The 72089-nt window shown below is 34.7% G+C and overlaps 1 protein-coding gene and 2 pseudogenes across 1 annotated transcript; 1 reads left to right on the top strand and 2 right to left on the bottom strand.

Annotated features, from left to right (window-relative positions):
* Positions 1–19021: 19021 nt before the first annotated feature.
* Positions 19022–19963, bottom strand: LOC101421157 (olfactory receptor 10AG1-like). The gene has a single exon (XM_004483941.3). The coding sequence runs from the start codon at positions 19961–19963 to the stop codon at positions 19022–19024; it is 942 nt and encodes a 313-aa protein (XP_004483998.3).
* A 14941-nt stretch (positions 19964–34904) lies between these two features.
* LOC101420726 (olfactory receptor 10AG1-like) lies at positions 34905–35801 on the top strand (annotated as a pseudogene).
* A 4292-nt stretch (positions 35802–40093) lies between these two features.
* LOC101420289 (olfactory receptor 10AG1-like) lies at positions 40094–41052 on the bottom strand (annotated as a pseudogene).
* Between the last annotated feature and the right edge of the window lie 31037 nt (positions 41053–72089).

The following is a 72089-nucleotide window of genomic DNA, read 5'->3' on the forward strand; positions in this document are numbered from 1 at the left end:
TAGCAGTTTGAGTGTTATTTCCAAGTCATAAAATGACACCAACTAATGTGATAAAGAGCTTTTTCATTCTGATGACAATTTCAGAAATTCTCCCTTGTTATAACATAAAATATATATGTGCATATATACAATAGAGTTAAAATACGTAATATATCTTAAATAATTTGTTATATAGCAATTATTATATATTATATAATATATATAATACAGATAATTATATATAATAAAGTGCTTACTTGACATTATGGTGTATTTTTATTTGGCTGTGGGAAACACTCCACAACCAATTAAAAAGAAGCCTGCTTGAAACAAATTTCCTGTTCACTTTGGATTGGCCTTTTTGCTAGTGTAAAGAAATTATGTAGTTGCAAGTGTGGCTTGGATGTCATAAATGTTTGGCTGATTCTTATTCTGTAAGAATACTGTGATGCATTTAATGATGCTTCACTATAGGTTTGTTATATCTTCTATTCATATGCCTATCCTGTTTACATATTCATTTATGATACTAAGGAATAGTGTATTAGACAAGAGAAAATGAACTTCTTTAAATTCATGCATCCATCATAAAAACCCAAAGTAGGAAGTCTTGTATTTTTCCTACCTGAAATGAAAATATGATGAAAGAGTTTTTTGTCTATGCCAGTCCCCCTCCTAACCAAGACCTGTCTAATGATATTTGATATAATTTTTAGATGATCCATGCATTTTACCTTGGTCCTCTGCTTTTGACTTTGGTACAATCTGTATCCAGTAATAGTCAATGAATACACAATCATACTTCTAAAACTCAGATAGCCAAGTAGAAATTTGGTCAGAGTTAGACAGGAAGATGATGAAATATCTTAGTGTACAAAATCTATGGAATATGTTGTAGTAAGCATTAAAGAACAATTAAATGTATATCACCAGTATGACAAGTGAGTAGTTAAAGGCACAGTCAAACTGAACAAGAGTGAGCGCCTTGAGTGGCTGAGGCAGTCAGGAATAATCTATTTCATGTACTCCTATCCTGGTAACATAAAACTTATCAATTAAAAAGAACAAAGTATAGTTTGAGTCCTGAGTGACTTAACTAGCTTTACAATGTAACATAGTGGTATATGAGACAGTAGAGAGTGATTTATGGTTTACAGGGATCCAATTAAATGAAGATCATATAAAAGAGTTACCCTTATTTCATTGGCAAATTGTAATATAACAGCAACCTCCTTCATCATCATGAGACATTCATTGCATTTGGTGAATACATGTCTGAGCACCGCTGCACCTCATGGTCAATGGTCCACATCATAGCCCACACTCTCCCACAGTCCACTCAGTGGGCCATGGGAGGGCATACAATGTCCAGTAACTGTTCCTGCAGCACCAACCAGGGCAACTCCAACCTCCGAGAATGTCCCCACATCACATCTCTTCTTCCCATTCCCTACCCCCAGCAGCCACCATGACCACTTTTCTTCACACCAATGTCACATTTTCTTCGATTGCTAATCACAATATTTCATGAACAGAATATCAGTAAGTCCACTCTAATCCATACTCTATTCCTCCATCCTGTGGATTTTAGAATGTTTGTGTCCACTCCACATCTATATAAAGAGGGGGCTTAGATTCCACATGGATGCTGGATGCAAATCTCCTGCTTATATTGTATTCTTAACCTCAATCTTCAGCCACCCCAGGGTCACTGTGTTATAAAGTCCCCTATTTTATTCTGTAGCTTTCCTCCTAGCATCATGGATGGGCCAAAACTTTCCCTTTCAACCACATTCACACTGGTACTTCAACATTTTTAGTTATTCTCATATTACTCTGTCACCATTCCTTCTGTCCATTTCCAAACCATTACAACAACCTAATTGTAAATTCTACACAGATTAAATAGCAGTTTACCAATTCCTACTCCATTTCTATATCCCTGGCATCCTACCTACCAAACAAACACTTCCATGAGTCTGCTCACTCTCCATAGTTCATATCAGTGGATCATGTAAAATCTGTCCTTTTGCTTCTGGTGTATTTCACACAACATAAGGTCCTTGAGGTTCATCCATGTAGTTTCAGTGTACAATACTGCATTATTTCTTACAGCTGAGTACAGTCCATCAGATGGATATACCAAAGTTTGTGTATCCATGCATCTGTTTATGGACACATGGGTTGTTTCCATCTTTTGGCAATTGTGAGTAATATCACTATTAATATTGTTGTACATATATATGTTAGTGCTCCTGCTGTCACTTCTTTTGCATGTATACCTAGTAGTGGGATTGCCAGACCACATGGCAATTACATACTTAGCATCCTGAGGAACTGCCAAATTGTCCTCCACAGTGTTTGCACAATTGTGTATATCCATCAGGAGTGAATGAGTGTTCCTATTTCTCCACATCCTCTTCAACACTTGTAGTTTTCTGTTTTTTTAATAGCAGCAAATCTATTACATTTGAAATTGATATCTCATTAGTTTTGATTTACATTTCCCTGACAGCTAGTGATGTTTATCATCTTTTCATGGGCTTTTTAACCATCTTTATTTCCTCTTTGGAAAAGTATCCATTCAAGTTTCTTCATCATTTATTTATTTTTTTAATTTTTAAATTTCAACTTGATCAGATATGAAGCAATTTTTAAAAAGATTTATTTATTTATTTATTTATTTATTTCCCCTTCCTCACCCCTCCCCCAAGTTGTCTGCTCTCTGTGTCCATTCACTGTGTATTCTTCTGTGACTGCTTCTATCCTTATCACTGGCACCAGGGATCTGTATTTCTTTTTGTTGTGTCATCTTGCTATGTCAGCTGTCGGTGTGTGTCGTGCCATTATTGGGCAGGCTGCACTTACTTTCACACTGGACATCTCTCCTTATGGGGCACACTCCTTGTGAATGGGGCTCCCCTATATGGGGGACACCACTGCATGGCAGGGCACTCTTTGTGTGCATCAGCCTTGTTCATGGGCCAGCTCCACATGGGTCAAGGAGGCCCAGGGTTTGAACTGCACACGTCCCCTGTGATAGGTGGATGCCCTATCCATTGGACCAAGTTTGCTTCCCTTGATCATTTTTTAAAAAGTTGTTTGTGTTTATCATTATTGAATTGTAGAATTTCTTTATATATACTGGATATTGGATATATAGTTTCCAAATATTTTCTCCCATTGTGTAGGCTGCCTTTTCATCTTCTTGAAAAAGTTCTTTGAAGCAGAAATGTTTTTGTTTTTGAAGAGGCACAATTTATCTAATTTTTCTTTCATTGCTCATGTTTGCATGTAAAATTTATGAATCCATTGCCAACCACAGGGTCACAATGATGCTTCCCTACATTATTTTCTAATAGTTTCATGATGCTATTTAGATATTTGGCCCATCTTGAATTAATGGTTGTATAGGACGTGAGATAGGCATTCTTTTTCATTCTTTTGGATATGGATAACCAGTTCTCACAGCAGCATTTGTTAAAGAGAATATTCTGTCCCAATTGAGTGAACTTGGCAGGCTTGTTGAATATCAGTTGGCTGTAGGTATGAAGGTATATTTCTTAATTTTAATTCATTTTCTTTGGTCAATATGTCTATGCTTGTGTCAATACCATGTAGTTTTGACAATTGTACCTTTATAGCGTGCTTTAAAGTTGGGTAGCATAAGTCTTCCAACTTAATTTTTCTTCTTCTAGATGTTTTTGGCTATTTGAGGCCATTTACCCTCCCAAATATATTTAATAACTGTCTTTTACATTTCTGTAAAAAAATGCTTTAAAATTTTTATTGTGTTTGTGTTGAATGTATAAATCAATTTAGATAAAATTAACATCTTAATGATGTTTAGCCTTCTAATCTATGTACCTGAAATATCCTTCCATTTTTTTATGTCATGTTTGATTTCTTTTAGCAAAGTTGTGTAATATTCTGTGTACAAGTTAAGTTTATTCTAAAATATTTGGTTCTTGTAGCTGCTACTGTAAATGGAATTCTTTTAATGATTTCCTCCTCAGATGACTCATTATTTATTTAAAGAAACACTGCTTACATTTGTTTGTTGATTTTATATCCTGCCACTATACTGAAACTCTTTATCAGCTCTAGTTGCTTAGTTGTAGATTTTTCAGGACTTCCTTTATCTAGTATCATTTCATTTTCAAATAGTGAAAGTTTTACTTCTTCCTTTCCAATTTGGATTCCTTTTATTTATTTTTCTTTTCTAAATGCTTTAGCAAGAACTTCTAACACAATGTTGAATAATAGTAGTGACAGTGGGCATCATTTTTTTCTTCCAGATATTAGACTGAAAGCCTTTAGCTTTTCACCGTTAAGTATGATGTTAGCTGGGGGTTGTTCTTATATTCCTCTTATCATGTGAAGGAAGTTTTCTTCTATTATCTTTGAAGTGTTTTTAACTTGAAAGAATGCTGGATTTTGTTGAATGTCTTTTCTGCATTGATAGATAATGTAATTTTTCACCATCTATTTGTTACTGTGGTGTATTACATTAATTTATTTTCATATGTTGAACCATCCTTGCATACCTGAGATAAAACCCTCTTAATCATGGTTTATAATCATTTGAGGTTGGGACTCAATTTCCAAGGATTTTTATATCTAAGTTCATTAGAAAGATGGGCTCCTCAGAGATACTCTTTTCCTAGTCTCTTTATATGGCTCTGGTATCAAGGTGATGTAGTTATCATAGGATATGTTAGGTAATATCTCCTTCTCTTCAATTTTTGGAAGGAGCATGAGCAAAGTTGGTGTTAATTCTTTTCGGAATGATGGATAGAATTCACCTTTTGAAGCCATCTGGTCCTGGGCTTTTCTTGATTGGGATAATTTTGATTTCTAATTCTGTCTCATTACTTGTGATTGACTTGTTGAAGTCTTCTAGTTCTTCATTCATCAGAGCAGGTTACTTGTGTGTTTCTAGAAATTTGTCCATTATATCTTTGTTGTACAATTCATTAGCATACTGTTTTTCATCATATTCTCTTATAATACTTTTTATATCTATGGGTGAGGGGTGATGTCCCCTCCCTCATTTGAATTTTATTTATTTGCATTTTTTTCTCTTTTATTCTTTGTTAATCCAGCTAATAGATTTTAAATTTGATCAATCTTTTCAAAAACAAAAACAAAGAAAAGCAGCTTTAGGTTCTGTTAATTTTCTCTATTTTTAAAAAATTTTCAATTTCATTTAATTCTACTCTAATCTTTGTTATGCTTTTCCTTCTGTTTGCTTTGGGATTACTTTAGTGTTCTTTTCCTACTTCCTCTAGATGTGCAATTACTTATGTTATTTTAGATCTTTTCAAATGTAGGGATTTATGGCTATATATTTCCCTCTCAGCACTGACTTAGTTGTGTCCTTTTAAGTTTTGATATACTGTGTTCTCTTTTTCATTCATTTCAATATATTTACTGATTTTCTTCCAGTTTCCTCCTTGATCCACTGATTTTTAAGATTGTGTTTTTTAACTTCCAATTTGTGAATTTTGCTGTTTTCTGCCCATTTTTGACTTCCAACTTCATTCTTTTGGGGTTAGAGAGAGTGCTTTGAATTTAATATTTCCAAATTTGTTAAGAGTTTGTCTATGAGGTAACAATTGGTCTATACTGGAGAAAAATCCATGAGTACTTGAGAAGAATACGTATTCTGCTGTTTGGGGGCACAGTGTTTTTTTATATGTTCTTTAGGTCTAATTCTCTAAAATCTCTTTTTTAATCAAGATGTTCTGCCTATTGCTAGGAATGGTATATTGAAGCCCCCACAATGATTGTAGAGATGTCTATTTCTCCTTTGAGTTCTGCCAGTATTTGTCTCAATCTATTTTGGGGCACCCAGGTTAGGTGCATAAATATTATGATTGTTCTTTCTTTTTGGTAGATTGCTCTTTCTTTTAATACAATGTTCTTTTTTGTCTCTTACAACAGTTTTGTGCTTAAAGTCTACTTTATATGAGATTAGTATAGCTACCCTAGCCCTTTTATGATTACTGTTTGCCTGGAAAATCATTTTCCAACCTTTTACTGACAACCTATTGTGTCCTTGTGTCTAACGTGAGTCTCCTGTAGATGGCATAGAGTTGTGTCACATATTTTTAATCCAGCCTATCAGTCTGTATCTCTTAATTGGGAATTTTATTCAATTAATCTTCAATGTTACTATAAAGGCAGTATTTAAGCCATTTTTCTTTAGACTTATATATGTCATATTTTAATTTTGTTTCTCCTTTTACCTTTCAGATACCCTTACTTATAGTTTTCTTTTCTCTACTGTCTTTCAAACCTTTCTCTACTGTCTTTTCTTTTCAACCGACAGAACTCCCTTTAGTATTTCCTGAAGCTGAACAAATTCTCTCAAGGTTTGTTTATCTGTGTATATTTTGACCTTTCCCTCATTTTTGAAGGCCAAATATTTTTGGATACAGAATTCTTGGTTGTCCCTCTTTCCTTTTCTTTCAGCACTTTATCTATGTCATATCATTGCCTTTTCACCTCCATGGTTTCTGATGAGAAATCAGCACTTTATCTTATTAAGCTACCATTATATGTGATGAATTTCTTTTCTTTTGCTGCTTTCAGGATTGTGTCTTTATCTTCGGCATTTGAAAATCTGATTTTGTGTCTTGGAGTAAGTCTGCTGGTAATTATTCTGCTTAGTGTATTCTGCACTTCCTGGACATGTACATCCATGTCCCTCATAAGAGGTGGAAATTTCCCTACCATTACTTCCTCAACAATTCCCTCTGCCCCTAGTTCCTTATCTTCAGCCTGTGGGAAACCCAGAATGTGTATGTTTCTATGTTTTATGTTGTCATTCAATTCCCTGATTCCCTCTGATTTTTTTCCATCTTTTGCCTATCTGTTCTACTATCTGTGTTTTCAGATGTCCTATCTGCCACTTTGATAATCTGTTCCTCTTGCTTTTCAAATATGCTCTTTTGTGATTCTGGTGTGTTTTTAATTTCTTCCATTGTGACCTTCATTACCATATGATCTGTACTTGTATGTATGCTAGCAATTTCTTCTGTATGATTATCCAGTGTCTTTTTATTATTATTATTTTTTCATGATGTACCAGGGATTTAGCCTAGGAACTTGTATATGGGAAGCAAGTGTTGAAACCACTGAGCTACTTCTGTTCCCCAATCCCCTGTGTCTTTTTAATATCCATGATCTCTTCCCTCATCTCATTGAATTCATTTAGGGTATTTGTTTGGACATCTTTGATAATTGTTTCACATTCTGTGTCTTCTCCTACATTTTAGTTTGTTGATTTGACTGGGCCATATCTGCTTGTTTTATAGTATGGAGTATAATTTTTACTGATGTTTAGGTGTCTGTATATCTTGATGGGCATATTCTCTTGTATAGAGTTATATTTTGTTTGGCTTTGGGCTAAATGTATTCTTTGACACTTGGTTCTTATTCTAAATTTTACAATTGCTTGTGTTTAACTGAAAAAAATAAAAGAATAGAGAGAAAAAAGGAAAGAAAATTTCATATATAAAAAGAAAAGGAAAAAAGAGAAGAATAAAAACTAATAAATTATAAAAATATAATCAAAACATTAAGGAAAAAAGAAAGGACAATAAAAAAGAAATTAATAAAAAAAGGAAGAAAAATTGGAAAAAAGGAAGAGAAGAGAAATAAAAAGTATAACCACCACATAAAAGGTTGGCACCTGTCCCAGGTCACTGGGTAGGCTCTTTCCTCTTGCTGTCCTTGCCTGCCAATCAGTCCCCTGTGGCCTGCTTTCTGCAGGTGACCAGATGAGGAGAGATGGAGGGAGGAATGGAGAAAGGGAGGAAGGGAGGAAGGAAGGAGGGAAAAAAGCAAGGAAGGAACAAATGAACAGACGGAGAAGAAACAAATGTTTAATGTAACTAGCTGGGTCTCTCTTTCAGGTCTCCTGCAACTGACTAGGACCCCTTGTCTATTGACTGTGTCCATCAATCAATCACCCCACTTCCCAATGCTCCACAGGTACCCACGTGAGGAAAGGGAAAGAAAAAAACAGCAAAAACTTAAACAGGCCTCCCTCGCAATCCTCTGGTGACCTGCTAGGTCCCCTGTCACTGGCCTGATTGTCCTATTTCTGGTTGCTCAAGGCAGTGTAGAGCTGCCCAGAGAATCACCAGAACAGTTCTACACTGCTCTGAGTGCCCCACCATCATCCACTTGCCCAGTGTCCAGCTGGGAACCCCATCATAAGTCACCTCACCGCACAGCAACCCTCTGCCTTATTGCCCTATTTCCCTATTGCTAGGTCCTCCCTCTCCAGGCACCTTTTTAAAAAATTTAATTTTTCACACTTTTTAAATTAAAGCTAATAGATCACAAAGAACATTACATAAAAAAAACATTAAAAACATAAAAAATAAGAGATTCCCATATTCCCCACTCCCCACCTCAACAAAAAAATTTACATAAAAAATATGAGGTTCCTATATACCCTCACCCGCAACCCCATTCTCTACTATAAAACTATTGTGACTAGTAATAGAAGAAATTGTAGCATTGAGTTGAGAAAGTAACCACAGTAGTTGCAGAGGGCAGGGAGAGCGAGAGGGAAGAAGAAATGTCATGTGGGGGCATTTTGGGGGACTTTTCTCCTAAATGATATTGCCGGGTCAGATGCTGGTCTTTTTATAACCTCCCTTAACCTACTGAATGTACTGAGGGAGAGTGTGAACTACAGGGTAAACTATTTTCTATGTGATACAGCAGTGCTCCAGTCACCTTTTCTTTAAGATTTATTTTTATTTTTTCTCTTCCCTTCCCCCCTCACCCTGGTTGTCTGTTCTCTGTGTCTATTTGCTGCATCTTCTTTGTCTGCTTCTTTGTCCGCTTCTCTTTTCAGTGGCATGGGAATCTGTGTTTGTTTTTTTTGTTGTGTCATTTTGTTGTGTCAGCTCTCTGTGTGGGCGGTGCCATTCCTGGGCAGGCTGCATTTTCTTTCGCTCTGGGTGGCTCTCCTTACAGGGAGCACTCCTTGCGCGTGGGGCTCCCCTATGCGGGGGACACCCCTGCATGGCAGGGAACTCCTTGTGTGCTTCAACACTGAGAATGGGCCAGCTCCACATGGGTCAAGGAGACCCCGGAGTTTGAACTGCGGACCACCCATGTGGTAGATGGATGCCCTAACCACTGGGCCAAATCTGCCTCATCCAGTCAGGCAAGCTTGAGGGTCATGAAGTTACCCACGGTGCTATGTGGTCTATCAAAAGGTGTTCTTTTACACAAGTGCCCTTCATAAAAAATAATAATAAATAAATTAAAAACAAGTATAGTATATTCTCCTGCTATAAAGGAACATAGCCTAAGCTTTGCTGCAATTTAAATTATATTCATCTAACCACTACTTCCAAATCTATGTATCTGTACACATAGTAAATTATAAAGATATTTTCTTCTTAAGTGCTTGATTTAGAAATAACTGAATGTGTTTTATGTCTTTGAGTTGCCATAAATAGCTTTACTCAACATTTTTTTCCCCTGAGAGTCTTGGTCTGAATATTTTAACTTATCTTTTCCCCAAAAGAAGAGTCTCTTGTCATACAGGATATTTTTCTACTTCCTGCAATTTATTTTATTTATTTATTTTTCTTTTAACTGTTACTCGTGGATTGATTTATGGGGAAATTACCTTAAACCTTGTTAGTTTGATATTTGTCTAAAACATGAGCTCATTTTTTTTCTTTTTTAAAATTTATTGAAGTATGTCACTCGTATAGACATATATAAACAATAAGTGTAGAGTAATAGTTGTGAACTTATAAGACAAACATATATAACATCATACAGGACTCTCATAATTCACTAATACCTTGCATTATTTTTAACCTTTTTTAATTAATGATTAAAGAGCATTGTCAAAATATTACTATTAACCAAAATATCTCCCAACCCCCATTAGTATTATTGTCTTTATATCATTTATATATGAACATACATAAACAGTACATGTATAGTAAAGCTTGTGAACTTACAAAGCAAACATGCATAGCATCATACAGGGTGCCATACATCAACCCTCTACCAATACCTTGCATTGTTATGAGATATTTGTTACAAATTATGAAAAAATACTGTCAAAATATTACTACTTATTATAGTCCTTTTCTTATATTTGGAATATTTTCCCCCCAACCCACCCTATTATTATTTTTAAATATATTTTTTATGACAGAAGTTGTAACCTTATAAAACAATCATGCACATGTTTAGAATTCCCAACACCCCCCACACTGTGGTGGAATATTTGTTACAAATTAAATAATATCATCCGAGTATTACCTCATCCATGGTGAACACTTGTCACATATTTTCCATACTGCTCCATTATCAACACAGTACATATTTGGCATAAATGCAAGGATATTATATAATTACTGCTGACCACAGTCCATAGGTCACTCCAGTTGTATCTTTCCCATGCTTCTCCACTTTCCCACCACCCTGCAATAGTGATGTACATTTGCTTTAGCTAACAAAGGACACCTTGCATCTGTACCATCAAACACAATTCTCATTCACCTCTTGGTTTACTCTACTATTCTGTTCTTAGAATATTCTCTAGCATTCTGTAATTGGCATTAACATACCTAGACTACAATTTTCAGCCCCTACTGCATTTATAAACTAGCTGTTACTATGTGTTATCATTTATTCTATACATTTCCATGCTTTTACAGTAGAGCTAATTAAAACTGCTACATACATTAAACATCAGTAGTCCATCTCAGTTCTCCTCTTATCTCCTTTAGGAATCCACTACTTAACACCAGGTCTTGAAGCTGTTTTCCTACAATTTCTTCCAGAAGTTTTAATCCATTTTGAGCTAATTTTTGGATGAAGTGTGAGACAAGGATCCTCTTTCTTTCTTTTGACTCTGGATATCCAGTTCTTTCAGTACCATTTGTTGAATGGACTGTTCTGCCTGAGCTGTGTGGGTTTGACAGGCTAGTAAAAAAATCACTTGACCATGCATGTGAGGGTCTGTTTCTCAACCATCAGTTTGGTTCCATTGGTCTATGTGCTTAAGCTCAATTTTAATTCCATTGTGTTTTCACTGGTCAGTCAGAAAGTGAATTCAACTAATTCATGTAGGTATGAAGTACAAAAGTGAGACCTCTTTGAAGATGGTTTACCTGGCCCTGAGTATCATGTGCAGAGATAAATGTGTTATCATTCTACAAAAATAACAGCGCAGTGGCCTAAAAGATAATATGCAAATATGAAAAACATATACTGAGAGGCAAACAGAATAGTACTCAGTCTAATGAGAAAACATGGTTAATACCAATTATCTCTTAGGACATTGAAGGTTAGAGAATTTGGGATTTAGGGACTTGCTTAGGGGATTGTGTAATTGCCGTTGGTGCCATCGATTTTGTAGAATATGTAAGGACACTTGTATGACAAAAGGAAAGCATTTAGAGCACTCATCCTCATGCAGACCCACTTACGCAAACTCAGGGAATGTCTGATTTCTTAAGACTGGTTCTACAAAGCCAGTTCTGAATATACCACATAGCTGTAAGTGCTAAGCCAAAGATCATTAACATAAACCCTTCTAACCGTTCCTTTCCACCATAGTTGTTGGAGATTTGGACCCAAAGGGGATCGAGAATAAAAGAAAATGAAAGAAAGAAAAAGAAAGAACGAGAGAGAGAGCTGGGATCAGGAGTCTGCGAGTAATACCTCCTCAGACAACTTTATTGTTTACAAGGGCTTATTTATATACCCAGCGTACATGCCAAGAAGCAGGCATATGTAGCCTACATGCCCAATAAGCACAAACATAGCGTACATGACATTAAGCAGCAACACCTATTAACTATCAGCATTACCTATAGTCTAAGGAATTTAAAAAAATCTTATCTCAAGGTACAAGGTCTAAGTGTTCTATTCACTACAAAATGTATGTGCTCATCTTTTCTTTCAGCCTTTAACAGCTTCATCCTATTTGCTGGGAACTCTTAATTACCGCATTCCTTAGGATGCAAGCATAGCCATGGAGACAGCACTAGCATGGAGATGGCACGTCTCTCCTTGAGAGGCCACTGTGCCTCAGTTTCCAACAATAGCCCCTGTTTTCTGATAGTCCATCTGCTATTAAATTCATTCAATAAGTCACTCATCTAGGTATTTTAGTTTTCAATTCTGTAATGTCCTTTGATTCTTTATGGATTCCAAGAACCTGGTGAAATTTTCCACCCTTTCATGATAGTCCAACTTAGACTTTGATCATCTTCTTGCAAGCTTTACTCCTTGTTTTTGAATGTTTTGATTCATATTTTTAATACCAAGCAGCTTTGGAATTTGGTAAATATTTCAAAAAAGGTATGATCACTGTGTGTTTAAGTCCCTATAAAGTCTCCAGTGTTTGTATTCTAGCTCTGTGCAACTAACAACTCTTGGCTAATTTTCCATTCACAGCTACAGCCATATGCTATTCTTAGCCTCTTCCTGTGCTTAGATAAGAAAGTATTATCAAGGAAATGTGGCTATCGTTTGACAGTTTCAAATCAAATTTTCTTCCAGTGGTTTCTGCTCTTCTCTTTTATTCTCAGAACAAAACTCATAACATCTTTCTCTTCTGGACACATGGAAATTATGTGAATTTTACTTTGTCCTTCCTGACATCAGAAGGAATGCATGCAGTTACTAAAGGAAATACACTAGCCAATGAACTGGCTTGCCTGGCAGCCAAGAGAGCCCTCAAACTTCAGGCCTTGCCACTGGTGCCTCACCTGTCCCTTTTAGGGCAACACATTGAAAACCTAAACTATTCCCTGAGGAACAGGAGTAGGCAAAGAGAGAAGGAGAGTGCCAGACCCCAGAGTGAAACTAGCTACACCTGGATGGTCAAATTTTCATCCCCTAGGGGGCCACCTACACCCTTGTTCAACAATACCACCAGCTAACCCCGCTGAGAAAGACTGCTTTAGGAGCCCTGCTTGGGAAATACTACATTGCCAAGATGGCTTTGCTCTACACCACCGTTAGCAGCTGATGGCAGACCTGCAATGAAAACAACCCTTCCCTAGGTCCCCAGGCCCTGACCAGCATCCAACACACAGAAACTTCCCCTTTTAAAGACGTAACAATGGACTTTACAAAAATAAAACCTAGTCAAAAGTATAAGTATTTACGATTAATAATGTGTACCTTCTGTGGCTGTGCCAAATACTTTCCTACCCATACTGAAAAGCAAGAAAAGTAACTAGAGTTCTGCTCTGAGAAATAATTCCCTGTCATGGGTACCCTTATCCCCTAACCAAGTTCTGTAAAACAAAACAAAACAAAACAAAACAAAATGACATCTGGTAAATAAATCTGCTCCCATTAACCCTCCTTAAAGTCAAATGCCCCCTGGACCTTCAGGCTAGTCACCTTTTAAAATTCTGTTCAAACAACCATGCCCAATTATTCAAACCTTCAAGGGAAATCTCAGGCTCCTAGGAAAAACTGGCCAGGATTCTACCTTCCAGCAGTTTAAGAAAACCCTAACCCAAATACACAAAACTGTCCATCCCATTATGCTACCCAGGACACACACATTTACCCAGAGACCTAGTCTGGGTAAAACAAACAAACAAACAAACAAACAAACAAACAAACAAACAAACAAACAAACAAAAAACAGCAACTAAAACAAACCCTTCCAGCCCACCTGGAAGGCCTCATATACTGTTACCCTTGTGACCACCACTGCTCTCAAAGTTTCAGGTATAACCCCTTGGATTCATCATATTAGAGTTAAAAGGGCACACTCCAGTGAAAAACAAGATGACTGAACAACTCACCCTGTACCTGACTGTCCCTTAAAAATTTGAATTTGCCTGGAGTCACTGAGAATCGCCTTCACTTGGCTAGATAAACTCCTGTTCCTTGTAATTCCTGCTCCTCTTCAAAAGGCTCAGATTACTGTTTGGAACTAAACTAACAACTACAACTCCCAAAGACTAGAATGTAGTTTAAAAAAATACTAATCTTAATAATGTGCTTGTGTTTTGTAAAATGCTTTACTACCTTAAATTGTTATTCCACTTAACTCAAGTAACACCCTATAAAAATTATAAGGACATTAAAGGGGGGAATTGTGGAGAAATAGAAAGCATAACCTTGCAGAAAAAAATATCTAATGAGCCACTCCTGCTCCTGCTTCTGTAAATCAGTCCATAAGAACATGGCCTTGCAGGAGAATATCAAACAAAGGAATCCTGTCCCCCACTTCTGTAGTCTAACAAACCACTTTGCCCCCCTCCACTACTGTAAATCAGCCTGCAACCTTGCACCTGCCTTCTGCCTCTATAACCCTACTTGCAAAATTTTGCCTACCTATGCATTAACCAGCAAGGGAAAGTCATGCTGATCCCACATAAAATCCTATATAAACTTATTAAAACTGGAAAACAGGCCTCAGAATTTGGAGCTTTAATCTCCTCTGGGATCCTTGCATAATAAATCTGTTCTTCCACTTCTCTGAGTACCATCTTGGGTTTCTTCTGTGTTTCAGAGCCCATGGCTTTGCTGCAATATTATGAGAAGTAAACCTCCCAATTAGTTGATGTTCTTCATGTCTCCAGTTTTAATATTCCAGAACAAAGTGACTTCACAAAACTCTGTTCAAGGCTATACACTCAACCTTTCACACTTATCCAAAATTGGTCAGTGCCTCTAGGAACATCTTCAGATCTTCTGCACAGCTCTAAATAATTTTACTCTCTATTGAATTATATTTAGTCTAGTTCATATTTTTTACATATATGATGTGAGAGCAGAATCCGGTGGTATTACCAACATAACCAGTTTAATTTAAAAAAAAATCAATTTTACTTCTTACCACAGGGAGAACATTTCCATGCAACGTCTTGGCAGTATCTTACAGCAGGGAAGACAAGGCTGGAATTTATGAAGAATGGAAAGTTTGGTTAAAGTTGGCTCCTACAAAGCAAAAGATTGGTAATACCAGCAAGGCAATGGTTTTAAGGCAAGGGATTCAGAGAAACTTAGCAAGGATTTTGAGTACTGAGGTTTTCCACACAAAGAAAATCCTAATCAATTGCCAGCAAAGCAAAAGCTGGTCCTGTGCAATTTGCTGATACCAGGAAACATAAAAGCAGGTTTAGCATAGTAATATATATAAAGGGTCTTCTTTGCAAGCTCAAACACAGACACACTTACTATTTTCCATCAGATATGATGTTAAAAAGTTAAGTCTCAACTATATTCTCAACAACTACACATTTCTTGAATGGTTGGCTTCCACATAGCTTAATGATACAATATAGGTTTCTTTAATCCTTCCCTTCCCTCTATCTCTCAGTTATTGCTGCTGATATCACATTAACAAACCTAGCTCCAAATGCATAGGGAAGTATATTATTACTGTCTACAATGTAGCCAGAATATGTATTAGCCACCTGGATTGGAAAATCAAGAAGTAATTCTCTACCCTGCCCATCTGCAAAGCAAACAAGGAATAAATCATTAAAAATCTCACAATACACCCATACAAAACTATAAAGAAATAATGAAAATGATTGGAGTGAGGGATTTTTTTACAATTACAAGCATAATAAATTTGCAGTCAGAAATTGGTCTCTCTTAAAGCTATTTAACGTTTAATGCTTGTTAGGAAAGTGATAACTAACATTAAAAATATTAATCACTCTGATTGATATGAACTGATTCAGCTTTTTTTTTTTTTGCAGAGAAGGGAATGAAAGCAGTGTTCTTCAAGCACTATGATTATTTTGAAAGATAATAAAATTCCCCACCCTTCCAAAAAACCAATTGGAAGATATTTAAAAAAACTATTTTTTCACTAAATTAGGTGACATTAGCAAAAATCTAAAGCAGTCATCACTTTCAATGATGAGAATGTAACAAAAATTTATTTGCACCACAACTTGTAAAATATAATGAATGTATGTAGCTAATATAAAGACTTTTGGAAATTATAAATGTCTTTATAATCAAGATAATCTTTTGTTCCTAGTTATTTTGAAAGAAATATGCACAGATCAATTCACTTACAGTGCTAAGAAACTGACTTCTTCAAAAACACAAACACGGACATTTATTTGCCTTCCTGGACTGAAGTCAATTGATAAGGGGCAAGGGAGAGTTCGACAGTCTGTGTGGAGTCTTTATAAGATTATAACTTTGTATTTGGGAAATAAATTTCTTGTAAGTACCTTAAGTTTGAATCTGGATTTGTACTTACAAATTCTTTTTGAAAAGACTATGTAACGTATACCAAAAGACAATCGTCTCTATTTTATCCTTTTTTAAATGTATATATCAATTATTATGTCATCTAGATCAACTGTATAAATATATTAACTTGGGATCGTAATGTACTATATAGGCCTCTTATGTTGGTAAAATGTTGCTTTATCTGTCACATAAAACACTGAAAGTAAAGCTTGCTTTTTAAGAGTCCAATAATTAGTACAGAGCACATATAAACATTCAAAGGGAAAGGATTGTTGAACTCTGGCATAATAAACACCACATACAAACTATATGCATATTTTTATATATGTTTACTCTTTGTATGCAAGCAAATGATAGCTGGCTAGATGATGATGATGGTGATAAAATAATGTGTATGTGGCCAATAAATTTGTGGACTTTCACTTACAATTGGTTTCTTTCAATAATTATATTTATGTGGATTAAGATTGCCATACGCATAGCTGATGTACCTTTGAGAATCAGTATTCTGTGACAGTGAAAATATTCAGCAGTGAGTCTATTAATTAATCTTAGGCTGCCCATGTATTGAGCTTCCATGTTGGAAGTACATGTAAACTATGGAAAACTGGTTTCTATCTTCTATAAAATAAAGTGAAAAGAGATATGAAGAAATGTTTGCCATTTTATCTTAAAGAAGCAGTAGGGTTGCAATTAGAATTGATGATAAATTTTAAAAGCTACCTGATTTTTTCTGTTGTAATAAGGTATGACAATAGACAAATACAAGAAAAATGTTTTAAGAAATAAATGCCTGGAAAATATTCAAAATATTTTGAAAATCAATTAATGGGAAATAAGGAGAATTGAGACTGTAAGAAAAGGACTTGGTCTGTGGAGAATTATTATAAAGGTAAACTGCACCCCATGTCTACAAACTGCAATGATCCCTGGGAGTCCAGACAATAGCAAATATTTATTCATGACTATCTTGAGAAGCCAAAACAGCATGGCTCTGTATATTAGTTCAAGAATGTAGGGATATTTGGAAGTCATTATAGAAGGATTTGCACGAACATTGTGAAACATAATATAATTTCAAGGTTTAATGGATAACCCTAATTTTCTGGGAAACCAGATTTTATCAAATGCCGTCTTCTAAAATGTTCCTGAATTTTTCAAGACTTCTTTGATTCATGATCATCATTATATATTCATAATATTGCTATGAGGTGGTCAGTGTATTCGGCTTTATTATCATTTTATAGACTGTGAATTTGACACAAACAACAGCTGAGTGAATGAAGAATGCATGGTTTAATGTGAATTGGAACTAAAAAAATGATTCTCTGCATTTCTGGACTTTTTTGATTAAACTGTACCACATGCATGTCTAAGATTTAGAGAAAGGAATTATACTCCTTCATTACTACAACATTCTTCAACATCACCTCTATGATCACCATAGAAGACATATTTAATTACGGATACACATAAGAAAATACATGAGGTAGTTTAAGATATTTATATTCACATATGCATGCAAAACAAGGATGATATAGGATATCACATTATCTGTGAGCTTAAAACATAAGCCTTGTAAATAAAAATTCAAAATTATAAACCAAATGTCATAGATAAAATTGATTATACTATCTTGTACAGAGAAACTGAAGTAAAAGAGCAAATATATGCAAGAATAATCAAACTTTCAAGGGAGCATAATTGCTATATATGATACATTTTGTAAATATTAACAAAAATTCTTTGAATAGAGACTTTGAATATCCCCAATTCACACATTCAAACCAGATAAGTGGTAAAGTGTAATATTGATAATTCCTTACAGTGGTTTTTCTTTCTTTTTATCATGTTAGGATGTGTATGATTAACTGCTCCATGATTTTATCTCTACTCTCTGGTATTTTTCAAATAAAGAAACAAAACAAGAGGGGCAAAATTAGATTCTATTATAGCAGTTTAAATCTAATTTGTAAGTAGGTGGCATAACTCATCTTCAAATTTTAAAATTTTTACTTGTGATATTTATTTTACTGTTAATCTTTGATTTAAATTTTCATTCATCACTCTAAGAATCAAATTTGCTCTTAAATTAGGTATGAGAAAAGTAGTAAAGCGTTTTACACTGAAATTTTAATCAATCAAGAATTCTTAATTGGAAATGCATCACTGAGATTTATGTGAAAAAGAATAATGAAATATATTTAAAGCAAGATGATGGAGTCAGCTCAGATATTTGATATTTAATTGCCATACATTCAGGAACGATGTGGGAAGGAAAATAAGATTTTCAATTCCAAATGAACAGACGTGAAGATACCTTAATTCGTACTGAGGAAAGAACAATTAAAACCCTTTATTCTGTTTCATCATTATGTTTTATAATATAGCTTACAATTTATAATTTAGCCCTTTGTTCTTTTCCTCAAAAATAATAGTGAATACCATGAAAAATTAGTTTTTTAGATACAGCTCAAAATACAAGCAAAATACTGTAAATCTTTGGCCAACATAAAGGTAACCACTATTTCATTAACAAAGTGTTCATTAAAATTCTAAGAGGGAAATGTTTTGAAAAATGGGTAAATATATAATTTAAAGTGAAAAAGAATTGTGCTATGGAATAGAGCTTTTGAAAACCAATTGAATTGCTTGTTAAAGACAGTCACAATACTTCAGATAAGGAACATAAAATATATGATAATTTTGAATTAGTACACTATCAGAAAATGGAAATGTATTTCTGTGATAAATATAAGGGAAAATTATTAAAAATTGTCAATTAAGATCTCCTCTAAGTTTTCTTGGATATTAATTTTTTCAGTGCTGCAATCACATCCTTGTTCCTAAGGCTGTATATGATGGGATTGAACAGTGGAGTCACAAAGATGTAGAAAAGGGAGAACATTTTATCAGTTCCTGAAGAGTGATGTGATTTGGGCCTCAAATATGTGATAGTACCAGGACCAAAGAATAAAAGCACAACTATGAGGTGGGAAGAACAGGTGGAGAAAGCTTTGAACTGACTTGTGGTTGATGGCAACTTTAAGATGGTGGAGATGATCCTGATATAAGAGCAAAGTATCAATAGGCAAGGAATCATGGCAAATAATATATCGACCAAATAGACACATATCTCATTAAGTGAAGTGTCACCACAGGCCAGATTAATCAATGGGGGAATATCACAGAAAAAATGTTTGATTTGGTTGGAACCACAGAAAGGCAATGAGAAGACCTGAAATGTTTGCCCTATCTGAACCGGAATTCCACTGATCCAGGAGCCAACTGCCAGCTGCACACATGTCTTTTGGTTCATGACTAGAGGATACTGCAGAGGGTTACAAATGGCCACGTAGCGGTCATAGGCCATCACAGCCAGGAGGAAACATTCAGTGGCCCCCAGAATGAGAAAGAAGCACATTTGTGTGGCACAGCCCAGCAAAGAAATGCTTCTATCCTGAGTCCAAAGGTTCACCAGGATCCTGGGAACAGTGACTGACACATAACAGATTTCCAGTGAGGAAAAATTTGCCAGGAAAAAATACATAGGGGTCTGAAGAGCAGACTCTATCCTTGTAATTATTACAATAAGACCATTTCCTATCATGATAAATGTATAGATGAGAAAGAAAATTCCAAATAGGAACCCTTGGATGTTTGGAAGGTCAGAAAATCCCAGGAGAACAAATCCTGTCACTGAAGAGAAATTGCCTTCTGCTCTTTGGTCTAACATCTGTGAAAACAATAATTTCAAGATAGAAAAGTCATTGTTATGTGCTTGAGTTGTTTTCTTTACTATAAAAAGTACACTATACTTTCAAAAAATCGCAAAGTCCCCATGAACTATAAAAGATCTACAATATATATAACCTAGATGTTCTATAAAAACTTCCAAATGTATCTTTAAACTGTGGCTAAAACTAGCATTTCTTCACTTAAAATCATCCCTAAAAATATATCCTTATCTGGAAATAAGTGTGCTGAAGTATGGCTCTATTTCTTTCTTATTCATATGGAGCTATGTAATGTGCGTTGTTATTTGGCTTTGATCAGACTATTAGATGTGGATTAAACTTATATTAATAAAAAATTTAAAATAAGAAAATTAGAAATTATTGCAAATACATTAATAATTTTGGTTGGAAGTTCTTTTTTCTCAGCTTCCCTTTTTTATGATATTTCTTTGAAATTAATTGTATTTACTCTCATATTTGTTTCCTAAAATATTTGTAAGAGATACCGTATAAACATGTTCAATGAATAAACTAGAAAGGTTGATTATACAGGTGATTTCTGTGAATTCTTCCATTCTAGTATTTCTTATAGTGAGTTCAACTTAATAGAAAGAAATTATAAAGAATTGACCAACAGAGTGAAGATATTAACCAACTTTTTAATATTGGCTTTGCATATGGATGTTAATTCCTGATATCAGCCATGTTTTTCATTATTTAGAGTCAAAGAAAAAGAAAATTAAAAGATTTGTGGTTCAAGCCCAATCTGGAACAAAATCCAGGTCATCTTTACAAATATATATATTCATTTTGCTTTGGATATCTTCCCTCTTATACAAAAGAGCTCTATGAGCTGCACCTAAGTCCCAGGTTTCTAATTCAGGATCTTCCAGATGATCCAATTCTTTCCTGAGCTCTCCTGTCTTCCAAAAACACTTCTTATATTCTTTAGTATGTGCCATTAATTTAGGAACAATTTGTTTCAAAAATTTTGCTCTTGCTCTCTCTCTTGCTCTCTCTCTCTCTCATTTTCCCTTCCTTTCTTTCTTTCTCAAAAATTAGCTCCTGATGTGTATCTTACACAATTCTTTCTGTGATTCTGTGATTCCAACAGCACTCAGTTTATCTTCATGAGTGCTTGAATATTTGAAATGTGTTCAAACTGATTATCTCCATTGTATAATACCTAGGATACTGAAAGAGAGCACTCCCTCATACTCCAGTTTCTGAATACTTTATGTAAGGACCAAAGTTGGTTGTACGTCTTGAACATAGCCTTACATGGAGTACGTGAGGAAGAAATTTAACATCTAGGCAAGAGTTCGCAAACTTTTAGCAAATATGGTAAAACTTGAAAATTAATGATCATCTGCAACAATTTCAACTCTCAAGAGTATTCACAGAAACTTTCTTATTTAATCTTCACAATGTTGCTGTGAGGCAGTTCTTTCACCTTAATGAACCATGGTCTCAACATGTTCTATAAATTATCCAAGAACACAGAGCAAGTAAATGACCTATGAGATTTGAATTCAGGCCTATTTATATAAAAATCCAAATTACTTTTTTACAACAAAGAATACCAAAGGATCATAATGTAATATGTTTGTATTGTTTCTTACTTGAATATTTAATGAATACCACTTACTCAGTATTCATTAGTGAAGGGCTAACAATTCCCTCTTTTTACTAACATGTGCTATATGCTCCTTCATCATTTAGTGTGAGGATATGGTATCCTTATTTTTGTGTTTTGTGTTTGCCTTTCTGTCTCAGTGACACAGAGGCCTCTCTTATTCTCCAATGTTCTAATATACTAACAGGAATATTTGGGAAAAACAGAACGAAGTAAAATTTAAAAAATAATTGGATAACAAATTAGAACGGTTAATCTACAACTGACAGGTAATAATTTGCTTTGGTATTTTTTGCAAATTCTTAATGAGAATTAATAAGAAAATGTTTCATAATTTCCCATATGCATTATGAATATCAATGAAATATTGTAAGATAAAACTTTTAGAAAGGTAGGAAGTAGAATCATTAAGTAATTTCTATATAATTTCTAATTTCCATCTTAAATATCATTGTAACTAAATCTTTTCAAAACATTGGAATCTAGAGTATTTGCTCTATTACTTTGGAAATTATTCCATTTCTTTCAATTATGCTATTCAGGAACAACTTTATTGTAATACATTATAGCATATTATTTATTGAGCAGATATTGTGATTGGTTTACAACGTTCTTCAACTTTCAGTCACTCAGAAAATTTGAAAGAAACTGTGTAGAAGGGAATCAGTATAAAGATTCAACAGACTTGGACTAAATATTTTATTCTAATTATGCTGTATATTTGAGACTGATTAATAGTCTCATTTCATATTTAAGGTCTGTGGTGTCTCCAAGGAAATCACAATGCTCTCCTGGTGGTATCATACAGTGTATTTGCTATAAACTTCTTCCTATTATTTAAACTCAAACAACACTTAGGCAATTAAACTTGAAACAAAGAAAAAAGTTCATGTCATGAAATTCAAGGAAGAAGGAGGGAAGGAAGGAAGGAAGGAAAGAAGGGAGGGAGGGAGGGAGGAAGGAAGGAAGGAAGGGAGGGAAGGAGGGAAGGATGGGGCTCAATCCAAATATTCTCCATATTTTCATAAATCCAAAATATTCATCACAATATTTAGGAAAGGATGAATGTTTTCCAATGCTTTAAATCCACTAAATCTGTACCTAACATTGGAATGAGATGTTTACCATGCGTATAATTTGATTGCACGCATTTACCTCCTTCTTGATATGTAGAGGAGAGTAAAAATTTGTAGCTTCATTATTCTAAAACAAATACTGTTTTCAGAACTCTTTCTCAGAAGCCCTTCAAGAGAAGGGTAAATGGAGTCCTTGATGCTTTTTTTCCCTTAATTGAAGCTCTTTTATTACCCTTTAATTTCCTCAGGAACATGATATAATTATTCTGTTTTATTTAGCTAATGAAGTTGTTGTTATAAATCCACTTGGTGGAGGACATTGCTAGTCCAGTTAGTAAATTTGCAGTAATTTTCAATCAGTAAAATAGAATGTGAAAGAATGAAAGAATATTTTAAATACATTTCCCAGAAGTTTCAGATTACTGTTCAAAAAAGTCTTTCTTTAAAGATAGTGATTTCCATCATTGCTGGTATGGTGCAAAGAAAAATATCCATAATGACTTTATTTTAGAAAAAACATTTCAAAATTGTCCTAATAATTTTAATATATTATATTATAACTTAAAATACATTTCAAAATAATACATTTCAAAATGTCTCTTAAGCAATTTATCTCACCAAATTTCTAACAGGAAAACAGGAAGGTATAATTGCTACCTGAAATGTACTTTTAACTTATCAATTAATGTCTTTTCATAATGTTCTGTAAATATTTGCGTTTTCTGATTTTTGGTACTTAAGATATAATAAACTCAGAAGATCCATGTAAAATGAAATTAAGATGATATTAGTTGAAAAATTATAATGCTCACCTTTATGGATAGGAATGAAATTATTTCTTTCTCTGATACAGAGTTTTAAGCGAAGTTCTATTGAAATTAACTTTAAACCATTTGAAACTTAGGAGATGTAAAATGACTAAGCCCCTTCTAAAATAACTTTTTCTTTCAAAGCATACAGTGATCTTTATGTAGAAAAATATTAATTTCTTTCCTGTGGGAATTTATCATCTCCCATGTCACTTCTTAATTCATCTAACCCATTATTCTTGCTTTTGAAATATTTTGGAAAGCAACCAAAAATATTCCAGGCCATAACTTTCCTTTTCAATGGTGTCTTATTCTACCATTCTTTCAGGTGCTTGATAACCTTTGTGTTTTTGTTCTTTTCTTTTTAGCTATCTGCAATAATTAAGTGTGTCTTACTACTTATCCTCTACTGTTTTAAAAATGTCTTTATTAGACTGAATTTTTGGCATCAGTTCAAGATAGATGACAAATTTAGTAGAGACTCAAAAGAGTTAAGACAATCTCTTGAACTTTATAAAGCTTCCGAACTTGTTACTTACATATAAGTAACATGTAGAAAAATAAAGATGGTTCAAAATAGGTAAAATCTACACAATGTAAAAAGTTTGTGAAAGAAATTATCAGGACAAGTACATCAGAGAATTGTGAACTATAACTGAAGAATCATGAAATGGCTACCTAGAGAATTAAAGAATTGAATTGTAATGTCAACAGAAAGTGTGGCATTTTCCTTTTAAATCATGTAAAATTTCAAATATATACAAAGTGGAGAGAATAATATAGGTAATCCCCTTGTATCAATCAAAACATAATCATGTTACATTGATTTCATATTTAAATGAAACTTATAGAACTGGGATAAATTACAATTAGTCATTATATATAAATCCTTTTTATATTTGTCAGGTTATTCCCAATATTTTCACTGAGTTTTATAGAGAGAGATATATTTCAGGGACTTTGATCTGCAGTTTTTTATTCTTGTCATGTCTTGTCTATATTGGATTTCAGAATAACCCTGGTCTCATAGAATGACTTGTGATGTTTATATCATTCCTCTGTTTTGGGGGGAAAGAGTTTATGACGATTGTTGGTATTTCTTTTAAAATATTTGGTAGAATTTCACCACTGAAACCATCTAGATTTTGGAACCTTTTTTTGTGTGTGAGGATATTTTTTATTACAAAATCAGTTACCTTGCTAGTTATAGGTCTATAAAGGTATTCAATTTGTCTGCATCTCTTTGAGTAATTTTGGTGTGTGCAGCAATTTGCTTATTTATCTAAGTTTTCTATTCAGTTGCGCATATATTCCTTTGTACATGGGATGCAGTTGTTCGAGCACTGAGCAACAATCTATCCCCAATGAGTTGTTTTAAATTTCATGCCATTCCTTTGTAGTAATCTTTATTTCTGTAAGGTTGGTTACAATGTACACAAAAATAGAGATTTCAATTACTATTTTGGATTTGCTATTTTTCACATTTGCCTTTAAATCATTTAGAAGGGAAAAAATATATTGTAACTGTATTTTTTATTACCTATGTAATTATATTTACCATGGCTTTATTTCTTTCATTTTAATTTATTTTCTGGTATCACCCCCTTTCAATACGAAGGATTTTTTCTGTTTCTACTGAGGTAGGGTTTCTAGCAAAAGAGAGTCTCAAAAATTGTTGATCTAAGAATGTCTTTATTTAGCCTTTACTTTTGAATGACAGTTTTATTGGATATATAATTCTTCTTTGACAGACTTTTATTTCTTTTTCAGTAATTTGAATATGTTATCCTATCATTTTCTGGCTTCCATTTTTCCAATGAAATTTAGTCACATTATTCTTGTTGCTTTGAAATTTTTTGTATTTGCATTTGGCATCCAAGATTGAAAAATGATGGTCTATGTGTAATCCGTTGTTATATATAACTTCATGTTTTTTATAAAATATGTTAAATTTTGGTGATAATTTTCTTCAAATATATTTTCTGTCCCTTTCTTTATCTTTGCTTTTATGGAACTCTCAAAACATGTATTTTAATAGTTCTATGATATTCCACTGGTATTTGAGACTTTTTAATTTTATTTTTTAATTATTGCTTCTTTGTATTCATAAGATCATATCATCTCGACATATCTGTCTTCAAGTTTGCTATTTCTTTCTTCTGCCAGCTCTACTCTGCTATTGAGCACCTATAGTGAAATTTTCATTCCTTATTTCATTTTTTTTTTCATCTGGGATTTTCATTTGCCTCTTTTAAAATAATTTCTATGTATTCATGGCTTTTTTCTATTTAATGAATCATTTGAATCATTGTTTTTTAAAATTCTTTAAACAGTTTCCTTTATTTCTTTGAGAGTATTTAAAATAGTGGCTGTTAAGGAGACATTATATTCTAAGTCCAAAAACTGCCTCCCTCAGACACTTTCTATGGGCTCTGCTTTGTTTTGTTATTGGCATTTATCTGTATATGTGTCATAATTTCCTGGTTAGTTGCATTCTTCAACATTTTGGGTAAGTAATGAATATTTTAGATAATATATTGTCAAACCTCTGAATTTTAATTTCCTCCCTGGTTGGTTGTTGTTGCTATTTGTATGCTTTTTTAGTGACTTGCACAGACTAGTTCTGTGTAGTTCTGATTTCTGTACTGTGTGGAACCACTTATACCCCTGTCCAGTTGTTCTTTTTTTAAAGTTGTACTTACTAAAGATTATCCTTGGATCATCATAGCATACTGTCAGCCAGTGATTTGCCAGATGTGCTTAAACACCTTAAATCTAGTAAGACTTCTACTCTTTGTGATGAAATTATATGACTGGGGAAGCATACTCAATGTACATTCTCCTGAATTTAATTTTCTGCATCCAAATTTACATTCAACCAGGAAAAATTAACTTTCTGGCACTCTTCTTAGTACATCCTGAATGTATATGTAGCCTTGTACATGTGCAGAATGTCTCAGATACCAAGGATGAGAGGATCTTATCAATGCACTATTTAGCTTTTTTATTCCCCAGAACAGAACTGCCCATTAAATTTCTTTCTGGTCTTTTCTAAACATCTCAGAGACTTTAGACTAGCTGTTGTAATATGGGTCTTTCCTGATAATTTCCCGCTGAGTCTTCTAATATTTCTCATAATGTCCTTAGCCATGGAATTTCCTAACTCTGCTAAAATAAAGTGTGGCTCCTCCATCAATGATGATAGAAATGCTGGTCCTCATGTCCTGTACTATGGTAAGTCTTTTTCTCCAAGGAGCTGAGTACGATATGGGAATATACTCAAGTGAAAATGCAACTGATCCCTGCTACTCTTATTAAGGTTAACTTTATTTTCATACATAAACAGTTCACAATTTTAGGTCAAAATGCAGATTTTTGTTATTGTAATTGACAATTTTGTCCAGTTTTATCATTTCTGAATACTCATCCAACCACTCTAGAAATCTTTCCAATTGATTTTTGTCAAATGTGCAAGAGTTTTTCAGTGTCAAAATTTTGCTACATGGAATTCTGTACACTAGAAAAAAAGACATGTTCTTAATTTTATTCCCAAGATGTGAACTCATTTATAATAAGTACCTTTTGAAGATATTATTTTTAGTTAATTTGTGACCAACGGAACCAGGATGGTTTTTCCTGCTATTGTAAGCCTTATAAGGAAAAATACTGGTGATAATCTAGACACCAGAAGGCAATGGAACCCAGAAGAGAAAAGAAAAGACAACCCCATATGATACAAGGCAGAGACAAAAGCCAAGGAACCCAAGGATTGCAAGCATCCAAAGCCAGAAAGTTACAAATTGGGGAGAGAGCATTTCCTGATGCTCTAGGCCTCAAAACCATGAGTCATTTCTCATTGTTTAAGTCAATTCTTTACATGCCAGAACACCCAGGATACTAAGACTAAAGGTATGGTATCTTTAACATACAGTGCTGAACAATTGATCTTCCATTTGGAAAAATATTTACCTAAACCTAAAACTCATGCTTTATTAAAAAAAAATTAACTCAAAATGGATCATAGATCTAAATATATAATGTGACACTCTAAACATTTAGAAGAAAACATAGGAGAAATCTTTGTAAACTGGGGTTAAACAATGAGTTCTTAGATATGGTGTTAAAGCACCATTCACAAAAGAAGACACTGATAAACTGAATTTATCAAAAGGAAAATATTTTGCTTTGAAAAAGATATTTTTCAGAGAATAGAAATTCAAGATCCAGATTTCCTGAAATATTTTCACATCACACATCCAACAGAGTAAATGTATTTAGAAAATATTAAAAAAAAAAACTCAAAAAATTCAGCAAAAGAAAAAGAAACAACCTAATTAACATATGGACAAAAGACTTGAATAAATATTTCACTAAACTTGCTGTACAAAAGGCAAATAATTATGTGATAAATTGCTCACCACCAGCAGCAATTATTAAAATGAATATTAAAAACAAAATGAAATGGTGTTTGAAAAATAAAATGATGTTTTAATGTCTAAAATTTTAAAAATCACAAAATAAAAGAAAACAAAATTGGTGAAAAGTAATAGAATCACTGCATGGTGATATCTTAGAATGCATGATCATGGTGCAGATCACCATTTATAACATATTTGTCATTTATCTATGCCTTCGTCTTTACACATACATAGATTTATTTCTAATTCTTTTATACTCTAAATAGTGCCCTCTATTGTATTTTGTGATTGTATGTCCATGTTTATCATGGAGGTAGCAGGTTATAGAAACAATTCTATTGCTTTATAATCTCTAGAATAAGAGGAAACACAATTCACCTGATGTAATTTGACTCTAAGCTGCATGCAATAACTCCTTGAAGTTTTAGGAATTTGAGCATTCAGACATGTTTTGTAATGTGGCAAACTAAAATATCAATAAAAAATTCAGTTCTGTTTTTTACACAACCAATAAATAATCGAAGAGGGATATCAAAATAGCATTTAAAAGGATAAATATCTAAGAATAAATTTAAATGAGTATGTAAAAGGCTTTAAAAAATTGGCTGAAAGAAATTAAAGACCTAAAAAGTGGAAAGGCATTTCATGGTCAAGGAATGGCAGGCTTAATGTGACTGAAATATCAATACTACCCGAAACTATTTACAGATTTAATATAATCTGAATAAATATCCCAGCAGCCTTTTTTTCCAGAAATGCAAGAGTTGATCACAAATTTAAATGAAATTACAAGTGGTTCCAGATAGTCAATAACAGCTTAGGAAAAAAAAAGAACAAAGTTGGAAGGCAAATACTTCCAAATTTCAAATCATTGCAAAGCTATAATAAACAAAACAGTATCCTACTGTAAGAAAGACAGATAGGCCAATGGGATATAATTGAGAGTTTAAAAATAATCTCTCACACGTTTGGCCAATCGATTTTCAACAAGGAGGCTAGGCTAAGTCTACTCAACTAGGAGAGAATAATATCTTCAACAAGTGATGCTGTGAAAATGGATATTCTCATACAAAAGAGTGAAATTGGACTCTTACCTCATACCATACATAAAAACTTAAAATGGATCATCATTCTAAATTTAAAAACTAAAATCTTAAGAAGAAAACATGGGAAAAATGTCATCAGGACATTGTAATAAGCAATAGATTCATATGTATGACACCAAAGACATGAGAAATGAAAGAGTAGATTAATTTGATCAAAATTAAAAGATTTTATCAAGACCTTATTAAGAAAGCAAAAAGGTCATCTTGGAGATTTGGAGAAAATATTTGGAAATCCTATTCAGAATATATAAGGAAATCCTAAAATACAACAAGTAAAAGACAAACCATCCAATTTTTAAATTGAGTAAAAAGACTTGAATACCCATTTCTTCAAAAAATATATACAAATGGCCTCTATATACATGAAAAGATGTTCATCATTAACCAGTAACAAAACACAAATCCAAACTAAAATGAGAGAACAATACACAGACACTAAGATGGCTTTTATTACTAAAATGGAAATAACAAGTGTTGGTGAGGATGCAGAAAATTAGGAATTATCATACAGTATTGATGGGACTGTAAAATGGAGCCACTGTGAAACATAGCACGGCAATTTCTCAGAAAGTTAAAAATAGAATTACTGTATGATCCAATAATTCCCTTCTTGGTACATGCCCAATAGAATTTAAATATGGTCCCAAACACATACCTATAGAAAAATGTTCAGAATGGAATTGTTCTCAATGTCAAAAAGAAATAGAAGATAAATAAATAGAGTGGGAAACAAAAACAAAAACACTTTTTTAAAAATTATACAACTAAATCCAAATATATCAGTGAGTACACTGAATGATAAATATCTAAACATTAAAATTTAGAAGTAGATAATGGATTTAAGTTTGAGTCAACTATATGCTATCTACATGACAATCACATTAAGGTAAAAGGTGCAGATAAATTAAAAATAAATGAATAGGGAAATCTTTACTACGCAAACAGCAAGCATAGGAAGCCTGGAGTGGCTATAATTATTTTCAGAAAAAATTGATTTTAAGAGGAAACATAGCACTGAAAATGGGAGCGCTAATTCATTAGGAAGACATAAATATCATAAATTAGTATATACCTAAAATCAGAGCTTCAAAATAAAGGAAGAAAAACTTAATTAAACTGATCATTCTACAATTATTGTAGGAGAGCTTAAAACCAATCTTTCAGTCATTAATGGAACCCTAAAATATCAGGAAATTAATAAATTAAAAATAGATAATTTGAACAACAGTACCCAGAACAAGAACATAATATGCATGCTTTTCAAGTATACTTGGTGTATTTTTAAATATAGTTCATATGCTGGGTCATAGAACAAGTGTCTGCAAATTTAAAGGGATGGATTATATGGAGTATCTCTTCTGAATGCAATTAAATTAGAAATCAACAAAAGGAAGGTATTTAAGAAGATCTCAAATATTCATGAATTTATTAACATACTATTTAAATGGGTCAAAGAAAATACAAGATAATTTGGAAATATATTATTATGAATGATAATGAAAATACAAAGAATCAAAAATATGGAATACATATATAGCAGTACTTAGTGTGGAATTTAGAGTTGTACATGCTAATGTTAGTAAGAGGAAAATTTTTAACAAACAACTTAAGCTTACAATTTAAGAAGCTAAAGTGGCCACAGTGACTACTGAAGGTAAGGAGAGGCAAGAAGAGATATGATTTGGGGGTATTTTCAGGACTTGGAGTTGTCCTGGGTGGTAGGTACTTCAGGGACTGATGCTGGACATCGATGTCCTACCATGGCCCATTGGCTGGACTGGGGGAGACTGTAAACTACAATGTAAACCACTATCCGTGTGGTACAGCAGTGCTCCAAAATGCTTTCACCAAATGCAATGAATGTGCCATGATGATGAAAGAGGTTGTTGATGTGGGAGGTGTGGGGTGAGGGGGTGGGAGGTATATAGGGACCTCATATTTTTTTAATGTAACATTTAAAAAATAAAGAGAGAAAATAGATAAAAAAGAAGCAAAAATTATAGAAAATTGGATGCATAGTATGTATAAGGAATGAAATAATAAGAGCAATCAACAAAATTAAATAGACAAACAAAACTAATATCACTAAAAATATTTACTTGAAAAAATCATTGAAATTATTAAATACCTATCAAGACTGATAAAGCAAAACAAAAAGAGACAATGGAAACACAAAATTCCAAATTAAATATGACAGAAATATAGTCGCTAAAGATTATGCAAATATCAAAAAAAAATCAGAAATTATATAAATCTTTATGCCAACAAATTCAACCACTTAGATAAAATGGTCAAAAGTCATGCAGAGTGAAACACAGTTTTCATAGCTCTATGCTTTGTGTTGTATTTGATTGGTCCTCAAAAATCTATCTGCAAAGAAAATGTCAGGTACTGATAGTTTCACAAGTGAATTCTATCAAACATTGAAGAAATTAATAGCAGGAATATTATACAAACTCTTCTAGAAAAGAAAGGAGAAGGGCTAAAGCATTTATGAGATCAAACCATTTATGACCAAAACATTTTTATGAGGTCAATAATTTGACTCATAAATATAGTATTAAGATCCTTGAAAATAAATTAGACTATGTGACCCCAAATCATCAACAGAGAAGCCAAGTAGAGATTTTCCCTGGAATGTGTGTTTGGTACACTCAAATTGATCGGATTCAATTTGGAAAAAGTACATTTGTGGAAATTCTATAACTAAAATTATAATTTATGATGCAATATTCAAGTTTTCCTCCTAAGATGAAAAGCAAGGTAAAGATGTCTGCTTTCACTATTTCTATTACCTATTATACAAGAGAGCCTCAGTAGTACAATGGGGCAAAGAAAAATGAAATAAAAATTGCAAAGATAAAAGTACAGGTCTCTTTCAATAAGTGTTATGAAAGTATTATGACTTTATTTACTTAAGTATTATTTACTTAAGGAATCTACAAAATTATTAAAATAATTACAGGATTTATAATGTTTAAGTAGGAAATGTTAACTTGCAAAAGCTATTAAGAGGGGCTTTGCTCCTTATTCTGTTTCTGACATATATTCTCAGTTCACTGGATGCTGAAGATCCAGTGGGAGGCTGCCAGGAAGATTTAGGGAACAGTGAAACTATCTGATGGCAGGAACGACCTTTTTTAATCACTGGCCCTAAAATTGTACTGTGATATGAGTGTCAAATATCCTTTTACACTTTTAAACCACTGGGATACTTTAGGTATTGTTTTAGCTTTTAGTTATTTTAATTTTCTGGTGATTGTGACAATAGCTCATACTCGAAATATCCTTCTTGGTGATAGGATAGGGATATTAGATGGGTTGCCCTAGTGGGAGATGATAGCAGTTTGATATTATTGATGAATTCCAAAAAGAAATACTGGATTATGTTTGTAAACTGGTCTTTTCATTTGGGCATATTAGATTGTAGCAGATCCAGAGACTTTATGTTTAATTGATTAAATAATGATTAAGACTTTGGGCCTAGGGGTAGGGACTCACAGAAAAATTGCACCACAGAGAAGGGAGTTTGGAGTTTTTGAGCTGGAGCCTGGGGAAGTAAGCACACAGAGGAGCTTGGTCATGGAATTAACAACCATTTGGGGATGAAAGGAACATTTATTTTACTAAAAGAAAATATTATATAAGTTAAAGACATAATATTTTAAGGTCAAGATTATCATTTAAATTAACCTCATGGTTGAAATTGATTATTTATATCAAATATACCACATAGTTGCAGTTTAGGTAGATTAGAAGCATTGACAATGACCAATATCTAACTGAATTAGAATAGTGTTAGATATTTTCTTAATCATCTGTACTTTCCCAGCAACTATGCTGATATTTGAGTTTGAAATTAAAATAAAAACATTATGTTTTATTAATCATTATTAAAAACCACCAAAATACTTATAAGAAAGAAGAATAATATAGTTTTACTCCTTGTACCTTGTCACCCTCCTGATAAAAAACAGAAAACTTTTAAATATTTCTTGTTGTACACAGAATTTTCATCACCAAACAACTGGGTTTGTACAATTAGATTTATATTTTATTTAGCACTGGAAGTCATTTTATTCAATCAATAAGAGTGACATTATTTGCATTCAGTGCTGACATTTATAAATCCGATACATAGAAACATGATTTTTTATTTTTTGCCTTATTATTCTCTATTATTAAATAATGATGAATTCATCCTAATAGTGTCAACTTCTTTATTTCAGTTCAGAAGCAAATATTGAGCAACATATTAGTTTCACAACTATTTTCTAGGATCTATATTGATTCCAAGTAAGAATTTAGTTGGAGCTCTTGCCTCTGAGATCATTTAGTATCAAGGGGGAAAAGCTTAGGAAAGGAATAAGCCAATTTGTAATACTAAGTGTATAACAGGAAGATATAACAGAAGTGTTAAGTTCTCAGAGTTCAGAAAATAATATAAACAAAACATAGGCAAAGAATTCATGGAGAACTTACAACTTTAGACTTCAATAGTTTGAGAGAGAATTTTGATCATTGCTTTAAGATCTTACCTCTTTCCCATGACAATTGTGTTATATACAGGAAAATAAACAGGAGAGGGATTAGATTTCATGCTGTGTATAATACTGAGAAAAATTCAGAAGAATAAGAGTTAGCATTTAATATTAATAATAACTAGTGCTTATAGAATATTTTATAAGTGCCACAACTTAATCAAGGCATTTTACCTAATATTAAATTATATAAATCATATAACTCTGAGAGTTGACAATTCCTGGCCTTTTTCATAAATAATCCAACTGTGGCACAGGGAAAACGATTGCATAATATAATTTGCATACTTTCACACAGTTAGTAGGTGGCAAAATCATAACCCAATGCCAAGATATTTGGGAAGGGCAATGCCCTTTAACCATCACATGGCACTTTCCTGACATTCTGTTCAGTGGACAACATGGGTACCCAACAGGATGGGACTAGTGTTGAGGCAAGAGGCACCTGTGTCACAAAACTTAAGCAGGTTTTCACTTTCATGACTGTGTAAATACAGGAATATCCAGGAGAAGGAGTACCTCCTTAAATTTTACTACCTTGGACCTTCACCCCATTTCTGGATCTGATAAAAGGAAATGTAGAAATAAGTAATTACCAACAACTCGATAACTCATTATTACATACCTATTATAGTAGACAATGTGTTACAACTCTTGCAACTACAGATTTAAAGAACAAAATAGTATAACCATAATTATAGAAACAAATAATAATCATTTAAATTGATTAATTTGACACTATTATTCCATTAATTCTCACAAACAAGGAAGCAAATCTTAGAAGGTTTAAATAATTGCTAAGTATAACCCAGATAATCAATCACGGAAGATTAAGAACATTAGAAAAAGATAGGGATTGACTTACCTTCACAAAACCTAAGTGAAATAGGTCAAATTATCCACTTTAGTGAGTCTCAATATCCTTATTTTTAAAGGAAACTTTATATTCAAAATGAAAGTTTTATTTTATTTTATTTTTCAGGAACAACAAAGATAACGGAAAGTGCACACTGCACCCTGAATCAAATACAGTAGCCAATATCTTTTCTCCTCTTGCTTCAAACATATACAGACAGGCAATAGCTATACTCCATGCTATATTTGTTTTCCTAGGGTTACCCTGTGTATTATGTCAATCTGGATCATTCTTTCCAGGCTACTTTTCCTACATAAAATTTTTTTATATTCTCCAATTAATATCCTACCAAAATTCATTTACAATGCTATACCTCTATCTGCAGTAGTTTCAAATGGCTGCTATGTCTCTGCTTAAGCCAAGATACAATTTAAAGAACAGGCAATGAAATCCAGGAAGATAACGTGAAATGGTCATGCTAAATTTACTTGTATATAGATGAAACACCAAGAAAAATTATCAGAAGAAAATCTAATTCAACTGACAGAATTTGTTTTGGGGGGCTTTGCTTTTATTTCCCATCTACAGTGGTTTCTGTTTGGATTATTCTTGGCCATATATATTACTATACTGATGCACAATGGCAGCATATTTCTGAAAACAAAACTGGGTACTACTCTCCAGACCGCCATACATTTTTTCCTTGGCAATTTTTCCTTCTTGGAAAGCTGCTCTGTATCAGTTACTATCCCCAGAATGCTCATGGATCTTGGGATCCACTGAAGAAGAATTTCTATAGTTGCTTCATCCTTACGTTGGAAGCCACAAAATGCTTCCTTCTGGCAGTGACGGCCTATGACTGCTACATGCCCATCTGCAGCCCACTGAGCTATCCTTTAGTCATTAACCACATGGTGTGTATTCGACTGGTGGCTGGCTCGTGGATCGGTGGAACTCCAGCCCAGATAGGGCAGACCTGCCAGATTTTCTGTCTTTTTGTGGATCTAAGTAAATCCCCACAACATTCCAACAAGACTGTGGAGACATCTTTGTGAATGAATCGGTCTACATACTTGTTGTTTTGTTTGTCGCAGTTCTATTTATGTTAATATTTTTCTCCTACACCCAAATCATATGCAAATTATCTTCAGCCACAAATTGAGCCAAAGCCTTCTCTACCTGCTCATCTCATCTTATGGTTGTCATGCTATTCTATGGACCAGGAATGATTACATGTATAAGACCCAAACAAGTCATTCATCAGGAACTGACAAAATACTTTCTCTTTTCTGTACCATTGTGACTCCCACGTTTATTCCCATAATATACAGCTTAAGGAACAAGGATGTCATAATGGCATTGAAAAAAATTTATGTAAATAATTTAGTTTCTTAAAGAATGAGATATATACAAGACATGTTTTTTCATATATTTTTAATGTAGTTTGAAGAGATTTTTACCTTTAACTATACATTTTGTCTGACAATGCAGTGGTAATTATTTCCAGTGCATGGAATTTAATATTAAAAGAACATTCTATATTATTATCCAAATTATATACGTATCAGCAGGTGACAAATAATTCTATTAATAATTCTATAATTTTATTGAGTAGCATCTCCTCGAAATAAAAAATAGTGATAATGGTTGATGTAATATAATCAAGCATAATGTAGACTCTATTATATCACTTTTTGCAGATGATATCATTGATTGTCCCATAGCTGTAACAGCCAATTTATAAAGCAAGTTGGCAGTTGCATTACATAAAAATAGACATCCAGTTTTGCCCAGCAATGACTTTTCAGAATTCCTTGCAGGGAAAAAAAGGACCTAAGGACCTTTCAATGAGGATGCAGTTTTATAAAATGATCAAATGCAATACAAGTGAATATTAAGTATTTTTATACATAATTAAAGATTACATAAAACAATACTATAATTTGATCAAACTAATCTTTTAAAGTATATTGATAACAAAATATAAAATATATTGATAACAAAAGGCAATGGGAAAATTCATACTTTTTTATATGTATATTTTTGGAGATGATAAAATGGATAAGAAAATTAGGAGAAAAGGAATAACTATATAGTTAACTATCTGTTATAAAAAATATGCACTTATACACAGACATACACCCTGACAATGATGAATGTAAAAATAATCATTAAGTTTTAATTGTGGATATTTCAGTGTATGTTTTTCAATGACTTTAAAATTTTTCTATTCTGAAATTTGGTGTTTACTTCAATGGACCTGTAATCTCCATATAATTAAAAAAGGAATAAATCTGTATTTCTTATGGATAAGAAAAAGGATAATAGTTATTTCCCATTTCAAAGAGATTTCATTGATTTCATGCTTTTGCAGTAATCCATGCTGACCTAATGAATCCTTCATATATGAAGGCAACAGTTTTCTAAGAGGCCATGATCTATTATGAGGAAAACCAGATAGTAAATGATGTGATGAAGCATGTACCTGCTTTTAAGGCTTTTCCCTAGAAATGAAGCAAGTCAGTGCCGCTCATATTTACATGGATGTCTCTAACTCCAAGTACATAAGGAAGTATATTACTACTTTTAGTTTTCATATTGGAAGTATATGTAAACTTATGAAAACTCTTTGATGTCTTATATCAAGTGAAAGGAAAAGAGATTTGAAGAAATATTTGCCATTTTCTTTTATAAAAGCAGTAGGGGAAGAAGCTGTGACTCAATCAGTTGGTCTCCCATCTACCATATGGGAGGTCCTAGGTTTGGATCCCAGGGCCTCCTTGTGAAGGCAGGCTTGCTTGCATGCCACAGACAGTCACCAGCCCATAAGCACCATGGAGTGACGCAAGGCCTGCATACACTGTGGTGAGCTGACTCAGCAAGTTGATGGTGGGGGGAGTAAGACAAGTAAAAACACAGAAGAGCATGAAGTGAATGAACACAGAGCAGACAACAAGCAAGCTGCAAGGGGGGGATAAATAAAAATAAATACAGACACACAGAAGAACGCACAGCAAATGGACATAGAGAGCAGATGGCATGTAAGCAGCAAGGGGGGACAATAAAAAAAAAGCAGTAGGGTCACTTTTAGAACTGTATGTAAACTAAGATGATTAATTTAAAAAGCTATATGATATCCTCCATTGTATTAAGGAATGACCACAGACAAAATGAGAAATATATTTGAAAAAGTAAGAGACTGGAAAATATTTCAAAAGGCTTTGAAAATTTATTGATACAATGTAAGAAGAGACGAGGAACAGAAGTAAATGAAGGAGAATCAGTTTAAAGGTAAAGGGCGCCCTATGCCGACATACACTAAAGGGACTTGGAAGTACAGACAGTGGAAAATATGTATTAATGACAATCTTGAGAAGCCAAAATAGCTCACACATAAGTTCAGGAATGCAGGAAAATTTGGAAGTCATTATAGAAGGATTTGCCATAATAATGTTTAACAAAATAATTTCAAGGTTTATTGGATAATCTTAATTTTCTGGGAAACTGGATTTTGTGAAATGCCTGTTTCTCCAATGTTCCTGAAGTTTTCAAGACCCCGTTGCTCCCTGATCATCAAAATATATTCAGTGTATTACTGTGAGGTCATTAGTATTATTAGGCATTGTCATTTTATAGACTGAAATTGAGACAAAAATAGCTAATTGAGTGACAAGGATGCACAGTTTTCAGAGTAAATTGAAACTAAAAATTGATTCTCTGGCTTTCTGGCTGAATCTTGATTACACTGTGCCAGCTGCTTGTCTAAGATTTAGAGTAAAGAATAGCACTCCAACATTATCGCAATATTATTTGACATAACCATTATGATCACCAGGGAACATATATTTAATTATTGATGCATTCAAAATGCATGAGGTAGGTTAAGGTATTTACATTCATATACGCATGAAAATACATTAAAAAATAGTATGGGTTTGGGGAAAAATACACCAAATGTAAGATAGGGAATATAATTGGTAGTAACATTTTGACAATGCTCTTGCAGAGTTTGTAACAAATGTTTCACACCAATGCAAAGAGTTGGTGGAGGGTGATGTATGAGATCCCTGTGCGATGTTATGTATGTTTATTCTGTAAGTTCACAATCTTTACTATACACTTATGTTTATGTGTGTTCATGTATGAATGATATACTTCAATAAAAAAACTAAAACAAAAGATGAAATAGGTTATCACTACCTGCTAAGAGCTTAAACAGTAAGCTCTGGGGAGAGGATGTGGCCCAAGAAGTTGAGTACCTGCTTCCCACATGGGAGAGCCCAGGTTTGGTTCCCAGTGTCTCCTAAAAAACAAAAAATTAAAAAACAAACAAATGAAAAAATCAACTCAGGGGAGCCAAAGTGCTTCAGTAGCTGAGCACCAGCTTCCCACAAACAAGGTCCCAGTTTCAATCCCTGGCTCCAGTTTGTAAAAAAAGAAAAAAAATAAGCCCTGGTAAATGAAAAATCAACCTCATAAACTAAATGCTATAGATAAAATTGATTACAGTGTCTTGTGCAGAGAAACTAAAGGAGCAAATATCTACGTGAAGAATCAAACTTTTAAGGTAGAATACAGTTATTATTATATAAATGACACATTCTGTAAATATTAACAAATATATTTAAAATACTTTGAATATCCTTAATTCACACATTCAAACCAGAAAAGTGTATGTGAAGTTCAATATTGACAGTTGTCTACATTCTTTTTTCTAGCCTGTTACAATAGAGATAATTACCAGCTTCATGATTTTATCTCTACTCTATAGTAAATTTCAAATGTGTAAAACAAGAATAAGAGAGGCAAAATTAGATACACATCATACTAATTAAATAATTTGTAAGTAGGTAGTAGAAGGTATTTTCAAATTATATAGGTTTTTCCATGTGATATTAGTTAATTTAGTGTCAATCTCTGTATTAACTTTTCATTCAACACTTCTAGGCCTCAATTAGTTCTTAAATTAGGTGTGAGAAAAGTTGTAATGTCTTTTGTGCTGCAACTTTGAGCAATCAAGAATTCTGAGGAGTTGGCAATGCATCACTGATTCTTATGAAACAGAATGATGAACTGTATTGAAACAGGACTATGGAGTCATGTCAGATATTTGATATTCAATTGCCATACATTCAGGACAGAAGTGGCGAGTAAAAACAGATTTCCAACTCTCTCTGGATAAACATGAAGACATTTTCTTTATTCATACTGAGGAAAATATAATGAGTAGGATACTCTATTCTGTTTTAACGTTGTGTTTTATAATATAATGTACATTTTATTACTTAGTCCTCTGCACACCTCCTCAAAGAAAGTTTTGTATAGCTACCATGAATAAATATAGTATTTTAGATACAAATATGAATATAGGCAAAATATCTCTAAATATTTGGCCAATCAAAAAGGTAACACAATTAAATTGACAAATTGTTAATTAAAATTCTAGGAATAATCTAAGAGTGAAAACTTTTGAAAAATGGATAAATTTATAATTTGAAGTGAAAAAGGAAGTTGCCTATGGAATTGAGCTTTTGAAGATCAATTGATTTGCTTGTTAAAGATGCAGTCACAACTTTCTTCAGATCAGGAACATAAAATACATGGAAAATTTTGAATTAGTATATTATCAGAAAATGGAAATTTATTTCTGTAATAACAGTGTGGCAGATTTATTTAAAAATTGATGATCAAAATCCTCTCTCTGTTTTCTTGAGTAACAATTTTTTCAGTGCTGCAATCACATCCTTATTCCTAAGGCTGTATATGATGGGGTTGAACACTGGAGTCACAAAGATGTAGAAAAGAGAGACCATTTTGTCAGTTCCTGAAGGGTGATTTGATTTGGGCTTCATATAGGTAATGGCACCAGGACCAAAGAATAGAAGCACAATTATGAGGTGGGAAGAACAGGTGGAGAAAGCTTTGAACTGCCTTGTGGTTGATTGCAACTTTAAGATGGTAGAAATGATCTTGATATATGAACCAAGTATCAATAAGAAAGAAATCACGGCAAATAATATGGTAACTACATAGACACATATTTCATTAAGTGATGTGTCACCACAGGCCAACTTGATCAATGCAGGAATGTTCAGAAGAAATGGTTGATTTGGTTAGAACCGCAGAAAGGCAGTGAGAAGACCCAGTATGTTTGCCCTATCTGAGCCGGAATTCCACTGATCCAGGAGCCAACTGCCAGCTGCACACATGTCTTTTGGTTCATGACTAGAGGATACTGCAGAGGGTTACAAATAGCCACGTAGCGGTCATAGGCCATCACAGCCAGGAGGAAACATTCAGTGGCCCCCAGAATGAGAAAGAAGCACATTTGCGTGGCACAGCCCAGCAAAGTAATGCTTCTATCCTGAGTCCAAAGGTTCACCAGGATCCTGGGAACAGTGACTGACACATAACAGATTTCCAGTGAGGAAAAATTTGCCAGGAAAAAATACATAGGAGTCTGAAGAGCAGATTCTACTCTTGTAATTATTATGATAAGACCATTTCCTATCATGATAAATGTGTAAATGAGAAAGAAAATCCCAAATAGGAACCCCTGGAGATTTGGAAGGTCAGAGAATCCCAGGAGAACAAATTCCACCACTGAAGAGAAATTGCCTTCTGGTCTTTGGTCTCTATGTAACATCTGTGAAAACAATAAAATCAAGATATAAAAGTGAGTTTTATGCTTGGGTTGAATTTTTCTAAACTATAAAATAACACTTCCAAAAAGTCACAAAGTCACTAAGGATGTGTTCTATAAAAACATCCAAATTTGACTTAAAACTGTGGCTAAAAACATCATTCTTTCACTCAAAAGCATCCCTAAAAATGCATTCCTATTCTGAATTTTGTGTTGTGGGATGACTAAAGTTTCTTTCTATTTATATTGATTTACATAATGTTGTATATCGTTATTTGGCTTTGTTATTAAGGTTATCAGAATTGGGTTATAATTATGTTAAGAAAAATAAAAAACAGTAAATAAAATAGAATGTATTGCAAATACATTGACAATTTTAGTTGGACGTTCTTTTCCCTTAATTCTCTATTTTTTTGTTATTTCTCTGTAAATGTGTTTATCTTATTTTGATTTGTTTTCTGAAAGATTTTTAAAAACTACCTGAATAACATGTTCAATGAATAAACTATAATATTGGTCATACTGGGTGATCTCCATGAATTGTTGCAGTCTAATATGTCTGATAGTTATTTTTATTTAAATTGGAAGAAATCATAAATAATTGAACAACAGAGAGAAAAGACATTTATCAACTTTTTAATACTGGCATTGCATTTGAATGTTAATTCCTGATATCAATTGCCAAGTGTTTCATCATGATTAGAGTGAAAGAAGGAGAAAATTGAAAAGGTTTGTGTTTCAAGCAGAATCTGGAATCAAATCCAGGCTATCCTTTCAAATCTGCTCTTATTTATTTTGCTCTGAATGTCTTCCCTCTTTTACAGAATTGCCCTATGAGTTGCACTTAAGTCCCAGTTTCTAATTCAGGATCTTCTAGATGACCCAAGTCTTTCCTGAGCTCTCCTGTCTTCCAGAAATACTTTCAATGTTATTTACTGTGTACTTCTAATTTAAGAGAAGCTTATTTTCAAATTTTACTCTCTCTTTTGCTCTTTGTCTCTCACTCTTTTCCTCCCTCTCTCTCTTTCTCAATAATTAGCTCCTGAAATGTATCTTACAACTCTTTCTGTAATTTGGATACCAATAATCTACAGTGGATCTCCACAAGTGCTTGAATAATTGAAATTTGTTCAAACTGATAGTCTCGATTATATGATACTTCATACTGAAAGAGGGCATCCCCACATATTCCAGTGTCTGAATATGGTATTTAAGCTCTCAAGTTGGTTGTGGCCTCTTGAACATAGTTTCATGTAGAGGATGATAGAAAGTGATGATTTATATCCCTATGCAAGGGCTTGCAAACTATTAATGATGACGTTGGAACTTTATGACCACTTGCAATAACTTCAACACTCTATTAGAAGTATTCACAGAAATTGTCTTATTTTATCCTCACAGTGGTGGTTTGAGGCAATTCTTTCCCCATAATGGACTTGGTTTCAAATATGTTCTATTAATTAATCAAGATCATACAACAAGTAAATGATTCAGCCTACATGAATCAAAATCCAAGTTACTTTATTACAACAAGTAACACCAAGGGATCAGAGAAGCAAATGTTTGTACTGTTTCTTACTTGACTCTCTAATGAATACCAGGTACTTAATAAATATTTCATTGATGAAGGCCTAGCAATTCCCATTATTTACTAACATGTACCAGATGTTCTTTCAATGTTTAGTGTTTATCCTTAATGTTGGGTTATGTATTTGCCTTCACATCTGAATGACATAGAGGTCACCCTTTTTCTTATTCTCCAATGTTCTGAGAGGTGAGTATTTTGGGGGGGAAAAAGCAAAGCAAAAGTTATAAAATAATTAAACACCAAATAGAAGCCAATAATCTAAAACTGACAGTCATAATTTGCTATGGGGGTGGGGCAAATTCTGAATAATAAGTAATAATAATCACATTTAATAATTTCCCACAGAACTGGTATAGCTCAGTGGTTGAGTGCCTGTTTTGCATATATGAAGGCCAGGTTCAATCCCCAGTACCTTACATTTTTTTTTCCATACACAGTATAAATATTAATGAGACAACCTATGATAAACTCTGTAGACAAATAGGACTAGAATCATTAAATATTTCCTATACAATTTCTAATTTCCACCTTTAATATTACTGAAAAATAAAATCTTTAACAAATATTATAATCTAAAGTATTTACTCTCCCATTTTGGAAATTATTCAGTTCTTCCAATTAGCTACACACGAACAATTTATTATAATATTTATAATATTAAAATATATGATTTACTATCATTGTGTTGAGGTCATAAATTATTCTTCAACTTTTTATTACTCAGAAAATTTGAAAGAAACTGGGTTAAATACAATCAGTATACTTGGATTACAAATTTTATTCTAATTATGTTATATATTCCATACTGATTGACAGTTTGTATTGAATCATTCATGTTTAATTACTAAGGAGTCTCCAAGGAAATTAATGATATACAGTGATGGTGCTATCATACACTGTATCTGCTCTAAACCTGTTCATACGTTTCATTACTCAAACAACATTAGGCAATTAAGCTTAGAACAAAGGAAAAAGTTCATGGAATGAAATTCAGTCAGCATTGAAAGAAAGATGGGAAGGAGTGATGGAGGAAGAGAGAGAAGAAAGAAGGGAGGGAGGGAGGGAGGGAAAGAGGATGGAGAGAGAGAGGAAGAAACTAGAAGGGAGAAGATGTGACCTATCTACACATGCTTCTTCTATCACTTTTACTGGACCTGTGGTTGGCACTGGGGTTGTTGTATACTCAGGAGACCTGAATCTCTGGACTGTCCATGTGACAGCCAGTCCCTGAGCCTCAGCAGACTTGCAACTCCTACACGGTGATTTATTGGACTTACCCTCACCAACTAACAGGGAGTGAAGAAAGTCAATCTCCACACCAGGAAGCCAAGAGTGCCTACAACTGCAAGCAGGAGAGTTGCATCCATCATCCATATGGAATCTAAGTCCCTTCTCAATATAGAGGTGGAGCAGACATAACCATTGCAGGGTCCAAAGGATGGAGGAATAGAGTATGGATTAGAGTGGACTTACTGATATTCTACTATGGAACTATTGTTATTAGTAATGGAAGATATTGAAGCATTGATGTGGAGAAAGTGGCCATGGTGGCTGTGGAGGGTAGGGAGAGGGAAGAATATGATGTGGGGCATTTTCAGGACTTGGAGTTGTCGTGGGTGATGGTGCAGGGGCAGATGCTGGACATTGTATGTCCTGCCATGGCCCATAGGATAGACTGGGGGAGAGTATAAACAACAATGTAAACCACTATCCATGTGATGCAACAGTGCTCCAAAATGTATTCATCAAATGCAATGAATGTGTCACGATGATGAAAAAGGTTGTTGGTGGAGGAGGAATGGGGTGAGGGGGTAGGGGATATATGGGGACCTCATATTTTTTTAATGTAATATTAAAAAATTAAAGACAAAAAAAAAAAAGAATGGAGAAGAGAGGGAAGAAGGAAGAGCCACAACCTAAGAATACTTCTACATAATTTCACAAAAAACAAAATTCCCACTACAGTGTTAAGTAAGGGATGAATGGTTTCCAATGTTTTAAATCCACTAAATATGTACCTAACATTGGAGTGAGATTTTTATCCTGCATATAATGCAGTTGTATATATTTGCCCCTTCCTAATACACAGAAGAGCACAAATAATTGTAGCTTCACTATACTGAAAGGAACATTCCTCACAGTTCTCTTTCTCAGCTGTCCTTCAAAGAGAAGGGTGAATGAAGCCCTGATGCTTTTGTACCTTTAAGTGAATTATTACCTTTATTTTACTCAGGAACATAATAAAATTACTTTATTTAATTTAGCTAATGAACTTATATCTCTAAATCCATTTGGCAGAAGACATTTCTAGTCAGTTAGGAGAGTAAATTTGCTCTAATTTTTCATAAATAAAGTATAATATGAGAAAATAAATATTAAAAAAAATTCCCAGGAGTTTTAGGTTACTTTTCATAAAACATGTTTCTTTAAAAATGGTGATCTCCTTCATCAATGACAGGGTACAAAGAAAAACATCTATCTACTGCCTTTTTCCACAATTTTTATCTTAGAAAAAAAATTCAAACCTCTCCCAATAAATTTTATCATTTTATTATGACTAACAATACATTTCAAAATAGTACATTTCAAAATATTATTAACTCATTTATCTCAATAAATCTCTAATAGGAAAACTAAATGAAATATAGTTGAAACATCCATTAATTCATGTATTTTCCAAATATTCTGCAAATATTTGGGTTTTCTGATTTTTAGTATTTCAGATACAATAAACACAGAAGACCCCCAAAAACTATAATTAAAATCTCAGTTGAAAAATTATAATGCTCACCTTTATGTAAAAGGGATGGAATTATTTCTTTCTTTGATACGGAGTATTTTAAGTGTTCTATTGAAATTAAGTTTTAAAACACTTTAAGTTCAGGAGGTACAATATGACTAATACCCTTCTAAAGTAATTTTCTTTCTAAATATACAGTGATCTTTAAGTAGAAAAATATTTCTTTCCTTCCTGTGGGAATTTATCATCTCCCATGTCACTTTTTAATTCATCTAGCCAATTATACTTGCCTTTGAAATATTTTGGAAAGCAACTAAAAATATCACAGGTCATAACTTTCCTTTTCAATGGTGTCTACTCTACCATTCTTCCAGATGCTTGGTATCTTTTCTGTATTTTTCTTTTCTTTTTATCTGTCTGCAATAATTGTGTCACTACTTAGCTATTCTTTAGTGCTTTAAAAATTTCTTTAATAGATTATGAATTTTCAGAGTCAGTCCATGATAGACGACAAATTTAGTAGAGACTCAAAAAAGTTACAGGCAATCTCTTGACCTTTCCAACATGCCTATCTTATTACTTATTTATAAAGGGCCCATGTAGAGAAATTAAAGATGGCTAGACACTGGTAGAATTTATACAATTTTAAAAACAAATGAAAGGAAATATCAGAGTGATTACATCAGAGAATTGTGAAATATAAATAAGGAATAAAAATGGCTAACTAGAAAATTAAATAATTGATCTGTAAGGGCAACAGAAGTGTGGCATGTTCCCTTTTAAATCATGTAAAATTTCAAATATATGGAAAATAGAATAATATAGATAATGCCCTTGAATTAATCAAAACATTTTCATTATATTGATTCTCATATGTCAAATGAAACTTGTAGAACTGGGATAAAGTACAATTAGTCATTTTGTATAAATTATTTTCACATTTGTTGGGTTTGGATCATAATATTTTGCCTGAGTTTTTGTCTATAATTATTAGGGATAATGAACTGTTGTTTCCTTTTCTGTCATGTCTTGTCTATATTTTGTTTCAGAATAACAGTGGTCTCACAGAATGACTTGTGATGTTTTACCAATCCTTTTATTTATTTATTTTTTGGTAGAGTTTGAGGATTGTTATTATTTCTTTTCAAAGATTTGGTAGAATTCATCATTGAAATTTTCTAGACTTTGGCTTTTTTTTTTTCAAATGTGGGGATAATTTTAATTACTAATTAAATTACTTTACTTGTTATAGGTCTATAATGGTATTTAAGTTTGTGTATCAACTTGAGTAATTTTGGTATGAATAGAAAGTTGTTTATTTGTCTAAGCTGGTGAATCAGTTGTTATAAAATTGTCCATGCTATTCCTTCATTGTTATCTTTTAATTCTGTAAGATTGGTCACAAAAAGCACAGAAATGGAGATTTCAATTACTGTTTTTATATACTTTTTTGAGATTTAGCTTTAAATCCTTTAAAAACAAAAAATACATACTTTAATTGCATTTTATGATTACCTATGCACTTACATTTACCACAGCTCTGGTATTTTTGAGTAAATTTCATTTATTTTTTGATATCGCACACTTTCAACATGAAGGATTTTATCTAATATTTCTCTTGCCTTAGGGTTCTAGCAAAAAGCAGTCTTGACAGTTATTTTGCCTAATGTCTTTATTTTGCCTTTCTTTTTGAATGATAGTTTTATTGGATATAGAACTCTTTTTTGACAGTCTTTTTCTTTTTTCAGTAATTTTAATGTATTATGCTATTGCATTCTGGCCTCCATTGTTTCAGAAAAGATCAATCAATTTGTTCTAGTTGCTTTGAATACTTTTATATTTATCTTTGAAAACCAACAGTTAAATATGATGAGTCTATGTGTAATCCCCTGTTATGTGTAGAGTCATGTTTTTTAAATAAAATATGGGACATTTTTGGTGATTATTTATCTTCAAGTATATTTTATATTCCTTTCTCTTTCTTCTTTCTGAGACTCTCAATACATGTATTTTAGTGTGCTTTAAGATATTCCACTGGTTTTTGAGACTCTGTTGATTTTATTTGTATTGTTTTTTGTATGTTTTAAGATAATATCATATACATGGATTTATTTCGTTTGCTAGTTCTTCCTTATGCCTGCTCAAATCTGCTGTTGAGCACCCATAGTGAAAATTTCATTTGTTTTTGTATTTTTTTTACATCTAGAATACCCACTTACCTGTTTTAAAATAATTTTCATAAATAGATAAATAAATGGATAGATAGATCTTGTTTATTTGATGTCATTGTAATCATTCTTTCTTAAAATTCTTTAAAGGTTCCTTTAATTCTTTGGTAATATTTAAAATAGTGGTTGATAAGGAATCTTTGTCTTCTAAGTCCAACAATTGGCATCTCTCAGTCACAGTTTGTAAGGACTTTGCTTTATTTTGTTTTGTTTTTGTTGTTTATCTGTGTATGTGTCTCACTTTCTTGGTTTGTTGTTGCCTCACATTTTTTGGATAGATATGCATATTTTATATAACATATTGTGGAAAACTCTGGACTTTAATTCTCTCTATAGCTAGTTGTTTTTGTTATATCTATTTATGTTCAGTGACTTACACAGACTATTACTGTGTAGTCTAATTCCTTTATTGTGTGGAGCCACTTTTGTCTCTGCCCAGTTGCTTTGTTTTGTTTCCTAAAGTCTTATTTACTAAAGATTATCCTTGGATCACCATAGTTTATTGATTAACCACTGATTTTCCAGATGTGTTTAAACACCTTGAAGCCATTAAGACTTCAACTCTTTGTGATGCATCTATATATGACTTGAGGAAGGCATTCAATGTACCATTTTCTGAATTATATTTTCTGTATTAACATGGTTACACTCAATCATGGACAAGTGATTTATTGGCACTCTCTTTGGTACCTCCTTAGTCTATATGCATCCTTGTACATATGCAGAGCTCTTTAGAAACTAGGGGTGAGATGGAATTTACCAATACACTATTTTACTTTCTCATTTCCCAGAACTGCTCATTAAATTTGTTTGATCTCTTCCAAACCTCATAGAGACTTTAAGCTAGTTGTAATATTGGTCTTCCCTTATAATTTGCCACTGAGATTATTAATATAATTGACAATGTCCTCAGGCATGGAATTTGCCATGCTTTGTGAAAAATAAAGTGTATTTCCCGCAACAGATATGAGAGATGGGAGTCCTCATGACTTGCACTGTGATATGTCTTCTCCATGGAACACAGTAGCAAATGGGATAATAATCAGGCTAAAATATACTGATCACCACTATTCCTACTGAAGTTGATTTTATTTTCATAAGTAAACACTTCCCAATTTTTTTGTCAACTGCAGGATTTTTGGTCATTGCAGTTTACAATTTCATCCAGTTTTATCATTTCTGAACTGCCCCCATCCAACATTCCAGATGTCTGGGCAATTGATTTCTGACAAATGTGCAAATGCTTTTCAGTTAATAAATTGTGGTAAAGTCAAATTATGTACTGTAGGGGAAAAAAAGCATATTCTTAATTTATTTAAACACCCTCATTTCTGAAGACAGAATTCTTAGCTGGCAGGTTTTCTCTTTCAGTACATTAAATACATCATACCACTTTCTTCTAACCTCCATGGTTTCTAAAAGAGGTTGGCAGTTAATTTTATTGAAATTTGCTTACATGTGATCTTGTGCTTTTCTCTTGATGCTTTCAGAATCCTTCCAGTAGATATGAACCAATTTGTAATTAGTACCTTTTGAAGATATTATATTTAGTTAATGTGTGGTCACCTGAATTAGGATGAGTTTTTCCTACTAGGATAAGACTTATGAGGAAAAAGTCTGGAAATAAAACAGAGGTAAGAAATCAATTCAACACAGAAAAGAAAAGGTGCAAGTGATATAAAAGAGATAGAAGCCAAAGGGCCCCAAGGACTGCCAGCATCCAGAGACAGAATATTACAGACCATGATGAGAAAGCATTTCCTTGCTAATGCTTTGTGATTGGATTCTCCTAGCCTCAAAACGGTGAGCCAATTCCCATTGTTTAAACCAATCCTTTGTGTGGTATTTTTCACAGCAGCCAGGAAACTAAGAAGAAAAGGATTGTATTTTTAACAAATAGCATTGAACAATTGAACAACCATATAGAAAAAATTTGCCTAAACCTTAAACTCATGCTTTATAGAAAGATTAACTCAAAATGGACCATAGATATAAATACATAATGTGAAACTATATACACTTAGAAGAAAACATAGGAGAAATCTTTGTAAACTGGAATTAAACAATGAGCTCTTAGATATGTTAGTAAAGCACAATCTTCAAAAGAAGATATTGATAAATTGGGCTTAGCAAAATTAAAATATTTTGTTCTGACAAAAACAATGTTGAAAGAATATAAATAAAAAGACTGGGGGAAATATTTAACATCACACATTCAACAGAGTAAATTATGTAGAAGTTTTAAAAAAGAAACTTACAAAATTCAGCACTAGGACATGAATCAACTTAATTAACAAATGCACAAAAGACTGAAATAAAAGCATGGCTATTTTCAATAGAAAGGCCCACCAGATCTGGCTCTAAAAAGGAAAAACATGTTTCTCAGTGAGAAAATTATTTATTGCTAATGCACAAGCAAGAAACTGGAGAATCATCCCAAAACCAGTTCTCTGTGAGAATGTGAGTTAGGGTTTCTATATGCAGGGAAAGGAAAAAAAAAAAAAAAGAAAAACAAAAAAAAACATGTGAAGGCAACATGGCACAGTTTTGTCAGATCATCAAAGACACAGGATTTCTTCAAGGTCTTGTCATGAAGAACAGGACATACTTCTTAATTTTGTTTTTCCTCAAGCTATCCATCTTACTCTTGCTATCCCCATTTCAGTGGTTACTTAAACAGAGCTCATGGTGAGATCTCCTAAGTTCAAGGCATTCATAATTCCCTTTACTGCTGACTATATGCAAGCATATTCAGCCTTCAGTCTTTAAGGAGCAAATCACTGCTTTACTGAGCCATGGGAGGCCACTGGTGCCAAATGGTCTGATTTTACAATGAGATTTTGTCTTCTTCCTATAATGGGACTGAAAAAGTCTGGTCAATGTCTTAAGTACAAGTCATTAACAAACTATTGGGAGAAAATAAATGCACAGAGAGTTGAGCCACTTTTAGGAAGGGGTATTAGAGATTTTATAGCTGCTTATGTGGATAGAATTCTTAATACACAATTTTCCAAGTATCAATAGTAAAGGTGTTGAACAGAAGGCAAAAAACCACATGATTTCAGGCCCCTAGGGCCCAGGCCCCACCAAGTCCTCAGCAGGAGCCCCTTGCATGACCTAGGCCTAAGTTAAAGGATACCAACCCTCCCCAGAGGGGAGAGCATGTCTTAAACCAAATCTCTGACTGGTAAAACTTCATTCCCAAGATAACATCGCCAAATCCCAAATGCCCAGTTACTGGACACTTGCAGGAGCTCTGTTCTAATACCCTCAGGAATGTGCTTATTATCACCCCTTTGGAATGTCTTTGTTCTAAACCCTTATATCACCCCTCATTTTCTCCTGTCCTCTTGCAGAGTGCTAACTTCACTAACACTTTGATAGGCCACCATCAAAGCTGCTTCCCTCCGTAAGTCCCAGTAAAGCTTATGTCTAAATCTCTGCCTGGTGTGTTCTTTGGTCCTATGGCCTAACCAACTCTTTCCCTTCAGGAGTGGGTTGAATCACATAATAAAGTGCTCATCATCTCTTACTATTACTAATATGAATATTAAAAACAAAATGAGATGGTGTTTTAATTAGTAAAACTAAAAAAATCATAAAATAAATCATATTTGGTGAATACTAATAAAATCTCTGAAGGGCAATAGCTTTGATTGCAAGATCATTGTGTAGATCAATGCTTAAAACCTATTTGTCCATCTATCTATGCATTTATTTTTATTCACGAGGAATTTATGTCTAATTCCTATAAAATTGAATTATTCTCCTCTATTGTATTTTGTGATTATATGCCCATGAATATGATGGAAATAGCATGTTAAGGAAACAATTCTATTATTTTATGATCTCTAGAATAAGAGGAAACAAGCAATCTGACTGATAAAGGTACTTGGCTCCAAGATGGATGCAGTAACTACTTAGAGTTTTAGGTTTTGAGAATTCAGGCCTGTTCCATGCAGGAGAAGAATTGAACAAATAGTTAGATGGTCAGAAAGACAGTAACGTTGGAAAACCATTAGTTTCTACTGATATTCATTACTCTAGCATTTAATATTAGAAAATGTCTTCAATGGTCATATGACTGTGCAGCTAAAGTTTATATTTTCTAGATACTCTTAAAACTTGGTATGGTTTTGTGACTAATTTTGATGATGGCACATTGATGTGGGCTATGGGTGGGAGGCTGTTCATCTCTTCATAGATAACCTAAGCTGTATGTGTCCTGACTTGTGGGTGTGGGACAGTGAGAGGCTGCAGTCCTGCCCTTGTTGACCATGGCAATGACTTCAGTCCCAGGAGTCATTTTAGCAATACAAACTCTATATACATACCAGTCCATCCAGGGAGACTCTGATGGTAGTGATGTCAAAGCTTAAGGGGACTTGAACTTGGCCTCAAATGGGAAATATAATATAGCCTGTGCACAAATTTCAAATTACCTAATTCTGTATCCAAGTGTGCCTAGTCTCTAGAAATCCAGTTAAGTGATTTAGACCCTATAGGCTGTGAATGTTCAGAAAGGATGTAGGATTGAATGTGTATTCAAAGTTGCATCCAGATGGAATGTGGGTGAGATGCTAATTCAAGGTCACCTGAAATGTGGGCAATATGTTAATTCAAAACATATCTGGTACTCAGGCAAACATTTACCTAACAAAGAAGGCCATTTACTTTCATAAAATGACTCTGCATTTGACTCCCCACCCTGTTTAAAAGGAACTTGAAAATCTTGTTCAGGGCTCAGATTTGAAACAGAAAGCTCCAGAGTCCAGCCAGCTGGCAATAAATCATTTTTTCCTTCTCAAAATCATTTCTGAGTCCTGGCCTTTCTATATGCAAATAATTGAACCTCTCTCAACTTCTACAACATCAATGGGGGCTCATCTGGGATTGCAAATGAAGGGCAAAGATGGTAGCATTTTGCTGTCCCTTCCAGATCCCAAGAAAGCAAGGAGGGCTAGGTGAACCCCAATCATATGTGAGCCCCTGGATTAAATTTAATCCAGAAAAGATGTGGGCTCCACCAGAGTCTTCCCAATGAAAATCAAGGGCCATGGAAGATCTGAAGGAACATTCTGGGAATGAAAAAGAACTCTGAACATGGAAGAAGATAAGACTCCCTGAGGGAGTGCCTGAGCCAGTGGGGGCGAGTCCAGGGACCTTTGGGAAGAAGTGGGGTGGGGCAGGAGTCGAGAGAAGAATGGAGGCAAGGCAAGGTTCTGATCAAGCCTCGTTTATTGGGGGGTAGAACATGGGAATATATAGAGAGGGAAGGGAACGTGTACATAGGTGATAGGCTGGTCTTGTGGGTGGAAGACATCTAAGGAGGGGATTGGCCGACAGTTCGCACCGGGTCTGCGGAGTTTCGCGCCTTGTGCATGCGTATTGCTGTGGTCACCTGAGTAGTGGCGGGAGGGGGAGAACAAAGAAGCAGGGAGGAGAAGAATAAGGAAATGACAGGGCAGATTTGTGAACTCCACCATGTTGAGAGAGGCTGTAAACAGACCTCACAGTGGGTGGCTCCCCACAGGTCCCCCTTCTCTGTTTAGTGTGTTATGAATTGAAGAAAGGAACAGCTGGTGACAGCTCATGATAGAGCAGGGCTTATTTTTCAGTAGTGGCATGCGGCTGCAAGGTGCTCCCATGCTGAAAGGGGGGCTGTGCCTGTCTTAGGTTGGGGCTGCACCCAGGTAAGCGATTCGTCTTACCTGGCATGCGATCAATCTTACCCGTCATTGGGAATCAGGGCAACAAAAGGCCACATCCCTGTCTTAGGTTGACTGATGGGTCAGCCCAGTTGCCCATCATTGGCTAACCAGACCAGCGCCTCAGCGACAAATGGCTTGCAATTACAGCAAGCTATAATGGGGAGCCCTCATAGACCGTGCATGACAAGCATGATGTACTGAGATTGGTGGGTGTGGCCACACCCGCCCCGGTCTTGTCAGGCCAGGGTGCCCATTGCTCGTTCGAGCCACTGGATCTTTGCCAAAGCCGTTCAGTGATATAGATTAAACAGAGAAGGTTAGGCCATGATAAGGGAGGTGGTGACTGTAAGGGGAAAACAGGCAAAGAAATGCTATTAGGGTACAGGATAGCAAATGAAACAACATAAGAAATTTGCATTTTCAAAGGTTGGTTGTTTGTTCTTCGGTCCGGAGAGGTTGGTACTGACGAACAGTGGCAAGATACATCATGTGGGCCAAGATTTACTTCATCCTTTCTTGGAGAAATTTAAGGAGGCAAGGTGCAAATGCACAGATTAAAAGAAGAGCGATTAGAGGGCTGAGGAGGGGACCTAGCCATGTTACGAGGGGGGAGGTGAGCCAGGCAGATGAGGAGGAGGTTGATTGGGAGGGCAATATTCCTTCCTGCAATTCTCACAATTTTTCAACATTTTGCTCAAGAATACCAGATTCATTTATATAGTAGCAGCATTCCTCTTGGAGAAAGAGGCAGGTTCCCCCTTTTCAGCTGTAAGTTTAAGGCCCTACGGTTTTGTAAGGCTACTTGGGTGAGGGATGTTAGTTGCCGCTGCAGAGAGTCAAGAGACTGCACACTGGATTCTAGGTAATTTGTCATTGTTGTTTAAAGTATTGCAAGTGATGAGGCCATGACCAAGAGCACCACATGCTGTGGCGGCTGCAGCGACTGAACCTGTGAGGCTAATTTTTTACCAATATAGGGAGGAAGGCAGCTCTCTTTGACACAGATGGGGATAGTAAAATTTTTAGTTTGCCTTCTCCATAGTATGTTAGTTGCAGGGTAATGGCTACTAGGATGCAAGGCCTCATTTTTATAGAATAGAGCATTTTTGGGTTATCGTTAATTTTCCAACCACAAACATATAAGGATCTCTTACACATGCCTGAAGATGATAAATTTGATTTAAATGCCAATATTGACCATTCTTACTATTATTCCCAATCCATTCTATAGTAGGAGCTATTCCTAGAAAAACTTTGCACAAATTCTTTTGTTTATGTATAGATGTAATATTACACCATGGAGAAGGGATCCATTTCCCGTTCTGTTTCCAAAAATAATTTTTAGTAAAAATTATTTTTTGTTGTCCTTTACTATTTAGACCATGCCAAATAAATCTGTCATTATATTCAATGGGACTCCCTATAGGGGCACTTTCCCACACTATTACATAGGAATCATTAAAAATGACAGATCCTCTTCCTATATGGCACTCTTGCCATCCCTCTTTATCCCTACTGTCTTTTTGCAGACAATCATAAGTAGGATTTTTGGTCATGAATAAATTGGAAGAGGGAAATAAAGTCACAATAAACTGGGTATTATTATTTTTAAAGATAATTACGGCCCAATTTTTAACCTACATACAAGAAGGATGGTTACTAATGCTAAGGGTTGATAATCAAATGGTAATACGAGATTATCGATTCTTTGTTCTTCTTTATAGGGTTTAATTGGCAATCGATTATCAATTGGTATAGGGAATATATGGGTTTATTCAGATATATATGAAAGAATGGATTTTTCCAGGTTAACACTCTAAGTAGTGGGGGGTTAGGTATATAGACCTAATAAGTGTAATTACTGGCAGCTTCCTTATTACTTACGATCAGCATCATCAGAAGTTGTAGAAGACTCCATCTCTTCATTCTGGGGTTTAATCCTTTTCACAGATAACTAAATTTGTTCTCCATTTTCTAAAATGATAAGAGCATAGCCTCACGCCCATACTTTAATCCTGCCTTTTTTCCCATTCATTGCTTAAAATATCTTTCTAGAATATTGGTTGATTTTCATTTTTTGCATCCACTGTAGATGTCTGACATTTTTCAAAGTGACATTCCACAGGTGTTAATGAATTATAAACATTAAAAAAATGTAAAGTAAATGAAGCTTTTGCTAATTAATCTTTTGGTGTCATAATACCATCATATCCCCCTTTTTGTTTTAAAATCATAGTTTTTAGGGTATGGTGGCTGCATTCAACTATGGCTTGACCTGTAGGATTATAAGGAATGCTGGTAACATGTTCAATACCATATTTTAAACAAAGATTCAAAGGATTTACTAATGTAAGAAGATCCATTATCAGTTTTAATTTTCAGAGGGCATCTCCTTACAGCAAAAGCAGACCAGAGGTGTGAGTGAACATGATGAAACCATTCCCCACTTTCAGCAGTAGCCCACAAAAAATGAGAATAAGTGTCAATACAAACATGAACATATTGTAATTTACCAAAGGATGGTATGTGAGTAACATCCATCTGTCATAATTGATTAGGAGTTAGGCCTCTGGGATTAGTTTCAGCCTGAAAAGGCACCACTGTTAGTGGTTCATAAGTAGGACAAGCATGAATACATTTTTGTGCCTGTAGTTTTATTAACTTTTGATATTCATTTCACAGGCCTTTAGCATTAATGTGAGTTAGAGCATGGTAATCACGAGCACCTTGTAAACACCCTACTAATAAATCAGCTAGAGCATTATTTGCTGTGATAGGACTAGGCAAAGAGGTATGAGAATGTATGTGAGTAATGTAAATAGGATGCTGTTTTAACCTGATGAGATGTTGCAAGTCAGTGAAAAGTTGAGATAACTCATCAGTAGCAATGATATGAGCTGTTTTAATATGCTTGACAGTAAGACTTACATATTTATAGTCAGAGACAATGTTCAAGGGCTCTTAAAACATTTGTAAAACTTTAATGATGGCTGAAAGCTCTGTGCATTGAGCAGACAAATAAGGAGTTTGTCAAAACTGTTCTTTTTGAGAAGTAACGTATGCTGCTTTTCCATTACTATTACTATCAGTAAATACTGTACAGGATGGTTGGGCTATGCACATAGCCCTGAAAAGCACTGCAAAATTTATTGTTGGGTTTTTTACAGATAGAGGAATGCAGCTGGCTTGACCTGTCCAAGAAGACACCAAAGAAAGTCTTAGCAAGTTTTAAAACAAAGTGATAGCAATACAGCTGGGCTTTAACCTTTTGCAACAAACTAACAGTGTTTGGGATTGCTGCATACTAGTGTTGTTACTCCAATCTATGATAAGAGGTTGTTTCTGTGACACACACTCTTTTATAATAATTAAAACTATGAATAACCACACTGTACTTCTCTTTAATATTATGCTGAAATATTGGTAACTTTATACACCTTTAAGCATTTACAGAAACCTTTTATTTATACAACCTTAATTAATAGAGGGTTAAAGGAAAGAAAAACTTGTTAATTTTGTGACACTGTAAAACACCTTTCATTTAACTCACAACATATTAAATGAACTCAACCATCACTTTAATTTTTCTTTCAAGGCAAAAGAACAAATCTCCTACAATTATTCTGGAACAAAAGGCTACTGTTCAGGATCTGGTTTTGAGAAAGCAGTTTTGAACATATATTCCTTTAAAAGAGATAAAAGTTTCCTTCTTGGAACACCAAGGAAGCGATAAGCACAAGAAGCAAAAGAAGCTATTTTGATAAGACAGACTTTCTTTGTATACTGACTATTGAGGATAAGAACTTTTACTAGAACAGATTAATGATGAGAGGCCTTGAGAAAGAACAAAAATTTTTAACCCTGCATCAGCATACTACTCTATACTAAAGCCTTTAAAACTTTATAGATAGACCCATTAAATTTTATTTAACTTTAACTGTAAAAACTCCCTTTCCACGAACCCTGTGCAGTTTCAGTATTCAGTCAGGTTTCATTCCACACTCCATTCTTTCCAATAATCAATCATTCTATCTCAGGACAAAATCATCCTCTGCCTCCCCAACAATAAAAACACATTCCATATAGCCTACATACAAAGTTATCAAGCAAACCTTTTATAACATAATACCGTGAACACTAAACAAGCTTGTTAAAATAATGAACTTTTCTTTAAATACTTAGTAGCACACAATATGAGAAACAGCCATCCAGAAGCAAGTTGGCAAGGGAGGCTGGCCACTGTCAATCCCTCCTGTTCTAAAATTACCTTTTATTATTATCATCATCAATTCAGTTTTATATATATTTAATAATGACTTTTTGGAATTAGCCATTTAAACACTTTAATGTAAACAATGCTTCATAAGACCTTTTATAATTATTTATAACCATATAGACCATAATTATATCATTTTAAGACAAATTTTATCTTTACAGAACACATTCCCTTACTTAAAGTTATCACAATACCTTCTACAACTTGCCACATGCAAATTAAGTTTCAAGAGTTTATGAAAATTAGCCATCCTACTTTAGGACAAAATACACCTTTTTGCAAAACTTATTAAATTTCAGTTAGCATTTTCACAAACTTTTAACCAAATATTCATTTAAGTTTTGCATCCTTCATATTATCCTGTGAAGAAAAATAAGTTATTCATTTTAATCTAGGCAAGAACAACTTTTTATAAAAAGACTTATAGCAATTTTGTTAATCAAGACTTATGATTTTTATCATTGTAGAGATTTTATTAACATTTAAGCTTAAGTATTAATATAAGCAGTTATTTAATTTTTTGGCCATTTGAATAGAGCTTTTTTATAAATTTATATTAATTTATATTACCTTCAAGAGGTATCAAAGTATACACTGACATTGAATGAACAGACAAACACAGAACAATCACAACACAGTAACAGAAACATACAGTTTACAATTAACTCATAATTCTTACTTTCTTGATATAGCTGCTTTTAAGTTCTCCATTATATGACATTTTAAATATTTACAATTAACTCATAATTCTTACTTTCTTGGTATAGCTGCTTTTAAGTTCTCCATTATATGACATTTTAAATATTTACAATTAACTCATAATTCTTACTTTCTTGGTATAGCTGCTTTTAAGTTCTCCATTATATGACATTTTAAATATAACTTCTTAAGATTTCTTCTGAAATCCATGTTGCCTGTAACATGAAAGCTTGTGCTTGGAAACATTGTTATTAGTTTTGTTATGGTTAAACATTGTTCAAAGTGTGGGGAGGGAGGGGAACAGCTAGCCTGAACTTTTGGAAGGGTTTATTGCTCCTCACCTTTTAAAGCACTTGGGGGGAATGACTGTTATTCTGTTAGTAATGTTGTGGGTACCTACACTTTTGGCTTTATTATAATAGAGAGCTTTCTAGGTAATAAAATGTTTGGGGGTTAAAATAGGAAGGGCTAGATTTTTCTAATCAGTAGGTGTATTGTGAGCATGAGAAATGCTGTTTAATAACACATGAGCACAGGGGCTATTAAGACTATATTTTTGAACGGCTTTAGGAAGGTGAGCAATGGTTTTATGATGCCAAGGTGCCTAAAAGGGAGGAGAATCTCATTGTGGTAATTTACTGGAAAGAAGTGAAGAGGAGTGAATGGGTGTTGAATGGATTAAGGACAATTGCAGTAAGTGGAACTGAAAGAGGAGGTGTAGAAGGTGCGGCAGTGAAAGAGTTAATAAGCAGAGCTGAAAAGGGAGGTGTAGTAGGTAGGTGTGGGAGTGAGAGAGTTAGGCTCTGGTGTTTTAGCCAGTGTCTAGCAGGGGATAATGAGTTATTTAATTGTCTAAAGGAGCCGGAGCTTGGGAAGCAGGGGGAGTGCTTTTAGAGGGTGTAGTCTTAGGTTTTGGACATAAATTTGAACTATTTTCTGCATTGTCAGGAGGGGAAGTTTTACCATCACTATGTATAGTGATGGAGACTGAACTGGAGTGGCTAGAAGGTCTTGCAGCCTGAGGAAAAGGAGGTGAGGGCTGAGGGCAGAGGGCTTCATTATCTTGTATAGGAGGGGAAAGAGAAAGTGGAGGACTAAGAGCCTTTTTGCCCTGTTTTACTACTTCAGCTGCTTGGGGTCAGGAATGGCGCATGGCTAGGAGCTCATTAATTACAGACCAATAATTGAAAGCAGTAACAGGGACCCTTTTAGGGCTGAAGGTTTTGTAAAAGCCTTGTAAGGCGTTACCTACACGGTGCCACCATTCTTCATCGATAGTACCTTCTTGGGGGAACCAGGGACAAATTTCTTGGAGGAAGGCAAAGAATTTAGAGAGTTCTTTAATATTAACCTTTATTCCTCTCATCTTAAGGCCTGCAGGCCAAACAGGAAAAAGGGAACTATTACTAGAGGAGCCCTGCCCCATTGTAGCTGATCACTTACCGAGATGTCTTCCAGGGAATAAGCAGTTCCCTGAAGGTCTCCTCCAACCAAGCTGAAAGCTCAGGTCTTCCGCCCAAGTCGATGGCTCAGGTCTTCCGCCCAAGAATTCTCAGGTCTTCCTTAATCACAAAAACCACCTGTGCAGGTTTTCCTGTGTATCGGCTTGCTTCTTCCCCCGGGTCCCGCCTACAACGGTGGGTGCCACTTGCCTGAGCCAGCGGGGATGAGTCCAGGGACCTGTGGGAAAAAGAGGGGTGGGGCAGGAGTCGAGAGAAGAATGGAGGCAAGACAAGGTTCTGATCAAGCCTCGTTTATTGGGGTAGAACATGGGAATATATAGAGAGGGAAGGGAATGTGTACATAGGTGATAGGCTGGTCTTGTGGGTGGCAGACGTCCAAGGAGGGGATTGGCTGACAGTTCACACTGGGTCTGCGGAGTTTCATGCATTGTGCATGCTTATTGCTGTGGTCACCTGAGTAGTGGCGGGAGGGGGAGAACAAAGAAGCAGGGAGGAGAAGAATAAGGAAATGACAGGGCAGATTTGTGAACTCCACCATGTTGTGAGAGGCTGTAAACAGAACTCACATCGGGTCGCTCCCCACAGGGGAGCATAGTCAGGAGAACCCTAGCTTTAATTGCTAGGGAGGAAGGCTGATCAACTCTTGAGAGAGTGAGCCCTAGTACCTCCAGAAATTTGGGGGGAAGCCATTCTCTCTACGTCTGGATAAAGGATTAAAAAGGGGAAAAGCCTGGTGTTTTGGGTTTCTCTAACTGCATGTTAGACTCTAGTATTGGTCTTATCTCTGCTGAAAGAGGGAGGTTTGATTATGATGGGAAAAGTTGTTTATAGGTTCAAGTCCTAATGTTCTGGAAATTGGTCTGGATTTTGAAAAACTTGGTTAAAGGAAAATGAATTGGCTTTTCTAGTGGAGCTTGGTCTGGATGTAAAGTTAAACAGTGAAAAAGGTCTGGCTGGAACCTTTTGTTATGATGCTGAATTGTTAGTGTATTTGCTTTATATCAGATGTGAATGTTAAGTGTTCTTTCTTTCTAAGGTGTGTGATGGCTGCTGGGTTAGCTGTGCTGAAAAAGGTGTATATAGAACATGTGGGTCAGATTAATGACCTTTGTGCTTCTGTATGTGTCAGCTCAATGCTGGTGTTGGAGTTGTGTGGTTTTGTAAAGTGATGGAATTTGGTTGAGCTGGAACTCTCCCTTGCCATGGGCAAGGGGGTGACATGATTATGGGGCAATTCTGTGGAGTCTGGAAGTTTGCACGTGTTCTGCTGTCTTGTCTCTGGTCCACCCCTTTGCTGGGGCTTGGGGGCCATCTGTGTCTGCACCACACACCTGGGTTTGTTGGGACTGGCCACAGTCAGGTTAGCTAGGTCCCCAGGAGGGGTGCCAAATTTGAGTAGGTTCTTTCAGGCTATTTGGCGGAAAGCTGGAAAGCAGGGAGTGGCTTGCTCCTTTTCAGTGAGTCCACACCTTCTATTCATAAGCTGCATTCCTATTTGATCACAGTGCACATGACTGCCTGGAAGCAGGGAGGTGAAGGGGATGCAGAGCAGGATCAAAATCAGTGCAATAAAGGGTCCCTCCCTAAGGTGTCAAAGGTCAAAATAAGTTTGCATTCTGCCCAGGTTCTGTGAGACTATGTAAAAATGCTTTGAAATGTTTTAAAGCTGTAAACTTGTCTAAAGGAAGGAGGCTACTGCTTGAAAACAATGGACCTCTAATCACTTCATAGCCTTTTTAAAGTCCTGGCTGGGAACTTCAGGGTTGTGAAACTATAAAATAAAGGGAGGGAAGGATGAAACTCCACTTTAAAATCTGTGTTTGGCTTTTGTCAGTTGCTGGTGCCTAAGAATTCATGGTTAAAGGTAGTTTAAAAATGAATCTTTAAATACCAATACTCTCTTGCTGGTGAAGTAAATGCATAACTTGCGGATGAGAATTTGTTCCATTACTAGGAAAAGGCAGAACTTCACCAAATTGCTGCTAATAAAATTCTTGTAACTTAATTAATAAAGATATCCAATTCATGTTAAGGTTAAAACTTAATGAAAACTGTAACTAAGAGCTAAGATCATTTATAGATGCATTTATATCATAAAACTGCAGAAGGATAATAACTGAAATTATAACTGGGTGAATTTATCCTGAATCTATTATTGTAAGTGTGAATTCTAAACTGACCTTACATTTGCTTATCTTTACTTCACACCTAGTCTCTACCCTTGTCTTTGCTTATGGTTATTTCATAACAGCATCTGCCCCTATAGTCCAGGGAAAAGTGGAAGTGGGACATCCTGTCTCCTGTCCTACTGATATTAGTAACCCTTTCTCTCATGATTCCAAGCATGAGCTAAATTGCTGCCTAGTGAAATTCTTAGCCCTCAGAGTTTAACGACCACTGGAGTTTTATTATCTCCAAGGACAGAAAAAAAGGGTGTCTCCTGCCTTGACTGTCAGTGTTCCTAAGAGTAACAGTTCATGGGAGAAACCAGTCTCCCTGAGTCTTCAATATCCTTGGTAAATATGCACAGAATTAGTCTTGTTGGTCATCCAAAATTCTGCTCAATTCAAGGTAAAATATAAAGTTCTGACACAAAAGAAAATTGTGTTAAAGCATTGAGAACATTTTGGTTACTAGTCATCAGTTAAGAAACAAAATTCTTGTGCAAAACTGCATGGTTATAGAGCAAATTAAGGAAAAAACCTTTTAGAAATCTTCAATTATTTTGCAGTCATACTTGTTTTGTAAAAAATGAAAGTTTTAAGTAAGTTATGTTTCTGTGTCAAACTATTCATGTGTGCATATTTGCTTATTATTGGTTAAATATGCAGTTATATAAGTAGTATATATATATCTAGAACCTAAATTAAACTGAATGGTAAATAAAATAATGCAAATTATAAATAACATCAATGAGTTGTGTTTGTGTGTCTAAGTCTATTTGTGTCTGCCTATTTGCTCAGTGTATATCTTCATACATCAGGATAATAATATCAAATTAACAAATGCAAATTCTTAAAAGGGCTCTATTCAAATTGCTAAAAGTTAAATATGCAGTTATATATGTGAATAAATATTCCTGGAGCTGAAACTAGACTAAGAAGGATGGAAAGGTCATATAAAAATCTGATTATAGGAACTATTGTGAAAAGGCCTTCTCTTTATGAAAACTTTGAGGGTAGGACTAGGTGCTGCAGATTATAACCTATCTACTAGGCTGGGGAGTTAAGAATCAGTTTGCCCTGTAATTCCCCAGTTTAAATCTTTTGACAGTTTTAAAATAAGGGTGTCCTGATTCTATTGTCAAATTTCAGCAAGTAAAGGAAGGTCCATAAAAGCTATGAAGAGGTCTTTCCTAGAATATGATTAAACAAATTATGTAATTGTAATGTGTTTCAGAACCTGGTAGTCAGTAAGCTTTTAAAAATTATTCACAGTTTCAGAATTTAAAACCAAGAAAAGAGGTTTTAGCTTCCTGTAAAGAAAAGAAAGACAACATTCTTTGCATTAACTATAATGATTTCAATTTTATTTAGCTTGGGTGTAATCTCTCTTAGTTTATAAATTACCCATTAAATAAATTAACATTATATGTACAAAATCTTGGGAATAATGAAAATTGTAAGTTCATGTTAATGAAATTAAGCAAAGGAAAAAAAATTGTAGATATGTTAATGTATTTTATCTAGGTTCTTAGCTAGAGGGAGGGGGGAGAAAGAGAGCGAGAGAGAGAGAGTGCTCAGGCCTCATGGTTTGCTTTTAAATTGCTAGTTACTCCACCCCCTTGCTAAAGGAAGGGGAGGGGATTCCAGTTGTTTGCTGTTGGGATTGATTACCACACCCATCATATCCTTAGTGAGGATCCAATGATAAAGTTTCTAGAGAATATCTAGGACTTCTCCTTGTTCCCAGGAAGAAGTCTTTGTTTTAGATAGCAGAATCCCAGGTGTGGAGTTCCTCAAGCAGCCTTCTTGGGGGTTCCAGATGTCCACATGGACTCTGCCAAGTTCCAGATCCATCTATTCCCTATCTTACTAGCCTGCTTCATTCCCTCCTCAGAGAGTTCTACACCTTTAATCTTAAAGGGGTGCTGAAGGAAGATTATCTTTCTTTTGTAGTTGCTTCCTGCTGGTTGCTGGCTCACAGACCATGCCTGACAAGGCATAGAACTTCCTTGCTACTCTATTTTGATTGGAAGAAGATAGACATGGCATCTTGTATGAAGTTGGATGAAGTCCCCATATGGATAACAAGATGTTGATATTGGAAGAAATAAGTATAATTAGAATTTTAAGAATACACAGTCCCACCAAGAGGATATTAGCCTACAGGAGTAGAAAAGGGTAGGTGTTTTTAAAGGCTGTATTTTCTTGATATTGGTGGGTTTTATTTTGCAGATTTTGAACACTTTTTAGGACTGTTTTAGAGTAATTTACATAGAAATGACATTTTTTCCTTAAGGAAAGGATATACCCTTCCCTGTGCTGTAGGTAGCATGCTCAGTATTCTGCGTTTTTGCATTACCATGGCAGCAAGAGAGTCTGCTTATTGTTTCAGAGCTTTTAAGGCATGGCTAGTTTCATCTATGTTGTTAGTTATTTCTAGAGAGTGATTGAAATAGATAATTGGGTTTAGTATAGATTGTTAACCACAAATTTCTATGGTGCTTAAAACAGTTAAGAGGAGGATGAGAAGGGATATTGCCTTTTTAAAAGAAAATAGACAAGGGCTTTTTAAGGTAATGGGTTAGAGATTTAGATGATACTTAGTTTAATTTCTTAAAGAGGTATTTTAGGTCATTCAGTGGCTGGTATTCGTATGATCAGTTAGGTGCTTCTGATGAGTTGATACTTTTTTGGACAGCTGGCTTCACTCAAAATAAATGCACCCAACTGGCAATTCTTTAAATAGTTGTAGGAGTAATCAGAACTACAGAGTAAAGTTTGTTGTTGTTGTTCTTGTTGTTGTTGTTTTTACATACTAGTGATGCTTGTTTTTTTCAAGTTGTGATCTGAATCTGATTTTCAGGTTCTAGGTAAGGAGAGATTGCCCATGGACCATTTTAAAGGGTCTAGGTTGCAGTTGATTCTAGTCACCTCATTTACTGTATCCCTTCTGGTGGTAAAAAACTTAGATTTGGTAGGATGGCATGCGGGTTTGCCAGTCCTTCCCAGGGTATGAGCCCCACCTCTGGAAAGTGGGGGTTAAGGAAGGAGGATAGATAAGCTTCCCATTGTTTGAGTTATTAATTGTGCACAGGGGCAATTCTTGATGATTTTTTGACTGTTTTTACCAGGCTTTGTTTTTCAGAAAACTCATTTGGCTAAGCTGGACAGGGTATCCTTCTCCACATGAGTGGCTTGGTGAAGTTCATGAAGAGCTTTACACTGTACTTTCCCTAGCAGGTAGACTTGAGTTTTCTTAACAAGCCACTCATAAACCTCCAGGGTGAACCCCATGTTAACTGCCCTGGTCAGTTTATCCTGGGTATACTGTGGAATTTTAAGTACTGGCATAGGTCCTGGAATAAGGGGTAAGAGAGAAATTTGGGTTTGTATTGCTGCTTTCACAGTCATGTCAGCTCAAGCAATTTTCTTTGCTATAGTAGTGTTTGTTTTTTGATGTCTGGGCAATGCATGACTGCTATTTCCTGAGGTAACTGTACAGCTTTTAGTAAGTCTAGGATTTATTGCTTGTGCTTAGGTGACCTACTGTTAGTAAATAAGCCTCATTTGCTATATATTAGAGTGAGCATGAAGGACAAGGAAAGCATACTTAAGAGTCCATGTAAATATTAGCCTGTTTCCCAGCTGCTAGTTTTAAACTTCAGGTAAGCGTAATTAGTTCTACATTCTGGGCTGAAGTTCCAGGGGGAAGAGCTTTGGTTTTTATGGTTTCAAATTGAGAAAACAGTGCATAGCTTGCTTTTAAAATTTTTTCCTTAATAAAACTGTTTCTATTTGTTTACCATTCAATGTCTGAGTTCACAAGAGGTTTATTTTTTAAATCTGGCCTGCTGGAGTAGTTTTGGTTAAGAGTTTTGAGGCAGGAGTGGAGAAGGGGTCCCTTAGGATTTGACCTTGGGCCCTTTACTGGTAAAAGGGTGGCTGGGTTAAGAGATTTACACACCCTTATTTGCACTTTAGGGGTTTCTAGCAATTGAACCTCGTATTTGATTAACTGGCTACCTGTAAGCCACTGGAGGCCCCTGGCCTCAAGCACATCCTTTACTTCATGGGATGAAAACTGTAAGAGGTTGCTTCCAAGTTAGGTTGGTGGCTTTTTAAATTAAAAAGGCTGTTGCACCTCCATTGCTCTTGGGGAAGGTGGCCATTCCTTTATTTTACAGATATGTTTATTAACTATTCAGAAAATGAAGTTTACCAGGACTTTTAACATGCTCCATGTTTACCATATATGATCTGATGGAAAAGATAATATTATAATCATCAAACATATATTTAGAATAGGATAAAAGTACAGTAATTAATACTAATTAATGTACTATTTAATGTATAAGTTTCTCTTTGAGTTATAATTAATAGATTTAAGTTTTAGGTTTCCAATACTTTACATGTTATCTCTCCATGGGAGCAGGCCATAATGCCAATTTGTATCTAAGTTCTACTTACAGTACTCTGGTGATTATGGCTCCACTTGGTGTGTTCTTCACACAGTGAGTAAGCCATGACATCATTGTTCTTACAGAGAAGTTAAGAAGGTAGTTTCCAGTATTCCACTGGCCTGGTGTATAGTGCTCTCTGGCACTATGTAACAGTGCCAGTTTGGAGATGATATCCACTGTATATTTGGCTATCTCGAGTCACTATTGGCTGCTTCAGGAGTTTGAAACTGTAATGTAGTTTCTGTTGACTTCAGGAGCACAACCAGAGATGAAGTAGAAACCCTTATTATTGAGGGTTAGTGACTAGCTTAGCCAATGACTTATATGGAGAGGCAACCTGTAAAGTATTTAAGGCTTGGTTTGAATGCACAAGAGAGTTTGACAATGCTGGAGTTTATCTCTTGATTTTTATATACTTTCTAAACATTTCCAATGCAATGTGTTACACATTAAATGACTTTGCTTCCTTCTACACTTTTACCATGAAGACATCAGTAGGTATTTTACTTTAGCAGTAGAGGAAAACTATTTTATCCATTTTTTAAATGAAAACTGAAGATTTCCAATGGAATCAAGGTAATTTCATTATTACCGCTTGAGTATGCACATTGAGATGACTTTTAGACAGCCTTCATTGCTATGAAGTTACTTTTTGCCATTATTATAAATCTAGATTTCTCATTTAATAATGATTTCTTAAAACTAGAGCCATTTAAATGCTTCAGTTTGGAAGATGCTTTTATAAACTTTTTATAATTGACCATAACTACAGACTGGCTAATTTGCCTTAGATTGCAATTAATAATTAAAGGAATTTATGCATTTAAGAGAGGGCAGTACCACATTTTTAAACTTAATTTTATTAGATATGAACTTAGAATTTTTATTATTTGTTAATTTGATATTATCCTGATATATGAAGTACACACTGAGCAAATAGGCAGACATGAATAGTTTGAACCAGAAGTTCAACTGTAAAATATTTGAAAGATCTCCTGGAAGGCTTTTTTAAAATTTCTTATTTGCACTATGACCATGCAGTTTTGTACAAGAATTTTATTTCTTAACTAATGGCTCATAACCAAAATGTTTCCAATATTTTAATACAATTTTCTTTTGTCTCAAAAATTTATATCTTACTTTGACTTTAGCAGATTTTGGATGAGCAAGAATAATTTTATGTATATTCACTGATGCTATTGAAGCCTCAGAGAAGCTGGTTTCTCTCTTGAATTGCCACTTTTAAGGACCCAGACAGTCAAGACAGGAGGCCTTTTTCACTTCCAAGTCCTCGGAGATAAAAAGACTTCAGTGGCTGCTGGACTGGGAAAGTAGACATTCAACCCTAAGTGTCAAGAAATCTACCAGGCAGCAATTAGTCCATATTTGGAGCCATTAGAGAAAGCAGGGTCACTAATATCAGTAGGACAGGAGACAGATGCCTTAAGTTCGTTTCCCCTGAGCCATAGGGGAAGAAGCTGTTATAAAATAACCATAAGAAAAGGTAAAGGGTGAGACTAGGCTTAAAATGACCATAAACAAAGGTAAGGTTAGTTTATAATTTACACTTAAAATAATAGGTTCAGGCTAAATTCACTCAGTTATAATTTCAGTTATTATAAGGTGAATTGAGTACATTTATTAATAAGCCACAGAACTTTATTAGTAACAACTTTGTGAGTTTCTTTGCTTTTTTGTAACTGAATTAATTTCACATGTGATTTATACATTAAATCCACTAGCAAGACAGTATTTACTTTTGAAGACTAATTCTCAGGTCACTTTTTACCATTATCCAATTTGTAACAGGTGAACACCAAATCTGATTTCCAAGGCAAAGCAAACTTACAAAGTTAAACACAGATTTCAAAGCTGAACACAAGGTTATGCACAAAATAAAACAGTGAATTTTATACTTTTAACATTTTAAGGAAATTTTTGACTTTGATAGCACATGAAGTTTCTTTAATTTTGATCACTATTCACACTTTTTATAGGCACAACTGAGTTTAAACTGAGAAGTTTGAGGTTTATTTCTTCATTTCTTTAAGGAGACATGATGAGGTTTCTGGGCCTCAGATTTATCTTCTTTTTTTTTGCACTGGTGTAACTGGAATTCATAGTTCTATGCAGAGGCTGCTCTTGGCTATAATGTGGCCAGATGGATGAGGAGTAGGCAAAATTTCCTGATTCCTAAAAGACTCCTACAGGGAGTTTGCTGGTAGACTAGAGACTGTGCCCTTTATTCTAGGAATAATGAAGATGCACCCTTTAGTCAACCATTCTGTTTTTCCAGAGACCTAGTCTGACTAAATTCACCACTCCACATAATTTGGAGATATTTGGCTGCTCTCTGAATGGATGGGCCCAAGGAATGAGGGTCATTGTTTCCTGCTTTTTTTCTCAGCACCCCTACTTTCTAGGGTCTGAGATTGATCCAAACAGAAGTTCCTGAGTTAAGTCTCAAGAAAAGTTTGGCTGCTCCTTGATTTCTGCCACCCAGGAAATCAGAGATCTCCTGCTGCTGGGCATTCTCAGGAAAGCCAGGACTTAGGAGACAAGCTGATTAGATTTTCAACCTGAAGCTGCCAAGGTGAATTGTGCTTCTTTCTTCTATCCATCCAGAATTATTAAATGCAGCCTTAGTTCTGACTTACTGTTTGATAATTTTCCAGTTCAACTAGTTATTAAATCACCATTAAAGAATTAGAGGTTAATTGCTTTATTTAAAAGACTCTGGGGTCCTGAGGCAATAGTTTCCCTGCTAAACAAAGGCACTTCTCACAAAAACTTCATTTTCATGGTTTTTAAAACAGACCAAAGCATCCAACACAAACCTGCAAACAAGAGATTCAGCAAAAATGTAAAACATTGGTAAAGATTAGAAATTACAAGGGTATTCTGATCACATGGCTGCACTGGGGAAGGGGATCTCCCACACCCAGCATCCATCTTGGCTCTGCCTGTGCTTTCCTACTCATTCCCCAGGTAACTAGGAAAGCTGCTTGCAGAGGCCTGGACCTGGTGAGAGGGCTAAGCTCCCAGCACTCCATTACTGCCACATTCCTTCTGAAGAGGGTGGGAGAAGGCAGTGGTCACAGGCCCTGAAGCCAAAGCCTCCTACTGCTAAAACAGCTTGAAAGACCAGTGGCATAGTTAACTTCAGTCCTGTGCCAAACCCCTCCCAACTGGGGTTAGATCTAACAGGATGGGGCATGCAGTGTGGACACAAAGAATTCTGGAGCCCGAGCCCCTTCCCTCCTGGGATTATAACATGTGGGGGCTTATATTCAAACCTGTTTAAAATAGAGAAGCAAAGGAGGTCTTAAACAGGCTGTAAGCCATAGTTTCACTCACCAATAAACTCCTGGACTGGCACACCAAATATGTTACCAGACTTTATCTAGGTTGTTAGCTATGCTGGAGAAATGAATTTCAAGAGCATGTTGGGTGAATTAGGCTAGTAATTTATTCAGGTAGGGAGGGAAGAGAAATGGGAGAAAATAACAGAAAATAATAGAGCATGGGGTCCCTGGTAGTGAGAAAGGGGATGAAAAGGGTTAAAGAGGGCTAATTTACAAGTTACAATTCCCCATTATAGATGATGAGTTCCCAGGGTTACTTGTGTGGCCACATGGCAGAGGAAAATGGTGACAGCAGTGCACAGAGACCAGGACATGTCCCCAGGCCCCAGGCAAAAGAACAGGGAGGGGGGGAGGGGGAAAAGGAGAGACAGAGAGACAGAGACAGAGACAGAGAGACAGAGAGAAAGGAGAGAGTGAGCTCAGGCCTTGTGGTTTGTTTTTAAATTGCTAATTACTCCACCCCCTTGCTAATGGAAGGGAAGGGGATTCCAGTTGTTTGCTGTTTGGATTGATTACCACACCCATGAGTTCCTAGTGAGGATCCAATGGTAAAGTTTCCAGAGAACATCCAGGAATTTTCCTTGTTCCCAGGAAGAAGTCTTTGTTCTAGGTAGCAGAATCCTGGGGGTGGAGTTCCTCCAATAGCCATCTTGGGGTTTCCAAATGTCCATGTGAACTCTGCCAAGTTCCAGATCTGTCTATTTCTTATCTTACTAGCCTGCTTCAGATATGCTCTCTTAAATAAATAAAGTAAATTTCTTTGGTTGGTAATCATAATTTGATAAGTTTATTTAAATATAAGGTAACTAGTCTATGTGGTTGTGGTCAGTTACAAAGAGTTTGTAAAAACGTCTTCCAAACTGAAAATGTTTAAATAGTTCTAGTTCTAGAAGTCATTGTTAGCTAAAATCCTGGATTGGTATTGGTGGCAAATAATAACTTTATGATAATAAAACCTGTCTGAAGGCAACTGCAAGGTGCATATTTAAGTAAATGTTAATGAAAAGTTATTTTGATTCTATTGGGAATCTTCTGTTTTCATTTTAACAATGAAAAATAGTTTGTTTGTTTTTTCCCCCTCTATTACTAAAGTAAAATACCTACTATTATCTTCATGGTGAAATTGTATAAGTAAACAAAGTCATTTGATATATGATATGTTGCATTAAAATGCATAAAATATATAAAAACAAGTAATAAACTTTAACATTGTCAAACTCTTTTGTGCATTCAAACAAGGCCTTGAATATATTACAGGTGGCCTCTCCAGGTGAGTTATTGGCTAGGCTGATCACTGACCCCTCAAATAAAAATATTTGCTATATCAGCCTCTGGTTATGCTCCTGAAGTCAACAGAAACTACATTGCAGTTTCAAGCTCCTGCAGTGGTCAATGATGACTCAGTACAGTCAAACGTACAACAGATATTGCCTCCAGACTGGCACCGTTCCATAGTGACAGAGAGCACTGTGCTCCAGGCCAGTAAATTCTGGAAACTTTCTAGGATCAACAATACTGGGACTTGGTCACTGTGTGAAGAACATGCTAAGGGGATCCATGATTACCACAATACTGTAAGTAAAATGTAAAGACAATTGGCATTATGGCCTGCTCCAAAGGAGAGATAACATGTAAAGTATTACAAACCTGAAACTTGAAATTATTAATTGCAACTCAGAAGCCTTAGGCATTAAGTAATACATTAATTAAAATTAAGCACTGTATCATTTTCATCCTGTACTAAAGATATGCCTGATAATTATAATGCTATCTTTTCTATTCTGGATCAGGTACAAAATATATTAGACATGTTAAATTCCTGGTAACTTCATTTTCTAAATAGTTAATAAACATGTCTATAAAATAAGGTGATGTCCTTAGCTGAAAAACAATGGGGCCATCAGTGGCTTGCAGATAGCCACTTAATTGGTGCCAGGCTCAGCCAACTTACTATTCTACTGTACTCTACTGTGAGCAAAAATGAGGCTTGCTTGCTAATAATGAGCCACCTATTGAACAGTCAAAATTACCAGAAATTGTACAATTAAAACCAAAATGTAAAAAAGAAAAAACCTTTTTTCTGTAGTTCTGATCACTCCCACAGCTAAAAACTAAGAAAATTTCCAACTTGGTGCACAAATCCTGAATGAAACCAACTTCCCAAAAGGTGCCAGTTCACCAGGAACATCTGACAGAGCACATGAGTGTCAATCATTAAACACAATCATTAAACAATCATCTTCAAAACAAAGCTAAGTATCTGTTGCAATTTCTCCCTGAAAGTAAATAACTTTATATATATATATACACTGTTCCCACCAACTTTTAAAAAGGGGTGCCATCTT

This window comes from Dasypus novemcinctus, chromosome 10 (assembly GCF_030445035.2).
Source record: "Dasypus novemcinctus isolate mDasNov1 chromosome 10, mDasNov1.1.hap2, whole genome shotgun sequence".
In the NCBI taxonomy this organism is placed as follows: Eukaryota; Metazoa; Chordata; class Mammalia; order Cingulata; family Dasypodidae; genus Dasypus; species Dasypus novemcinctus.

Bases quoted from the DNA above. Each gene is read 5' to 3' on its own strand.
- LOC101421157 (XM_004483941.3), bottom strand. From the start codon at position 19,963: ATGTTAGACCAAAGAGCAGAAGGCAATTTCTCTTCAGTGACAGGATTT.